A 70749-nucleotide genomic window follows, 5' to 3' on the forward strand; every position below is an offset into this window, starting at 1 on the left:
TGATTTCCACTATTGCTCAAATAGTGCTTTACTGCGAAGGATCGTTCTTATATACGAATTATAGCAAGAGTCACCAAAATTTAACTTCAGTTCCATACGAAAACAATAACTTCTCTAAACTATGTCAAAGAAAGCAGTGTATCACATATTACCTGATTTGGAGAGTATACGCATTGTCTCGTTCTGAATATTTCCTGCAAAAAAGGAGGAATGAGAAAGTTTATTTTTGTTCGAATGTTTTAGCTTTTGGTTTCTTTGACATAATCCATAGGTCGAAGAAGTTACTTATAACTGATCTAAACTTATAATTGTGACAACACAACTCATCTCACCTGGTTCAATTGAGAGCGCTGCTTGGCGCAATGCTTTGCTCGTGTTTGCTTCTTTTGGACATTCGTCTTTCTTCAAGCGGCATCCAGCTCCACAACCGAGACAGAGACGTTCTGAGGAGTTGCAGAGGTTCTTTGACGCCCACTTTGTCAGCGTCCCAGTGTGACACCCGTGCTCTTTTGATCTGCAGTCAAAGGACGAAGGACAAAACTTCTTCCCTGTTGGACAATGTTTTGTTGAAAGGGAAACGTTGCTTTTCTTCACCAACCAACGAACAAGACGACGAGAAGAAAACGGCTTTTTGTCATGAATGCTTCTCTTTAAGGTCTCACAAAAACTGTGTTCATTTTCAGATCTGTTTTTTGACGAAGTTCCTCGGTCATCTTCGGGAACATGGTCATCTGAGCGATTCATTGGAATGCATCCACCATTATCCTTGAAAATAAAACTGAAGGGAGAAAACCTGCTTCCTGGAGGACAATCAATAAACTTCCGACTGATATTGCGTAATCGACTGACGAACTGAAGAGGTTCCTGAGTCATCCTGCAGCATTCCCCATCCAGATCTTTGAACAACATCAAATTTGCCAGAGCGGATCTAATGCAGTGGGAATATCGTCTGTTGCACGCCTCCTGATTCTTGTTATCTTTTTTATCATGTGACATGTTAGAACGACGTCGTTGCCCAATAATCTCATCAATCATAGAAGGGCTGAAAGACTGTCCCAAAATTCTTCTCAATCTTGTATCGTTCAACACATTACTTGTCTCATTTCGCTCAAAGTCATGCTGACCATTTCGAGGCCCTCTGGCAGAGAACGGGTTTGCATCGTCTTGCGAACGACGGCGGTTTTGTACGTTAACTTGGGAGACGTTACGATCACGTTTACCTAGGCTGAGGCTTTCATTCAATTTGGAGGGGAGGCTGTTATTTCGCTTGAGACTGGGAATATGGTGTCCAAAATTCCCTTGAGCACCTGGAAGAGTACATTGTTCAGGTGAAGGAACACAGTTCTTTTCCTGAGGCGGGCCGCAGAGTTGTTCGTTACTCGCGCACGAATCGTTACCACAATTGAACCCCAAGCGATAGACACACAGATGTGTGGGTTCACAGAATACCTGAAGAAATGGCAAATTATTAATGACGAGTCATGTGCCAGGCCAGACTACATTTTGAAATCAATAGAAGGTTATGTATATAGTGTGAATTAGCGGAAGACTACATGGGAGCCTCTCAACTGACCAAGAAAATCGATGAAAAAATTTTATTGTAACAAATTTTCTCTTTAGATCTGCCGTAATCCAAAGTTCTGGTTAGTTCTGTTAACTTTGGATGGAATTCATTGCCCGTTCGCGATAATCTTATTTGTAGATTTTGTTTCAGCGACCCGCTAACAGCTGGTAATCTCAATGCAGATCGACGTACAGTTTCAGTTTGCCCCTTGTATTTGGAAACTTAGCTCTTTAAGGATCAACATCATTGAGGGACATGGGAGTAACTCCGGGTTTGTGAACAAAGTGGAAATCATTCAACATTTAAGACCATTAGTTGAGTTCCAAATAATGAAATGTATAATTTGTCCTTAATAAATAGGTCAAACAATTCAGTTTTATGATGGAAAAAGGTAGAAGCTCCAAACTTAAATGAGCCGAAAAAATGTTTGCCGGTCAAATCTGAACTTTAATTTCGTGCAAGTTTTGCAAAGTTTCGACTTTCCTAGAAGAAAACGCTAATTGACACTAATGATTTTTTCCAGTTGTTCAACAAAGGCTCCACAGGGAAACAAACCTTGGTAACGAATAAACATTTTGGGGCAGTCCTCAATAATTTATCTGCTAGCAATTCATGTATCTGACACAAGAAAGGTATCTGACACAAGAAAGGTATCTGTCAACAATGAAAGGTTAACACATGAAAATGAAAGATATTTTTCTCCACCATCATGGGCTGCCTCTTACTTTATTGTGGTGTCAGATGCAATAGCGACAAAATCAGAAGATACACTCGGAATACAATAATAAATAAGCCATCACACACATCTGTCCTGCGGTCTCGCGCGAACTCCGCAATGTATGGGGAAATGCACGTCACTCGCGCAATGCGTTGCGAAAATTTGATTTCTTTACTCGAATATTTGCACGCAATGAAAAATATTTCGAGAAAAATGTACAATCTTCATTTCTTTTCAGTTTTTGACAATTTGACACGAAAGTAAATCTATGTGAAATTGTACACACAGCTTTGTATCGGTTGGTTTCCAGTTTCTACGTTTTCACCGCACTGAATTTGTTCCTCTGCAAAATGAGGCTCTAATTTAGGGCCTTGTTGCGCAAATTCACTAGGCTGAAAATTGTGAAACATGAAGCATAACCAAACGAGTGACCAAGTTAACAAAATTTGACATTTTCGGACTTGGGTGACTTACAACCTTGACGAGAAAAAGGTTTTTTGGGAAAGCTCTAGTTAAGTTCCTTAGACGTATTAATTTGGGAAACTAGTATAAGAATTCAAATAAACGATAAAGTTTTTTGCCAGTGTGGTATCCCACAACGTTTGCGTAATATTTCATGCACCTCCGGCAGGGATCAAGCAAAACAAATCCTGAGCTAACACATTGGTCACCGAATACAAAGGGGACGCCGAATAAGGGAAAAGGTGGTGGGCGCTCGCATAGGCACTGAAAAGGGCGTCCAAATACAGTGATGACGTCAAACACACTCTCATGACTCTTACACTCACGGAAAGATATATCAGTAATATCACCATGATAAAACTTCAATATTTATTGCGATTATCTGCGGAAAAAGTAACTATAGTACGCAGTATTTACTGATCAAAACGTCCGGAAAATATTTTCAGAGTGGTGAGAATTTACACACCTAGCTTTCAACACCAATACCCCTTCAATTCTTTACTCCTTGATAAAGAGTTTTATGTCTTCAGCTAGTTCTAATATTGATTAATTCTGCTTGACAAAATGTTACGGTAATCTTGGTTCGCAACTTTTTCTGTGTTCATTATACAATAAAAAATGAACTACAAAAAATGTGCAAAATGATACAGAATTCTAGGAGAAAAACCTCCTCAAAAAACATGATGTGTAGATATTTGCAAATAAGGCCACGCTACAACTTGCGTGTAAATAGATACGAAAACTTATTTGACAAAGTTAAAGTTTTCATACCTGATCGTGAGGACACTGGCCAGGGCTGTTCGAACCGCCCTGTCCACTCCCGAGGCCAGAACTGTTCACATCAGCATAAAACAACACAACGAATCCAAAGCAAGGCCAGAACACTGCAAAAAGAAGAAAATATAACATAAGTATTAGTTAAGTTTAGCGACCGAAACATGCATGGCACAAGTCTTATAAACACAATTGCTAGTCTGTTTGAACAAACCTTTGAGCTGCATGTTAATGATTCATTCACTTCTTGCCAGCCTTCGTGTTGGACTAAACTTCTTTTTGTTTTACAAAGTCAACATATAAACTTGAGCCTTCAACGAAACTGCAATCACCAATTTCTATGCAGCTTTCGTCGTTTCGCAGTCGTTTAATAATAAATGAACCTTGTACAAGTCACCTGCCCCTTTTGATCCGGTCCCTTTATGATGGAAATATGATGTGCTATTTAAAGCAGAATACCTTTATTGTTTCCTTCTTTCCTGGAGCAGAAAAAAACATCATTTCTGCATCAATATACACCAGTCACTGAGCACAGAAAACCTAAATAAAGTTATTAAAACCACACTTCCTATTCACGTTTTTTTTGTAATTGCTCTTTGCGACTCAGAACCGTTATTAATACACGACAGTGTAGGTGTACACGCTATGCCGAAGGTTTCCTTTAAGCTTTCTGAGAATTAGCCACTTTTACTGTACGTTCTTAAAGTACCTCTTGAATAGTTTCTTAAATCACCACTGTTACCGTCCCTGGACAACAATCATTCTCTACTTCCATTAAAATCGCCACTTTTATGCTTTAGATCAGAAAATCATTTTCTCTATTGCAATACAAATTATGAAATTTATAGGCTTATAAATCACACAGAGCAATAGAAAACATAATTATCATACAGAGTCGTTTTTATGACTCTATTTGGAAAGTTTCTTTGAGGGGTTGCTGTGCTCAATTATGAATATTGATCCTAAAATTTGATATAAAAAATAGTAGCGGTATGATGAAATAGACGAACGAGAACAGAATGTTGCTTGAAAATGTCTTTCCGTTTGAATCATTCGTAAGTACTGATTCCTATTTTCCTCGCACTAAACTAATAAGAAACTAGAAAAACTGTGACATCTAGGAAAATTTGTTACATCTCTCAATAAAAAAGTAGAAAACCAAGTATTTTTCCAGCTTTACTTAGTCCCATAATGTTTGCTGAATTTAAATAAAAAAAAGTAACTTAATCATCACTCGTGCTGATTGTGTTCGGCCACAATAGACAACACATCTAAGACTACGCGTGATCAGAAACAATGAGAGCTCCACAAAAGTTCATCATCCTCATAACCCCCTTACCCTATGCAAATGGTTTTCGAATTGGACGAATAAGAACACTTTTAATAGGTGGTTTACACGTTACGTCATCGCCGCCATGTTGGTGAACGTAAACAATAGATATCTCGGATATGATGAATATATGAAGTTCATATATTTTGAACTGCGGTTTTAGATATGTTTGATGCACGATCCTCGCAGTAGAGAGCGCTATTTATGCAATAGCGAAAATCAGACCTGAAAAAAATCAGGCCTGTACGGGATTCGAACCACTGACCTCTGCGGTACTAGGGCAGCGCTCTACCAATTGAGCTAACAAGCCAACTGGGAGCAGGCCGTTAAGTTGATTCGTAATAAACCCGTGATGATAACCCTGCTTGACCCCAATCGAGGGGCTAGGTTTCCTACGAAAATCGGAAGAAAGAAATTACTAGGGCGTGGAAACTTGAAGGAATCTTTACACTTTTCAGAGGAACATCCCTTCGCCTTGTGCATACAGAAATACGTGAGGAAGTGACTGATCGTTTTTATTTTGCCTACTAGGTGGTTTGCAACCAATCTCCAGAGACGCAGGTAACAATGGTGAAAGGAACAAATGCTGGTGAACGAACAAAAGAAGCTAATGAGATGTCTATTGTTTACGTCGACCAACGCGGTGGCGATGACGTAACGTGCAAACCACCTATGGGTTGGAGCGGCACAAAGTTTTACTGTAAAACTGACATGTAGGGCCAGTATTCTGTTCACCCGATCTTCCATTTTATGATAGTCTTGATTTAGTCACTTGATTTAGTTACCCACTTTGGTTTTCACGGGAAAAGGAATAAAACTATTCCAGTACAAAATATTCAAATTCGTTGCAATGACCGACGCCGGCCATTGGAACGTGGATGGCGATAAAATCAGGCTTAATAATAATAATAATAATAATATATATATTATTAATCAGGCTTGAAGATAGTATCTCTATTAAACTGTTGACAATTCAACAACTACAGTTCAGTGATGGCGATATAATCAGGCTTGAAGACAGTATCTCTATTAAACTGTTCACAATTCAACAACTACAGTTCAGTGATGATGATATAATCAGGCTTGAAGACAGTATCTCTATTAAACTTTTGACAATTCAACAACTACAGTTCAGTGATGGTGATATAATCAAGCTTGAAGACAGTATCTCTATTAAACTGTTGACAATTCAACAACTACAGTTCAGTGATGATGATATAATCAGGCTTGAAGACAGTATCTCTATTAAACTTTTGACAATTCAACACCTACAGTTCAGTGATGGTGATATAATCAGGCTTGAAGACAGTATCTCTATTAAACTTTTGACAATTCAACAACTACAGTTCAGTGATGGCGATATAATCAGGCTTGAAGACAGTATCTCTATTAAACTTTTGACAATTCAACAACTACAGTTCAGTGATGGCGATATAATCAGGCTTGAAGACAGTATCTCTATTAAACTGTTGACAATTCAACAACTACAGTTCAGTGATGGTGATATAATCAGGCTTGAAGACAGTATCTCTATTAAACTTTTGACAATTCAACAACTACAGTTCAGTGATGGCGATATAATCAGGCTTGAAGACAGTATCTCTATTAAACTGTTGACAATTCAACAACTACAGTTCAGTGATGGCGTTTGAATTGGTAAGTAGTTGCTTTCTCACAGGACTGAAGATTCAAATGAATATCACGTCAAAATATGTCACATGACAATAAAGGGTAACGTCCAATGTTTCTCCTACGGCACGTGCGCAGTAAACACAATTTTCCTTTTCTTTAGTTTCATTCCCTCCTGATAGATTCCTTCTACAAGTCAACTGGTACAGCTAAGTCTTACTTTGACGGAACAGAGAATTAACTCTCTAATTCAGGTTAATTCAGTCTCTGTTCCATCATTTGTGTTCTTAGTGCTACGCGGCACAACATTTATATGTCTTACTTTGTTTCTTTCGCTGTAGTACGGCTCTCCTGTTGTTGTATTTTTTTAACGTGGGCATCCACGCAACAGGAATTTCTATTCTACTGTCCCTGTTGATGTTGTTAAGGTGAAGTCTTATCTGAATAGCCTCTTTGATACTGCAAGTGTACCAGTGAGGATCATGATCAATAAACTTAACCATGTTCCAAAGCGGTTGGTGTCCGGTGTTGTGGGCATGCTCTGAAACGGCGGAGGTCTGGGTACAGGCTAGTCAGATGTCTCGGTCGTGCTCCTTTACTCTGTCTTGCATTGATCTTCCAGTCTCACCGATGTAAACTTTGCCGCATTCACAGGGAATCCTGTAAACTACGCCGTACTATTTGGCCGGATCAACAGTCTTTTGTTCTTACTAGCTCTTATCTAAGTGTGGATTCCGACTTGAAGACAGCGCATACGCCTTGTTGGTGAAGCGGATGGAGGGATGCTGATTGTTTAGATGCTGTGAGAAGTTATCGACGTCTTCACGATCCAGGAAAGTAAAGGTGTCTTCAACGTAGCGTTTCCGGATCCTTGTCTTGTAGGATGATGAGTTTACAGCCTGTTCTTCAAAACTCTTCATGTAGAGGTCAGCAATAACAGCGGAAACCGGCCTCCCCGTGGCTGCCCCTTCTTGTTGTTCGTGAATTGATTCATTATACTGGAAGTATGTGGATCTCAAAACGAAATTAAGAGGGTCGACGATTTGAGCAGGTATTAGCGCCGTGCGGTCTGGGAGGCTGGGGTCGTTCTCCAGTTTCTGCAGTGCGGCTTGTACAGCGGCGTCGATAGGGACATTTGTAAACAGGGACTATAAGTTGAAAGACACCATGACCTCGTCGTCCGATGCTCTACCGAGCTCAACACTTGACCATCTTTCTTATTCTTTACAAACCATGACGCTTCGACATTGCCGATTTTAGCAGTATGCAAGACGCGTGTCTATGAACTTCGTAATGGGCCTTGCTCACCATAGAGTCTCTGTAGCTCAACACTAGCTAGAGCATCGGAGCATCGCTTACCAGTCGTTTCGTACCCATGGATCTTTCGTACCCAGACTATTCGTGCCCAGGCTCAGACGTTTCGTACCCACTTTCGATCACTTCGTACCCAACTCTCTGGTCGATTCGTACCCAACAAATTATTACTCAAATGTTTAAAACAAACGTAAACATTTATTTCATTTATTCTAGTAATCGCAAAAAAGCTAATTTCTAATCACGGAAACATTAAAAAGTTATCTTTTAGTTAATACTCTTGAAAAATTGTGACTTAGTTGACCCATCCTAATATATTTTGCCTACCACCACGCAGCGCCTACTACTAAACGTACCTATTCTACTTAGTAAAAAAGCTAATTTCTAAATCATAGTAACGCTGAAAAGTTATCTTACTCTTGAACAACCGTGACCTAGTTGCCCTAACAGTAACTGACCTATCCTAATATATTTTTCCCATTATCACGGAGCGCCTATAAGACCAAACGTACTTATTCTACTTAGTAATAACTTGAATAAAAATCCTAGTAGTAAATACAAATAATGTCTAAGTTCAGTTCAGTGCATCACTGGCCTTTTTATATTGACACATCCTTTGAGCAGCTGCCTCAGTGACCTCTCCTTCTTGTTGAAAGCCTCCCAAAGTTCGATGAGCCGCCTCTGTACTTCGCGATAGGTGGACCTCTGCATTCGCTTAAGGTTAAGGTTGCGGCAATGGTCTTTAGCTTTGCTTAAGGTTGCGGCAATGGTCTCATGCGGAAGGAAGGGTAGTGTCATCAGTCGCCTGATGTAATCATTCGTAGCCCGGTCTCTCATATACGCAGTCTTAAGGCCTAGCTCTTGAACTGTTCTCCAAAGGGGCTGGTTCCAGTGGAAGGCACACCCCAACAACTGCACTTCCGGAAGGACTTTTCGAAATGCTCCCCACACGGCGCTCTCGAAGTCAGCGGTAACCTGCTCCACGCTCGGGGTAGTTGGCAGGATCCTCAGCACCTTCTTTAACACCTTCTTGTAGTCACGCTTCCTTTTGCTGGACATCAGTACAAACGGCAGCGGGAACTTGCTTTGCATGGTCGTCTTAGCGGACGAAGGCATTAATCGTGAAGAGCTGAGTAAAGGGCGGACGACACAGTAAATGTTCCGTCGACGTACCACCGCTTGGCGTTACTTAACAGCGTTAGTTGCTCCTCAGTAGCGAAGATCAGATGTCGTTTTCCGCGGGTGTCGATATCTGCTTGAAGAAATCCCTCAGGGATACTAGACTCGTCCATGGTGAAGTCAAAGTCGACAGGATCTTGTGGTCGTTTTGACTGTCGGCAACGATTGGCGGCTCTAGCTAAATGTTCGGGTCTGGCTAAGGTAGCGCGAGCGTGCATCTTAATTGTTTTGCGATTACTAGGATAAATGAAATAAATGTTTATGTTTGTTTTGGACATTTTGTGTCATAATTTATTGGGTACGAACCGACCAGAGGGTTGGGTACGAACTGATCGAAAGTGGGTACGAAATGTCTGATTCTAGGTACGAATTGTCTGGGTACGAAATATCCATGTGTACGAAACGACTGGATACCGGAGCATCGGAGCGCGGAATCCGAGGTTCGATTTCTCATGGAGACTCAGAATTTTTTCTTTGTCCCATGTTTGCGACTAGACGAAAATCATCTTTCTATATTTCTTTAGCGAGCTCAAAACTTACCATCTTTCTTATTCTTTACATACTTTAGAATTAAAAGAAATTGTGCAACTGGCACGAGAAATTTCCCGCATTTAGCCCAATGTTAATAATGTTGTGGTATTTTGTACCGACAAACAACTGTTCAAGACATTATCAGTCAGAGTAATACATGTTTTGAGCTCCTAGCTAGTTATTACTTGCTGCACACGTTTCATCTTTGGTGTCACCATAGTTAGTGCAGGTGACTAGTCAGGAAAATGGGCACAAATCAAAGATAAAAAGATCTTTGGAGCTTCCTAGCGGTGCATGATCTTTCATTTCTCTCTTTATTCAATGTCACTGAATAATTTATGGGAAGTTTCTATTCAGTGATCATTTTTCTCTTTATTCAATGTGACTGAATAATTTATGGGAAGTTTCTATTCAGTGGTCAGTTAGTTTAACATCGTTGCAATGCTAGTGTGAGATATACAAAGTCAGGTCCAAAAAAAGTAACAAATCAAATACTTAAGTTGCTTTGACAAAGGGCTGAATGCTCGATGGCCAATTTACATTACCAACTCAGTTGATAAATCAATATAACCTTATTATGCTCTCCTACCGACGCAGCATCACAGTTTCTTTAGAAATTTATCTGCTTTGTTCAAATACCAATGTAATCTGTCAGTTTTCCTAGTTGGTCCACAAAATGTACACAAAACTTAAGACCTAAAATTGTCAACAGTTTTCTCTATTATAACGGCTGTGCAGTTCCTCAGATGGGTTATGCCTACGATGATATTCCTATTATTCACAGTATTGTATTCTGTTTCTAGATCCAACGTATACATTTCATTCTATTCAAATTTCATGATAAACTTTTGATTCTTTCTATGCATGAATGCATGTACTCAATTCTAATTTTGAAGTTTTTTTTGCCACTCCTCTCAATCGTGACAGCTGCACTCACTTATGATTGGGCTGACATGATTCCCTGAGCTAAATACATACGAGTGTAAAGATTCTTAAGTGTTCAACCATTACAGTTCACGTCACCCGTGGTTTCATCCTTCCATGAACTTTCTCAAAATCTGCTACAATTGCTTTCCAGGCCTGATCATTACACAGTACATCTAATGCTGTCATGGCCATGACTTTAGCTTGAATAACTGCCCTGTCATGAGCTTCTGTCCTCCCTGATGCTGCAGTAAACTCATGAGTGTGATTTGCAGCAGATGTTTCAATGTCAAAGTATGGATGAATGGAAGGTTTAACATGTGACACATTTCCCATGTCTGTGGAACCAAATGATGCCTTTGCTTGTTCTTCACGTGGTGGAAATGTTAGGCCAAAGTCCTGTGCATTCTCTCCATAAAGCTCTGCAAGGTGTTCATTAGTTGCCATGTTGGAATAGAACATAGAATCCCAGTGAATGTCCACTGTACAACCTGCAGTAACACGAACAAAACAAAAAACTTTCACTCAAAAATTCAACTCTGGACAAACAATTTTAGAAATTTGAGACAATAAAAGTAAAATAAGACTAAGTTACAGAAAGAAATCTGTCCATTAAAACATATTCAAAAATTACTCTTTAGTATCTCTGAGTGAGAAATACCACTGCATTATAGCAGACTGGTCTAGAAATAAAGGTTTAAGCCCAGGTAAGGTCATTGTGTTTTGTGGACAAGATATTTCACTTGAACACTGCCTCTCTCTAACCAGGTTTAAAAATGAGGACTGATAAACTGTCACAAAGCATGACGAAACATTTGGTGAGGGAGGGGAACCTGAGGTTGACTGGCAAGGGGAGGGGAATAGCAATAACCCCTCTTTTAACATGGAAAACACTTGAAGATACTATATATAGGCTTCTGTTTTGTGGGCCACTAAGTCTTTGCTTGAACCATGTATCTGAGTTCTTTATTTCAGAGATTTGCACAAACTGAGACAAGTTTAAAGACAATTCAACTCTTTCAAAAAAATAACTATATAAACAAAACCATGCTATCAAGCTAGTTTACTTCTGAAAAAAAAGAACACATCATTTGTCCTAATATGGACTAATCTGAGACAGCAAATTGTAAGGATTATAATTATATAATTAACACACCAGTGGCTTGAGAAGCAGCCTCAAAACATCTATGTGCTTTGCTACGTAAATCCATTAATTCTTCCTCAGTGGGAGCTCTCACATAATATGCTAATGAAGCCTTTTCAGGAATAATGTTTGGCTTACTTCCCCCATCTGTGATGACACCATGCAGACGCCATGTTGGTTTGAGCTGCTGCCGCAACACACTGACAGCATTGTAAGCCATGATGGCAGCATCCAATGCATTAACACCCTCCCAAGGGAAAGCACTTGCATGGGAAGATACTCCATGATATGTGACCTGAACAGCTTGCATTGCCAAGCATGTTGGATAAATACAGCTAAAAGATTTAGGATGAGCCATCAAACAAAAATCCACCTCCTCAAAGCAACCATTTTCAATCATTTTAATTTTGCCTCCGCCACCTTCTTCTGCTGGAGTTCCAAGAACTACAACTTTCCCCAGGTCTTGCTTGACTACATCAAGTGCTGCCTTCACACCTGAAGTTAAATAGAAATATCATTTCTTACACACTGTAATACACTGTACATACATACATACATACATACATACGTTTATTGCAACTCCCAAGCTGGGTTTTTCAGTTACAAAGCCTACATTAAATTATTGTAATATTATAGTAACATTTATTTAGTAACATTATATATATATATATAACAAGTTAAAAGGCCTCGAGCCAACAGTGACGCCGCGCCAGAAGGATCCAAAGGGATTCACAGTCCAAACCTCGATAAACAGTAGGAAAAATATTGTAGTACACGAGGACGGACAACTTCAAGCTAAGAAAGACATATACTCAAATAAAAAGTCTAAGAAAGTTTAATAAAATACGTTTTGGTCCGAGACCTTCATCAGTTGTAATACAATGACTTACAAATTCCTTAAATAGATTTATATAGGGCGTGATGACACATATAAACAAACAGTAATTACTATGTGAAAAATGATCACAATAAAAAGAAATGGAAAAATTGTCGAATCCACTGAAAATGTTAAGCAGCCAGTGGTTACCCTTCCAAATTAGTGGATGACCAGTTTCGTAAGGCCTCTACCATACCTAGAAGTCATCTACTTAGGACTCATGCCAGATCTAAGAGGAAATTATTCCAACTTGTGACCACATTTACTCCAAATTTACCTGATGTAAGTCGCATTATTAAAAAACATCTGGGTATTTTGTCCAATCCCAAGTTAAAAGAGCTTTTTCCTTCAAATTCCATCATAGCATCCTTTTGCAGATCTATAAACCTTAAAGAATTGTTGGCGCCATCCCATTATGGCCCTAACATTGAAAGCGAAGGGATTGCTGAGGTCAAGGGATGTTTTAAATGTAATAGAACAAGATGCGATCTTTGTCGCAACTTCTTAGTTGAATCTAATTCCTTTTCAAGCTTTCAAACAGGCAAGAGTTACAAGATACGATCGAAATTCCTGTGATTCTAAGAACATAATTTATTTGGCTTCATGCAAGAAATGTCGCCTACAATACATTGGTTCCACAACAAATGACTTTAGAGTTAGATTTTGCAACCACAAGTCTGCTATGGTCACTAGGAAAAAAACCTGTGAAGTAACAAAACACCACATGATTTAAGCGATTTCTCATTCTAATGCATTGATCAAGTGCAGGCGACAGTAAACAATTCAGGTAACATCGAGAAACTTCTAATTACCAAAGAAGCATATTGGAGCGCACAGTTGTTCTCTCTGGCACCCTTCGGCTTGAATAAGTGCCAGGAATTTCACTCCAAAAAAAGAATAAACTATAATTAATGTGTAGAATTTTTTCAAATTGGGCAGGCATCAAAGGTCCCAGTCTCAGCATTGATTGGGAATTTTAGTACAATTCTTGCCTTTCAAGTCAACACTGGCTGCTTAACATTTTCAGTGGATTCGACAATTTTTCCATTTCTTTTTATTGTGATCATTTTTCGCGTAGTAATTACTGTGTTTGTTTATATGTGTCATCACGCCCTATATAAATCTATTTAAGGAATTTGTAAGTCATTGTATTACAACTGATGAAGGTCTCGGACCGAAACGTATTTTATTAAACTTTCTTATATATGTCTTTTTTAGCTCGAAGTTGTCCGTCCTTGTGTACTATATATATATATATATAAGTAAATCTAAAGCTAATACAATATAAATACAAAAGGCCAGTACACGTTAAAAACACTAGTGAACTAATACAAAAATTACACAAGAATAGAAGATAGAAACAATTCATCTTTGCACAACATTTCCATTAAAGAGCGCATTCAGTAGGCAGAACTTAAAGGCATTTACATTCTTAGCTGCTTTTAAGTCCTTTGGGAGGTTATTCCACAATTTGCATCCACAATAGGTGAATGCATGTTGCCCAGAGGACAGGCAGCATCGTGGGATGTGGAGCAGATTACATGATCTTGTTACCCTACTGCGAATACGAGATCGTGGGACAAACGTGTTAGCCACATATTCAGGAGCTAAATTATTTACACATTTAAATACCATTACAGCATCATTGAAATAAAGTCTCTCCTTAACAGTGAGCCAATTAAGAGATTTTATGCCTTGGGAGATGTGGTCAAGAGTTTTCCTGTCCAAATGGTTGATGATTGATGCTACTGATCTGTGCTAGTTTGAAAATACAGTTAGAAGTAGTTTTAGCAATATGATCGTTATATGTTGAAGACTGGTCGATGTAGACTCCAAGGTCCTTTGCTACAGGGACTGGTGTTATTTCCTTTCCCAAGAGTGAAATTGACGTTAGAGGCAATTTCCGCAGTAGTTGAGGAACACCAACTAGTAAGATTTTAGTTTTAGCTGGGTTTATTAGAATGAATTCTGACAGCACCATCGGCAGATTTCACTCAAGTCTTTGTTCAGATAGCCAAATACACGAGCGATGTCAGTTGAGCGAAAGGATAGGTATAATTTACAGTCATCGACGTAGCACACAGATTTGCAGTGGGTTGGAACGGACAAGAGATCATTTACATAGATGGTAAATAACACAGGCCCCAGGATAGAACCCTGAGGAACTCCGTATTTAAGAGGGAGCGGGTCTGAGATAGCATCCCCAATGTGCACTCTCTGGCTACGACCAGACAGGTAATTATGAAACCACTCCAAGCTCGAAGAGGCAACACCTATACTCTGTAACTTCTCAAGGAGAATATCATGTCTGATACTATTGAATGCCTTAGACATATGAACTGTATGAACAACAAATAAACACAGTCAAAAGTGAGGTTGTTCAAAAGAGTTAAGACTGATGGACAAAAGTGACAAGGAAAGCAAAATTACAGACAGCATGATACTGCTTTGAGCAGGGCTCAGCTTTCCACCTTCATGAATCTGAGTTTGAATTAAAAAATATAAAAACGATCTTCCCTATGTGCAGAGACAAATTCTCTATTCCTGATTGATAACAGCCACTGATTTCAAATTTCCCTTCCAACAAATCAAAAACTACATTGTTTCCAAGGAGGGGAGGGGGGGGGGTTATCTTAGCATCGTTGTTTGAAGGTAACACATCTACAAAAACTCTCGTCCCTACCATTATCCATACCACAATATCAAGGCAGTAGAAATCAGTAAAAAAAAAATATATGTACTGGCTCGTGCAATACATTGTGTCAGGAAAGAGGAACTAGTCAAGCTCCAATATCATGGATACGTTGAAGCCTGAGAGCTACAAAATCAAATTCTATCTAAGGCCCAAACTTATTTCGAAAACAAAGTCGAAGAGCTCGCGGGAAGCCCACAAGTGTTACACATAATTCGGCGATTTTTACTCACCCAGGGCGGCACCCACTCCAACCTCAGCGATCAGGTTATGTCCACAAGCATGTCCTATACCGGGTAATGCATCATACTCACAAATAAAGCCTACAATTCGTCTGGTACAGCGACCACTGACTGCTCGGAATGCGGTATCCAGGGTATGATGGGGTGTCACCTCGAATCCTTTATCATTTAAGAATTTAGTTAACACTTCATGAGCATAATTTTCTTGGTAACAAAGTTCTGGCTTTTTCCAAATCTTTTGGTTCAGTTCATAAAGTTCAGACGCCAAGTTGTCTATTGTACGAAGGGCCACATCTTTTAAATTCCTCAAAGCCGCCACCGCCGCCATATTTTGACCTCGTTTTCATGATTCAAAAGACTCACACGAGGGAAGAAAGGGAAAGGAGGTCAAAGTCAAACTTTGGGTGAGTTATTCCAAATTAACGGTTTAGTCTACTGGTTGCCATCTACGAACCAGCATCACACCCAAGTTTCCCAGCAATAAATTCAGGGCATTACATCGGATGCATCTTGGAATTTCTCTTGCAAAATCTAATTTACATGACTTTATGATTTTCAAATGTTTTCCTTCTTTAATTTAATTACATAGTCAAAATACATTTCTCTTTCAAAGGGACCTGGCCAGGGGGATTTTTCCTTACTAAGCAGATAGATATAGAGCAAGATGGTATGATTTTTACCCCCTGCTGGTCTGAAGTCATGTTTTAACATGAACAATCAGGGTATAAAATAATGAAAGATTTAGTTCTCTATTGTGACTAGTTTGCCATTGATATAAATATTTTTCTTGTAGAAATTTGACTCTGATCTCAAACAGCTTAAGGTAAATCAATTTATTACATCAATTCATTACAAGTAGGGAAACAGACCCTAACCCAGTCCCTCTTCCTCCCTCGTGTGTGTATTTCAGCTGTATCAGACAAAGACTGAAAACATTTTTAAAAAGGAGCAATACTGTGAATGCAATTTGAGTTCTCTCAGGAACCTCTGAATAATTTTGTACAATTGAATTCTGTGTATCACACGAGACATTTTTCAATCAATGCATCTCTTGCAACAAATGGCTCAAACATGAAATTTTAATTACCATTCAGTGAGAATAATTGTAAGGTTGAAGCTCCTTCTTGCACAAACTTAGAAACACAAAGTTTTAAACCTAGTTCATTTGATTTTTGTGGCTACACTTATCATGGAGACACTTGATTTTCAATAAAAGTTTGCACAGAAAAAACAGAGCAAGAGTAAATTCCACACAACACAATACATCCAATGGCCTGGAGGCATTCTCCGAGTCTTCACTAGCGACCACATCAAAGACCTAACATAACATGCAAAGCTGTTGTTTAACAAAACAATTTGCACTCACATTTATACAGTAAACGAAAATTACATGATTGATGGCCTCAAGATGGAAAGAACACCACTGTTCTTTATTGCTTTTGCCACTGAGAATTAATAAAGCCATCTCTACATGCCCCCCATGCAATATCTCAAAGGAAGTCTCTTAATACCCAATAAAAAAATTCACAACAAAAAAGGTTTGATGCCTTTTAATCACACCATTCTCCCTTTAATAAGTGTGCACTGACAACAATTATTAAACCGAGGTTGTTTTAAATCAGCATGTAATCGGCACAAGTATTCAAATTTATGTTTATACCACAAGCTCTACATCGAAGTAAAACAGAAATATTATTTCCACTGCCTCCTCGTGATGCCGATAGTAAAAACCTTTCCTGGTGTGAAAAGTTTGTGAGTACTTGCTGATTCAAAAATTACACTGTTACAGTAAATTTGCTGTAATAAACAATCATTTTATGTACACTGGATGCACTACTGTAGAATAGTTTTGTTGAAAAGGAAGAATGGTGTGAAACAGAGGATGACTAACACTTAACAGTTACCTCTGCTTAAAATGACATATCATACATGTATATAATTTAATTAATAAATGTTCTGGGGTTCATAAAGACCTCTTGAAATGTAATACTGGCTATGAACAATTTGAAACCATCATTGGTGATCAAAGAAAATGTCTGGAGGCATTGTTGTAATATATGGCACAAAATGCTTCCCTCAAACACATGGCCTGTAGTTGATGGGATCTGTACTATACATTAAGCTAATAAGAAAACAAAACTGACACTAGAAGTTAAGGTATTGGTTGAATGAATGAACAACTTCACAACGCGGTGTCCACTATGACGAGTTTCAAGAAAATTATGTCAAAAAGGAATTGAAACTGCTTTAACTCTAGAATGCCCAAATAGCTCATAGGGACAAGTTTAAAATGCCTCTGGACAAAGTGGTTCCTTGGAAGAGTTCTATTTATTGATGTGCGCACTGCACACGAGGTCCATGGCCTGCTTCATCATCACTTCCATCCTCATAGGCTTCCTTCCTCTTTTGACTGTATCTTGGATCAAGTTCCATGAGGTCGACTTCCTCAGCATCCTCAACTGGTGATGGTTGTTTGGGCCGACTGGGAAGTAATGATTCTAGTAACTGGAATGAGAAAAAAAAGGAACAATACCTTATGTTTCATTGCATAGTTGCCCAAAAGACAACTGAACAGTGATTTTAGTACAATGCTCCAGAACTGTTATCTTGTACAAGGTAAAGAGGAAGTGCATTAACCCATTAACGGCTGCAGCTTTTGTGAAAAACTGTGTTTTGAAGCTAGTCGAGCAGATTTTGGGTCACTGTTGTGGTTTTAAAAGCTCAAACTTACCAAAAACCCATTGACAGCTCATACACTCGACGGCCTTTCTAGCCAAATGCAAAATGGCAGCCAGAAAATCTCGGGCACACACAGAAAGCAAAATTTCTCTTTCTCCAGCCCTTTTTTTCCCCTCTCCTCGCTTGGTGGAAATTTAGTAGGCTTCATTTTGGTGTAGAGATTTTGTAGGAAACTACTCCTTATTTTCAAACCACATGCTCAGAAAGGTAGGTGGGTAATGGAACAAGATTTTTGTGCAGATTTTCAGGTCAAAGTTACATGGTTTTTTGGCTATTTCTCCAATCTCCTTCACTCAATTCTGGTATCATTTGTAAGATATTTTCAACCTGTTCAAGTACGTGCTCAAAGTCGTGCTCTAGGGTTAAAAGTGATGACGTCACAAGGCGTAGAAAGGGTGTGGGTCCACATGGGCGCATACGGGCGCACTGGACGTCAATAGGTTAAAAAACATTTCTCCAGGATAAAGTTGATTACATGCAACTAAGCTTGTGACTTAAATTTAAAAAGTTAAGCTGAAGTTGACATTGGGAGAGAAAAAAATAAAATAACACACTCAACCATCACTTGCCTCGAATTGTTACATGTATGAACTCAAAACAATTATTTCAACTATTTGTTTATGTTGAAGAGCTTATTATAAATAGCTTATTTCATTTAAATAAATGTTGCCATTTGATAAAAATCACACCATAAAAATGTACAGATATTTCCTTCCACAAATATTGCTTTTTCACTGAGAGAGCAATTTTTACCTAACAGTAGATTTGAGTTTCCACTGACTAATGGAGGCCACTGAAAAGTCTTGGAGAACTTTTCTAAGTGATACCTGCTAATGCAGTGCACTAAAAACCCTGCAATACCACTGATTGTTACATTTCTACATTATGATTTTTTTGGAAATTAAGGATGCCAATACCAAATAGAACTAGATCTAGAATGGTAAAAAATCTTGAAAAATAATGTTGATCACAAAAAAAAGGTACTCACAGAAATTTTGTCACCCGGGATGAAATTGTTTGGAGGAAATTCAATTTCAAATTTAACATAAAGATTTCCCTTGTCATAGGGTCTTCTGTAAGCTGGCATGCCCTCTCCAATAACACCTCTTATGCAACCTGGCCATAGAAAAATACAAAAAAATAGTTATAATATTACCAAAAAGGAAAGATTCAAGATGAATCAACAATATTTGTACATTGATGTACTAAATTATCATTGTCTAAAAAGAAACATAGCTGATACAATCACCATTCAAACGCATCAATGACAATTGATAAATGGAAAGACAGAGACAAATGGTTGGAAATGCTATTTCAAAAACTAACCTGGTTCAATAACCTGTCCAGCAGGGTATTTTACAACTAAATTTCTTTTATCCAGATGCTTGATCACCATATGGAAGCCACACAGAGCTTCTGCCAGATGAATTTTCTTTGTCATAAACAAATCATCACCCTGACGTGTAAACAATTCATGATCTTTCTGTTGTAGCACCAGAATAACATCACCAGGTTCAACACCAGGCTGTATGAAAGAGAAAACCTTTGAATAAGCACAAATCCTTACCAACACCAAGTGGCAGACACAAAATCCCTTCACGTGTTCTTTTATTTTTTTTTTCCTAACCATTTTCACAGCATTACTGCAGTAGGGTAGGACTATAACGGAACATATGCGAACCATGCCAGTAGTCCACCTAATAAATCTCACCCATCCCACCCCAGGGGAAGACATCCATCACACAGTAATCTCGTGCGTGGGAAATTAACATTTCCTACCCCCTAACCCTGTAGGAGACGGGACCTCCATTTATTCGTCCCTATCCGAGAAGACTAGAATATCTAACCATTTCTTGATGCTATAGCAAGGTAGCATATTCTTCTCAATTATTTTAAGACCTTCAGTGTTGGTCCGGCCGGGGCTTGAACCCTCGACCTCCCACACAACAGTCCAGCGCTCTATCCATTGAGCTAACCAGGAGGCAGTTTTAATGCTGCACGCAAGAGGATGAGATATCAAAGCCATGATAAAAATAAGTAGCATTGCCCAAAATAAGAAAATAATGTACAGATGCAACTTGTCAGGTCTTAACCACAAATGAAACATTTAGCTTCAACTCTTGATTCAGTTTGAGAACCTTCAAAAACTGCACACTTATTTGAATGTTCTTTTGAGCATTTGTACAGAAAAAATAACAAATAGTAAAAAGACTAGATTTGCTTTATTGGTAAACATCAATCCAGTTATCAGCCTTATTGCTCACCTCCTGGTCTCCCTCTCCTCTAAATGTTATTTTTTGACTGTCATTCATACCCTTGTCTACATGAACCTGCAAAGAGCCAAGACAAATTTTGAGATACAAGGCTCACTTTTATATCTAATCTTTTCTTATGGTATGTGGTGAACCATAATTCAGTACTTTACCTCTAATATCTTGCTTTCTTTGATAACTTTTTTCCCCTGGCATTTTTTACACCTGTCCTTAGGATTGAGTACTTCACCTGAAAGCAAGCATATGTGATTGAGGAATGAGTTAAAATTGATCAAATAATTCACATCTGAACTAGCATTCCATCTTGGAATAAGCATTCCATCTACTGATTTAAGGCCACCTTAAAGGGAAAGTATGGTCTAGAAAAAACTTATCTCCATTGCAAGACTTTTTCCTCAGTAGTTCGAAAATAACGGCCATTTTATCCAGTTTGCTTTGTGTTAGCGACAAGAGCGCTTCGAAGTTACCCATTTTTACCACTTTCGTGGTTAGAAAAATGCCATCTTGGATATTACGTCATTATGACGTACCAATAATCAAACTTGTTCGGCGCTTTGTCCTTGTTGACATGTTTGACTTTTCTTTTGAAAACAATTTCTAATACTTCTAATAGTTGAAATGAGTTGAACTGTCATGTGGTTGAATGTGAAAATACACACTAAGATTCAAAAGGAAAAGGTGTAAGCCTCCACAAGCTACTGGAAAGAGAAATAGTAAAGAAAAGTTAGCCGGCAAAAACAACCCGTGACGACGGCTTGCCGAACCCTTCAAAACCTCATAACTACCAAAACAAAGACTTCCTGTGAGATATACAAACATGTAAGTTTTCCTTGTTGACCTTCATTGCGAACTGAAAGCTTTGCTTACCTTTTCCATATTCAACACAAATTTCAGTTAATTATTCTATGAATTTTTTACAAACCATTTTATTGTAAACGAATAAATTGAAGCTTGAAATGGTGGTACACCGTGTGTAGTAAATTCTCAGTCGCCACCCTTGACCAAAGCCGATTTTCAACATCATGCGCTTTTCCGGCAAGCAGTGTATAAATATATCTTTTTTTTCTAAGTCTGTTATGAGTCCACTGAGTAAATTTTCTTTTCCCCGCCAATCACATTCCCTTGCAAAAAATAACTAAATGATGTTTAAACATTGCTAGCAAACAATCGAGACAGACACGTTTGCGACAAATACAAATTATCTTTCATCAGGCAGGCGTCCACATTTTGCTATATCGTATCGATTGGACGCGATAAAAATAATGTGAAAATATTCATGTCTTCCAACCAACTACTGCAGTGCTTATGCTTTCAAAAGAAATCAAAAGTTTCATTTTAGCTTCAGTAATGTTGAGGTAGTTTCTAATGTAAACACTGTATGATAGAGGTGACTTTCTAACGCACATCAAGAGTAACAAGCTTTATTTCTCACAAGTCGCAACATTTCAAACATTTTAGAATGAAAAATACTGCATTGAAGCTAATTCTAAGCAATAAAGATAAATAACACCATTGCAAATTAAAGGTTAATGCTTAATCAAACAAAATTTAATTCATAACAATTAACTTCTGCCTTTGTCTGCATTAATTTTGGCAATTAATAAGTGTTTCTAATCAGTTTTGTCAGTGTTTTAATACGCATACAAAGAATGATATTCAAGTCTATCATTTCTAAATTCTTACAAGCCAACTGGGGCTGTTCTTTGTTCCAAATGGCTCGTGTTAAGTTATACACTGAAGCTGGGTTCCTGTGACTGCAAAAATAGTCTCATTCCAAGGTAGCAATGTGAAATGAATCCGTGGCTGGGCACTGCAGTCTTCTTTAGCAAAATCACTACCACTCCACAGCTTGGATTTGATTGAGGAAAAAACCCTTGCCTTTCAAATTGATTCGATGTCCTAGTACATTTAATTCTTAGGAGGTTACATTCTCGTTTTCTGTAGGTTTCTCTTCACAGTTGCCACAAGCATAGTTAGTAGAGGGGACCTCTACTAACTATGCCGCGAGAGAACAACTCGCGATTTCCCAGACGTGAGCTACTGAGCGGGTCGACGTTTCTTCTTGAAATTCATTTTCCTGATGATCTCTCATCTCTCCCCAACAGAGGTATCTCCTTCCCCTGAATACTAGCCATCTTTCGTTTGAAACAAATGGATGTATTACATCCGCTAGGCTACATTAAAATCCAAGTCGAGAATTTAATGAGTGGCGCCCCTTGCCGCTGTTTTTCCTTTTTACATCTACTTCAACAGGGATATAATTAGCATGCTTGGCTATTGCTACATCACAACAACGATGGCAGATTTCAATTTGAAAATGTCGATTTTTGGAACACAATTGTTCGCAAGTAAAACGCTTTTAGCTCAAATGAATAGCCAGTTAGGACAATGCAAGCAAGGAACTTTTGATACAAGTAACCTTTTTCTCGACCGTACTTTCCCTTTAAATGAACTCAATCCAATTTTTTCCCAGTATTATGTGGTGTTGAGTATAACCTGTGTGCAATCAGTAGGAAGGCAGCATGGTAATTTCATCAAGCAAACCTGTCAGACTTTTAATTTAACCCATGGTTCTTCATCATTTTGCACAGTCATACAACAAACCAAAGTAACCAAGGTATATCTTAAAAATCTCAAGCTGATCATTACAACCATTCCCTTACCTTCCCCACTGCATTCATTACAGGTAGACTGCATCTGCTGAACCATTCCAGGACCAATTTGGCGAATAGTCACTTTTATTCCACGCCCTTTACACCCCTGACATGTCCGCACAGCTCCAGCTTTTCCACCAGCCCTGCAATACATGCATGCATGTTATCATTTGATTATTGCGGCAAACACTGTCCATGGACTCACAGACATTTGTGATTTTAATAGTAAGTATATGGGTAGTCCTCTGAGATTTAGAAAAAACTTGAAATATGTACAGGTAATAAAAAGCATTTCAGTTATTGCAAATGAAATTGCAATTACCGACAAGCTGCTGATAGTGTATGAACAAAGTTAAACAATGAGTACACTTACCCCTTACACACTGCACAGATCACATTCTTACTGAGTTGTAATTTGGTTGACTTTCCATTGTAAAGATCTTCTAATGTAACCCTGCAGAATCAAATGCAAAAAGTTAAATTTCAATGAAACACATACTCAAAATTAGTGCTCAAATTATATTGTGCACATCATAAGCCAGGCATAGTACTGCAAGGAATACTACATAAGATGTGTAATTTTTGCCAGCATTTCCTCTGACTCCACTATACATCCAATTTTGCATTTATGTTCTTTAGGAACATCAAGTGTTCACTAAGGTAGACAACAAAGAGGTCCACTTATGGAGAGAATAAAATGCTTTTTCTACTCAACCACGGCTGAAAACAGCATCAAATGCCTTGTGACTTACTTTATTGCTACTTATTTTCCAGGGAACTTAACTTTACAAACTGAAATGGGTATATTTAGCAGGACTTGGCAAAGAAAAGTATGAGAAAAGGAACTACATTTTGCCAAAATTGTCAAACTTTCTCTCATCGTTTGGCAACATTGTGCTTTCTGTCACTGCTTGCAAAGTGTATCAAGTTTTGCATTGTTAGTGTTCAAAAACATATTTACACAGATCTTTAATTCCATCATTTTTAGACAACTGCAAAAATATCAAAAATTAAGTCCTGCAGAATAAATAACAATAGGGTGATACCCAATGAGAAAAATATAAATCAAAACTTTACTTTAGAGGATGGAAAAGATCTTCTCCTCGCCTTCTTCTTTGTCTGAATCCTCCTCCACCTTGAAAACATAAAAAAAAAATTAACAAAGATCATTTACTACTGTTATGATTTGATGGACTTTGAAAGTACTCTTCTGACAGACATCTTTAAACAACCCAGCCACATTCACAGAAGTGCAAAAGACAAACATTATGGACGAGACAAAACCATTTCAAAGAGAAAGTTGCCTCTAAAATGGCTACTGACAACCAACTTAATTTTTAACTCCCAATGGTTATTTCTATGAACTGCAATAAAGTCTATTAGTTGTGTGGAAAAGTCACATGTGGAATTGTAATGTATTGACCACAACTCTCCATGACTAACACTGAAGGGCTGGGATTTAAATAAGTTTCATTAAATCCCCTGTTGGTGTCTTAGTGAGCAAAAATGATCGCCAACAGTAAAATTTTAGTCCCCAATTTAAAAGCTGCTACTTACTACAATGTATCTTGTATGAACTACTTAAAATTCTGCATCCACATCAAGAAAGAGGAACAGCATATGCACAATACACATATGTAAAAGAGTGAGGATACAGGGTTTAGAATTCAACAAACTTTGTTTATGCAAGTTTGCTTGCTTCCTTGGAAGTAAAACTAGACAATGAGATACTTCTGAACTTGAATAGTTTAACTTTTAACTTTAAATAGACAAAAATTCAGTCGCCCATGTGGCAACCAGAACAGAAGTTTTAGTCACTAGTAAGAAAATGTTATTTGCAATGGTGTCAGTATCGGTCACAATCTCAATCCTGCCCCTTGGGTGTAGATGAAAGGGACCAAGGTAAAGAGCTGGCTAACATATATAGGATGCTGCAGGTTTCATATCACACTCCTTTTTTTTTTAAGTTAAAAAATTTATCAAAAAAAAGAAAAAAAAGTCAATTACACCACACAAGTGACACCAGACAAAAGTTATCAATAGAGGTGAAGTGCAGTAAGTACATCAGTTTGCACAATGTTAAATTTTCTTGAAGTGTTGAAGACAACTGGCGAGGGTCAACAATTTAAGTAAGTTGAAAGAAATTTTTCTACCCAGTTCAACTACAATGTAACTGTGATTTGGTGGCCACTTATTGTGGAGAATTACTTTCAGGGCTGTTGTAGTAGCTTTTCACTTAACTGGTGCTTAACACCTGATGAAAAATATTAGCAGATTTGATTAAAAATATAAACAAATATGATCATGACCATACTACTAAGTTAAATCAAAGAAATTCAAAAAGATATGAAATACAAATATGAATAATTAGTTATTTGATTAATAAGAAAATATGTACTTAACTAATCTAAAATAATTGGTTTGAAATGCTTTCTTAAAATTGTACACCTTCTCAACCTTGTAATTGGCTGATATATCATTTGAAAGGGTTGTCATCGGGGAGTGGTGGCCATTGGGGGAAAGTTAACACAAGGATGGATGCCACCATAAGAAAAGTATCCCAGTTACACAGAGGTGGCTGTTATAAAGAACAAGCCGTAAGTGGAGGTTTCACTGTAAGGTTTCAATGTATAAATGAATAGCTGTGAACAATAACAAAAAATGACAAACCCCAAGTAAAAATAGAAAAATTTAAAAGCTCCTATTACTCAATTCAGAGGACAACTATACAGAAACAGAAATTTGGTGGAGATTCTTTAAGGCCACAAGGCCTGTTGAGAATCAGTGCACCTCAATACATATCAACCATAACAATAACTCTAGGAGACTGTATCTTAAGATTAAAGTAGCTTTTATTCCCTTCAGACCATTAAAGAAGACACAAATTTACATAAAAATTATTGGAAGTAAAAACACAATACTGAGTTCTTTCAAAGGCAGAACTACGTTGCTAAACAAAAATTTTGGTTTCAAGAGGAAATGATCAGGGGAATTTCAATTAAGAGCAAATAGCAAATTGTATATACATTATATAAAACTTGAAACCCGCTCCTAAAATTTAGCAGTTACACATAACTCATTTGTATTAAGATCTTGATCCTTCAAGGTTTCAATAACATAATTCTGAAAATTTCTGACCAAAAAATGGTGGACAAAGAAAAATATCAATAAAGAATGACCTCCAGAGATAGCTTTCATCCAGCAAAACCAATTTACAAATTCCCTGGATGTTCAGACAGACATGATGTTGCTTAAGCTTTTCCATATCTTACACAGCTGCAGTACAACTGTACATATGCATGTGTAACAAATATATTCCGTTAAAATTGCACTTTTGCTGCAGAACAATATTTGAACGAGAGAGAAATCATTTTGTCTTTGAATGTTTGTAACTACAGATTAGTGATAAAAAGTTGGGCTTCTTTAACAAATTAAATTTGATCCGTGATTTAGCAGAATTAATTATTATGTGTCAGAAGGTTAAAACAAAACTGTTGCTAAAAATAATGAAATGCTATACATGATTAAACTTCCACAGAAGAACTGATCTGCAAAGATCTGCTTAAAACATAATGGGGAGGTTTCATGATCAGTGAGAAAGTTCACAGGAGTTTTGTTATCTTAGCATGACAGAGCATAACTGAAGTACAGTTATTACAACTAATATTCAACTAAATCTAATCAAATTTAACAAAGATCACGTAAACTATGCTACAATTGTCTTTAGGGGACCTCAAAATCCTGACACATTCATAGAGGTAGTTACCTTGGAGACAAGGTATATTTGTAACATAAAGAAAAGCGTGTTCTTTTCAACAACAACAAAAAAATTCATCTGTAAAGGCCATGGTCATCAATTTTCCACAGATAGAAAACACAATAAGGTCTACTTTCTGAATGTATACATTATAAATAATGACACTTACAGCTATATTACTATTCCATAAAATAAGGTTATTTTTAGTAAACGTGGTTGCTCAACGAATTCATTTAAAGCCAAAATTATATTTAAAATGTGAGCTCATCTATACCCGTGTCTTCGATTTTTAACCCATTAAAGGGTAGAAATTTCGCGATAACTAAGCATTACAGAAATTCCCCCAGCTAATCAAGATAAAAGGATTATTCAATGACGTAGCAACCAAAAGGAGCCGAAAATTTGGATGGAATGTTCTTAATACATCACCGACCCAAAACTTGGGCTGATATCGAACTCGCGACACCAATATCTTTCTAAAAGACGACTTCATTCTGTCAATTGAGTGGCTTTAGTAAGGCATGGCCGAACGAACTTTTAATGAACACGATTTTCTCCAGAAAAATGTTACTGAAGCGTTACCAATTTGGTATTTACGACCTACCAGAGTCATGAAACGTCCACAAGAATTGTCAGTTTCTTTAGTTCTTAGCTTTAATCCACTTCCGGTAAAGTTGGTTTTTTTGGCATTTTCGTCCATTCTAAACATGCTTAGAGCAGTAAATGTTACGGCGCCAACACGATCAAAATATCGACTTACCGAACATTCCACCGCCAAAACCACCGAAAATATGCGACAAAAGATCGTCCATACCCCCACCTGAGGAAAGGAAAAAGGAAAAAGATGATAATATTATAAGGAAAGAAGCATGCTGATGCAAATCGAAGACAATTCAAGGTTCGTTTCAGCCAATGTAAAACATATCACGTTATGTTTCAAGTGGAAATTTAATAAAGAGCAATTTTTTGTTTCTGAGTATGAAAAGATCTGTCCAAATGCAGCCAATAGAAGGAATTAAACGGTGTCGAAATTACTTACCCATACCAGCGCCTTCGCGTAATCCTTTCTCTCCATATTTGTCATAAAGTTCGCGTTTCTCGGGGTTCGAAAGTACCTCATGAGCGAAGCTTATTTCCTTAAACTAGAGAAAAGAAGTTGACTTTAGACAATAGAAGGCAAAAACTAGTTCAAAACATGAACACATTCAAAGGCAACTAACTCACTCTATCGCCTGCGTCAGGGTTTTTGTCGGGGTGATACTCTTTCGCGAGCTTCCTGTAAGCCTAACAAATTTGACAATTTTGACAGAGTTAACGTTAAATAAATCGTATACGAAGCCTTCAAGTAATATTCTTAGTTTCATAAATCTTCCTAGTTTACCTTTTTTATCTCCACATCACTCGCATTCGGCGAAACAGAGAGAATTTCATAGAGCCGCGTGTCCGCCATATTGGGCAATAAAAGGCAACTGTTGTGTGACTAGCGACGATCTGATGACGTAATAATGCACGTGCTTGTACCCAGGCAGGCACGGTAGACGATGTAAATATCGTGTATATCGGGAATGGATGAGGGAGGAAGTCACGAAAAGAAATTTTGAGACGTGAAATATTCTTTGGCGTTGAAAAACACACAAAAGTGTTTCCAGTAAGGTCTCGTTCATTCGTTAAACTTTATGATCAGGTGTTTTTTCGCGTCTTTAATCCTATTTTTCGTTTCGTGCTGCTTGTATAGCTTTTAGCGCCATGTTGACAATTCTGAATACATCATCGAAATCTCAATGCTTTCTAAATGTCGATTTGGCCGGAGAAATCCCATTAGTAAATACTAGTTTGCGTCTCACGATCCTATTTTTTTGCAAAAACTTCGAAAGCATATTTATATTTAGGATTCCTTATTCGATCAGTTTGACGCGTGACTTTTTATACCAGGAAGACAAGCAAAAGCAACGAGTTCGTGTGAAAATGAAGTGGATTTGTCAAAGTGTTTGCTTTCTTAAAGTGCGAGGGAAAAGTGAAAAAAACTGAGGAGCACAGAGTAAACAATAATGACTGGCTTTTGTTTCCTTTTTCTCTGTTAATCGTTGTGGCCCAGGACAGCTGTGAATAATTCACAGCCATCGGGAATTCCTTGTCGATCTGCACGCAATTCAGGATCTATTTCCTTCCTCTTATACAAGAGATTTGCCCGTGCATGGGTTGTCAATTCAAAACATTGCTTAGTTTTTGTAAACGAAATGTGAAAATAAACCAACCAGAGCATCACATTTCACCCACACACAAAATTCGTCCTTTGTCGTAAAAGTTGTCGCTAGAAGAACTGCTCACATGATTGATTTAAATGGAATACAGAATTGAGATACAGGGATTAATTAACTGAATTTCAGAAAATGTTTTTAATAAAGAAATCACCATAGCCTTCACTAGAAAACAGAACCGGTGGTAAAATATTTCATTTAGAGTCTTCGTACCTTACGTGCAAGCGCCCATCGCCCAGGGTTTTTTTGAGGACCCTAGAGCTATCAAGGTAGGATCTCGTTAACATCAAGTTGATGGCATTGAAAAGTAAAATGGAAACTTTCATAGACATCCGCGACCCAATGAATAGACACTTGAACAGACAATTCAGAGAGCGCCTGAATTACCGCCATAGAAATTGAAATAATACGTTAAGATGCTGAACGAGAAAAGAAAACCTGATAATAGCAGATTGATGCTAAACGTTTTGAAATGCAAAGATAATGATTGTCGTATACAAGGTGATAAAACTCGGCGTTGGCACAAAAAGTATACAGGATGGAGATATATCGGTACTGATCAAACTTAGAAAAAACCGATCCTATAGCAACATATCATTCACAAAGATTTCATCGTTTTTGATATAGTGTCCTTTATATTTTTTGAAATGTAAAGAAAAAAAACAATATGCATAAGAAATGAAAATGAAAGAAACAATGAGAGTGTTGAGTTTCTTCAGACTGTAGATTCAGCGGCTAATCCATGGTACCCACGTTTTATGTCCCAGTCGCATAGCATGCAGTCATTATGATAGTGTCTGATAAGTTTTATCATATTTTTATTTTTTAAACCTTAAAAAAGGTTTCAAGGTATAGCGTAAGTGAACGCAACTGTTCCTACCGCGTTTTCTTTTCCTTTGAAATAGGTGAAAAATCTCTAGCCACGTGGGTTTTCAAGGGACTACCACAGAGATTAACTGTTCACTGAAATAATCCGTCGGCTATCAGGGCAGGAAGGAAGAGTTTCGATCTATTCTAGCACCGGCTTAAACAATACTTGGTTTTAAAACATGCATATAAAATTAACAATTATAAGTGACGCACCGCCCCGGGGCAAGTAAACGCGATCAGTCGTTTCAGAATAAGCGCGTCTCTGGCGCGTCGAGATAAAACACCTCGAAGATATCTCCCTTCATTTCACGAAAGGAGGCTTTCGAGAATTTCAATGAATAATGGGAGTACAAAATCTACTCTTTTACCGGCACAGAAAAGTATGGTTGTATTTTGGAATTGATTGCAGAATATATCTTTGTAAATGGTTGTACTCGGACGGAGAACAGAGCTTTCTATCTCCTTCCAAAGCAAATTGTCGGAGTAAGTTTGGCCAAAAATCAGTTCAAGTTTTTTCCCCTGCTGCTGTTGAAGAAATATCACCGTAAATAAAAAGTGTTAAAGAGAGGAATCTAAAAAAATATTTCTCGTGTCCACCATTAGATCATTACTCGATTTTCATTAATAAATTAACCGTCTGAGTGAAAATGTGACTGCTAATTAATTTATCTTCTGTAAACATAGATTTATGTTTCTTTTTCTCAACAAGGCTGTAAAACTACTCGGAACACCAGCCTATCAGAGAAATGTTAGACATTCGCACATGTTATAAACCACAGAGTAACATAACTGACTTTGAAAGGGGGAAGAAAACTCCAGTTTTGTAGTTCCCTAGAAGGAAATCGTGGCGAATTTTCTGTCATCTGCAACATTCAAATAGAGAAAATAAAATTTTTAAAAAGAAGTTGCGATAAGTTACGATTTGACCGATGTTTATTTTCCTTCGTTCTCGGGCTGTTGTACCTTGTGTATTCTAAGCTGTACTTGGTCCGCTGTTACATTTACAATTTGAGTGATCAATTGCTGATCTGTTATTTCAAGTATTTTTCAGTGTTGGTGTTGTTGTTAAAGCGGCAGTGTTTATACTCCCTGCTGTATCTCTTCCCGAGATACAGCCTAAAAAATGAAGGAAACGGAAAACAACACGTAACATTTCACACTTTGCTAATCGATCTCCTAATTTGGCGGTAAAATTTCGCGGTATTTGATTGAAGTTACATAAAGTATATAACTTCTAATGCAATTTTTTACGCGGCGGAATACAACAATTATATCCGAAACGAAGTCTTCTTGGCACACGACTTGGTTCACGGACACTACGGTATATTATCAATGGAATTACTAGAATATGATTTATAATCCCCTGCTGCTTTCAAGTTAAACAGTGCCCAAATTAAAGCAAACAAAAGTGACACCATTGTTATCCATTTCCTCCTGTCGTCTGAAGAACTTGAAATCCTTGGACCCACAGATCGGCCCGTTGTTTATATTGTTTATCGAAAGAAATCAGAGTAAACCAGAAGATTTTCTGTCAACTCGACACTAAATCAAACTAGATGGCTCTTGACTTTGAAGAATCAAATATATTGTCGCGAAAATTTCCGATTCTAAGCTTGATTCTATTTTCAACGAATGAAAGTACTTTTGAATGAAGTATTGTGATTCCATCTAACCAGCTGGAGTTTCTTTCTGCAAATTGTCGAGAGATATAGTTGAAGTTCTGGAAAAAAAAGACCACATCCTCCGTGATCAGTCATGTCCCTGAAAAAAAAAAAATAGCTGAAACGGGAATCTTCTGCTTGCTGGGTTTTCGGAGATTAGATTTAAGAAGTAATTAGTTATTTTTTAGACAAGTTGTCCTTTGCCAAGTGATTTTGTGAAAAATTATATTTCCCAAGTGAGGTGCAAATTTATACACCACTCTGATCAAGGGAACCCTCTCTTATCGTTATTAACACTTTAAAGTATCGTCATGGACGAATTCTAGCGAATTTTGTGGATGTCCGCAGCATGAGTTCAAGGTTTCGTGCAAGGATCTCGAAGCATTAATGAATAATAATTTTAATATAAGTGCACACTTGAAACCTCGTGATCTGTGCGATACCAAACCTTATTTCAAAAATTCTTTTACGCCTTTTCTCTTTTCGTTTTGAGGCTAAAACAATTCTGCTTTGGCGTTACAAAATGTTTAATGTAAAGTTCTCCCGGGTTTCGTGCGTTCTTTCTCCTCAGCCACTTACACTATTCAAAGTTGTCAATCTACAAACAAAGGAACTATCAGAGGAAAGAATTTAATGAGATTAAGTGGTTTTCCTAGCTTCCTTCTCTCGATAAGAGTCAAAAACTTCACTTCAGTGAACTGCACGCAATCAAAACCATATGCAAATCGGAAAATCATGTAAATGTACCTTGTTATAAGCTCCGGTGATTTTTCTTTTCGAAAATCATCCAAACGCCCAAGATGGAGAATATGGTGGTCAACGTGTCAAAACTGCGCTGCTTTCTAGAAAATAGTTGACCCTCCGGCCATTTGCCTAGATATAGCTCATTACCTCAGCAGACCACAACAAATATTACGTAAAGGGTGTCTTTTTGTTCAAAAATAACCTCGACTGACTAGAACACAGTTCGCGATCGTAATTTAGTCCCATGTAAACACGTGACTCTCACATATTCATGAAAAGGATTCACTACAGCTCGAAAAACAACGCCATTGACTGATTGTAGAGTGAAGAATAACTAAGGTTAAGCTGAACGGCAGAAGGCCCTTCAAGAATGTTATTGAATGATTTTCAAATGGATTGAGTAGTTTTTGTTTTTTTTTAGTCTTGGGGCAATTCAAATGCAGCCGTGACACTGGGATTATAAAAACGTTTAGTCAAAATAGTCTTGCATCTGTTTATTTAATCAGAGCCACTTTACACGGAGACGACAAAGTTATCATTGCCACATGGTTCTGGAAGTGTCACCCTCGATAGGTTTGAAGATACTTCAGATCATAATTACCAGCGTCTGCTGAGACATGACATCGAAGATCAATTAACAAGGATAGTGAAAAGCAGTTTTATACATGAAGAGTCCCACAGGACAGCCATATTGATTAGACATCGCACCTACTCAAAACGTCATTGACAGAAGTGATTCACTCATTCGCTCTTATTCATTCCCGCGCGTGTCTTACCTCAAAAGCGCATGCAAAGTTCCAACACGGAGTTTTGAAAAGACCTCAAATCTTTCACCACCGTCTCTTCTGAGGGGTGGAGTCCAACTAAAGTAAGAGAGAGGCTAGAGGCCTGATTAGACAGCCTGATAGAAAACTTGCATATTGGGATATCTAATGATAGACCAGCGTCTAAATTAATCTGAAGGAAGTACATCTTAATGTACTCTAAGTTATTTCACCGATGGCTCAGCGAAACTGACTATCACTGCATACAATGGGCTAAACTGTTCGAATTCCGGGCTTTCATATCGCAAACAAGGCGCGGTAGATGTGCAGAGCGTGTGAAGAAGGAAATCTTCGGTCGGCCCTAACCTCGCTCGTATTTTTGCGCTGTGCTACTACCCTACCACTGATTGAACATCAAGAAAGGACTACTATGGCCGGTGACCAGGGGGTTAAATGGTCTGTTCTATCGTCCACTTTGTTCTATCATCAACTCCAAAGTAGAACAATACTTTTAACTTTAACAAAGACTAGTCGTTCCGTCTGTTGATTTCGCCTTCTGTCTGTCGCCAGAGACACGAGTAATAACAAACGGCATCGTCAGATAGACAGTTTGAATAGAATTACGGAATTGAAAAAAAGAACTTGAAAAACAAAAAAATAAGATACTGTAAATATGTGGAGGTGAGTTCAAATCGGTCAAGATGGAAACATTTTTTTAACGGCACAAAAGCAATACATACAGGAACTAAACAGCGATAAACTTTCGTTGTATTTGGTTGCAGACAATATTGAAGCCAGCGGTGACTTCAATTGAGGTTTAAAATACGGCCACTTAGAGCTAATATAAACTTACAACTTGACATGCTTTGAATGTAAAAAATAAAGAAAGAAAAGGTGACATTTCATCTTATTTCAACGCAGTTTTTGTGAGAAAACGTATAACGTATAACGTGTCAACGTTATCTTTCATTAGTGTCACATTTTCAAAAATAAAGTTTGCACGTGGATTACACAACATGGCCTACATATCACTCAGACAGAATGGCTTGTTAATGAGTATCAGGCCAATATCCTGGCTCCGTTCACTCACGTACATACATTCAACACTAAATATATATTTCCATGGAGACCATCATGATCACTCTTTTGAGTTTCTTATAACTTTACTAACAGTTCACCTAAAGGTTTTTATTTCTTCTGTAAGCTGTTAAAAGAATGCCTCTGTCAATTCATTGCAACCTACAAAAGGCTAAAAGTGAAAAGAATGTAAACAAAACAAAACAAAAATGTTCCATAATTACTGGGCGTTGTCTAAGCCATCTTCGCGTGACTTTTCCCAACTCCGCCTTGACCTCATGATTTGTATTTCGTATTTTCTCTCACATCCCGGCATTAGTCACGCAGAAAAAAGGGCTGTAAACCAGTTTAAAGCCTTACCATCAGACATTCACTATTCATGTACAACCAAAAGATTCGTAATGACTGATGAAACGGAGTTCTAACAAATTTTATCGATGAAATGACATTCAAAAGCGAAAAGGATAATTGGCAATCGAATTGTAATAAGTACTGAATGGTGAGATGTAACTCTCGCCAACTGAAAACCTTTTTGAAAAAACGTGTTTGATCCATGCCATGTAGCTCGAACACCACTAATTTTCTCTAGTAAATCGTGCAAAAAAGAAAACGATGGTATTATTCCAGTGAGCCCAAAGGTACTGAAGCGTTGTGGATAGATTCAAATCTGATCGTTTATTGCGCCATGTTTTCCTAGGCACACACTAGTGTCTGGGCCTCAGTGTGTTCTTTACTCAACGTTCGCTGGGAGGCTTAAACTGTCAATGACAGTGTATGATAAAACAGGGGACCACGAAGAGACATCGAAGTTTTAGATGGATTTTGTCGCTAAATGAACAGCGCAACGAACAACCCTGATTGCGTGGGCTCGTGTACTGACGTACCACTGTACCATGTGGAGGGAAACGAATAAGTGATAACAAATCGGTATTCTCATCTTATCTGCCTAACAGTGCCGACGGAAGAGAAACCCAGACTTGTCAATCCAAACGCACTTTTATTGAAGAGGCAAAATTAGAAAATTGAAGTCTAAATTTATAATGGTAGCTGAGAGCGCTAGCTCCTCACCGCACAACGAGACTCAAGGATGTATCTTGCTGAGAACGGGTCGTGGAATTGTTTTGCAAACTATCCAATCAAAACAAGTCATTGAAAGACATCTACTTTGAAAGGAAATGCCGGTTTCCATTGATCTATTCGTTCAAATATACACAATTTCCGCTTATGATCACGCATTATGTATTTCTATAAGCTTCCTTTGTGACCTAAGGCATTTACAGCTACGAGAACCAACCGATTGCAAGAACACCAACAGCTCTCTCGTTCTTCTTTTAAAATTTTTCCCTTCTTTTTTTATTATTTCACTTAAGTTATGTGAACGTCTTAAATGAATTGACCACCTATATGTTTATTATAATTGTTTATATTTTATATTCGTACACTATACTTAGACATTATACTTATGAAATTGTTGGGCCCAGTCCAATGTGATACGATGTAAGCACTTAATTTTTTAATTTCGTGATTTGCTTATTTAAGGCGGGACAGAAACTCTTTACGTTGACCAATTTACATGATCAATTAAGTTCAGAAAACCAAATTACCATATAATACCCCCCTCCCTCCCCCCCCCCCGTGAAGTAGCAGCACAGTTTTTAGTCAGTTTGAAATTTACTCCCATATAGGATAAATCGTTACAGTTCCCGAAGCCAATTTGAGTTTAGCGACGTAATTATTTTGTGTGATACGTTGTTAAATTAATGTTATGTGTTTCACATTTGTCATTGCTGTGTTCGTGGGAGCAAAAAGTAAAAAGCCTCTTGGTATCAACAACAAACAACAACAACAACTTTATTTGTACCCAACATAAAAAATAGTGATAAAAATAATGATAAATTGACAAGAATGTAAAGGAGCACTGGCTGCCCCACATAACCATAGGGCTAGAAAAAAAGGGCAGCTATACTTAGGTGATTTATGTAATGTAATTATTTGGGTCAGATATAACACACACAACACACACACACACACACACACACACACACACACTCATTCATCATACAAAACAAGGTAAAGGAAGCAGGGAATATCAGAGTAAAAAACAAGCGGAAGGCCAGAAAAATTATTAATATTTATCAAGAAGAATTAGCTTAGGGTTTTTCTTAGAACGTTTCAGAGGAGGAAGCTTTATGTCTTCACTTATATCATTCCAGACTTTAGCACCCTGAAATCTTATGTTGAAGATTCCATAATTTGTTCTGGCATTTGGAATAGTATAAGTCATTTTACTGGATAATCTGGTATTATAATTATGTAACATCCTAACAGAATTGAAATAAGGGTCAAATACAGGAGGTAAGAGTTTCTTGTGAAACTTATGCATAATACTGCAAGTTGAAAGGTAATTTGTAAACAGGTTGATATTTATTAAGCTCCATTTATTGTAATGACATACTTTTTAACTCATAATATGTATGTAGATTTCTGTTGTAGTTTTTCCGAATTCATTGTAACATAAGATATGTAGTTTTATCTTATGATGGAATAAAGACTTTTATATTATATTATTATATTATAATAATGTCAAACAGCTTCACAACATTTAGATCTTTAAATAAAGGACTTGAATGTTCGTTATAACTAAAGAAAGTAATTATTCTCAAGGCTCTCTTCTGTAATATAAATAAAGGTTGCAAAGCTGTCCGATAGGTATTACCCCAAACAAATATGCAGTAGTTTAAAAAAGGCACAACTAAAGCATAGTACAGGCTAAGTAGTGTTTTAGTATCCGGTAGCCTGTACGCCCTGTGGAAATAACTAGCGAAAAAGCAAACGGGAAAAATCACGCGACGGGCCTCACTTAACCGTTACTCTGACGACCACACCCCGCCGTTCGTCGTTCAGCGCCGGGTTTTCACTCGCCTCCGTCGACTGAGAGCCCGGAACAGCTTAGGTACCTGGCCGCCCGTAATCTGTTTCCGAACCAAGCAGTGATCGACCCGAAGAAGAAAGGAACGGTCGATGGGAATACTCCGGGGGACGGGGCCGGGTACTCTCTCACTCAGTGGAGTAACCAATACGGGCTTTTTATGCCTCGAAAATAGAGTTTTTCTTTTAAACAGGGTCTGAAGGATGAGCGCTGTACACGTGTTTGTCTAAATACGTTTGAAGTGGGATTCTGGGGTCGCTGTGTCATTTTTACCGGAACAAGGTTTACCAAGGTTTACCAAGGTTTACCTTGTTTGCACCCTCTCCCGATGATCCACTAAGTTGTCTCCTCCCCTCACTCCAGGCTAGCTGCAGACTAAATAATCAGTAGAATAATCACTGAGTTGAAGCTATTTCTTACTGATAGTATGGTCTAGCAAAGAGGAAACACTGCAAACAATAAGAACCAAAACTTGAGAGTTGTGCATAAAGAGGTTTGGGTGTGTAATCATAAAAATACTAATGCTGATAAATAGCCTTTAGATCCTTCTGTAATATTGCAGGCGGATGGGAAGGAAAAACGCTCTAAACAACCTTGTAGCTAGAGCTGCGGCGAGAGAGTCCCGAAGTGATAAGCGAAGACCCTTAGCGCGACCAAAATGATTCCCACGAGTTATTTTCAAGAACTGACTTGAAAAGAGAAGCATGTACCCCAGTATAGTCTGAAAACCCCTCGAGCGTACAAGAATTGTGTTTATCATGATTGTTTATCCTGACGGTGCTTTTGATTTTATTCCGGTTTGGGATGGGAGTGGTAAGGGTGCAGTTTCCTGTACAGTTACCAGGCATAGAACGGCTTATTTGTACAGACCAATAATGCTAACAGGAGATATGAAATAAGATATAATAATTTGAAACTTAAATTTAAATCCAGCCCGATAAGTTGAATGGCAAAAAAGGAACAAAAGAAAACCAATGGAATACTGACTATAGTTACCAGCTGTCCATATTCGTGTTGACAAGCGTGTGACAGTTAAAACCCCTCTGTCTTCCAAAAGTCGTATCACGTTTCAGTCCATTGTTACGGGTCGTTTTAGGGCAGAAAGTCGATCTGTGTCCTCTTGATTTTAATTACACGGTAACGAACTAAAAGAACAATTTTGATATGGCAGCGACCACAACAGTTGAGGCTATCTATGTACCGGACAACCTTGATGGAAAGAAATACATGAAAAACCAACAATGGCGGCTTCGAATTTGGATTTGTGCTGGAATATCTACTTTGATTGTGCTATCAGCAGCATTGGCGTTCATTATTCTTATTTTAAACTTCTCAGTATTTCTGTCGCAGACCTATGATCTCACTCAAGGCGATATGAGGCTGATATCGGTATCTACGGCTTTCTGTGGAGAGATATCGCTTGGACAAGATTCCTCTACGCGAAAATTGTGGATTCTGCCGTCCTCGCGCGTAAGTCCCCAACTGCGAATAACAAATATTTCTACTGATGTGTTAGTTTCAAAATTTAGTTATTGGTACAAGAGTTTCTATTTATTAAAAGGATCATCCGTCGTTATAAATGCCGAGTCCGATGGCCCATTGAAGCTTTTTATTTTCAAGGACAGACAACGACGTGATGAATGGATTCTTCAGAATGGGGATTCTACGGAGAAAAGTGGCTTCTCTGGGGAATACTCTCCGCAGCCTTCAAGAATATCTTACACTCTTTCCGCAAAAGAAACAGGCTACTATTACATTCTTTTTAAATTCTCAAAACAAGATAACGATGTTTCAAAAATGAACCTGGGAATGACTTTAAGTCGTAAAGTGTACGATGTGGATTCTTCAGTATATAGTTGTAGCGCGGGTGCAAACGAAGCATGTTCGGCGAGATTACTGATTGGGTCATCAGAAGTCGGCGTGCTCGAAGTAACACAGAATCCTCATTATCACAATAATGACCTTGTGACAACTTGGCAGTGTGAGCCCCGTATTTGGTTTTACTTGGCGGTCTTTGCTGGACCTGTTTTGTTCTTTACTGTTGGAAGCTTTCTGTTTTATTTTGTTTTCATCAACCGAAAGAGAGACAGTATTATTCAGAGACTGGCATTTCACAGACAGAACGCACTCAGGCGAGCAAGTTGTAATGGTTGTGACCGATGTAACAGCCTTGGTAACAGGAGTTTAAACGGTTCGCTGAGGCCTCCGAGTCGAACCCCAAGTATACGTAGCTTGGGTAACCAGACTGACGTGTCACGCACCGCTTCTTTGCAGCCTGTTGTGACAACGATGTATGCCGGAAACGCAGCTAGCGAGGACAGCGGTCACGACACTGATGACGATAACAAAAGAACCAGCAACACGGGTCGTCGCTCGAAAAAGCGAACATCTTCAGTTGACGGAGCGTCTTTAGTATCACAGGAGAGCGTTTCAAGAAGACCCAGCTTCAGCACATTCCAAGGGAGTGAGGATGAATGCTCCAATGTCGTTGGAAATCATATGCAGAGTGAACCAGCGCGCAAGGGGCACACCGGTGACAGAGCACGTAAGAAAAGATCAGATCGTCGTGAAATGCGTGAGAAAATTCCTTACGGCACTATTCCTAGAAACCATTCAACTCGGCGAAACTCCAGCGAAGAATTGACTGAGCACACAATTCGCACGTTGCCACTTGACCGAAACAACTCCCCACCGACTGGACACTCTGACAATCACCTTAAATTTGAGCTTCGACCTAGGAACTCGTCATCTCGGCGATACTCCAGTGAAGAATTACTTGACCAAGCATTGCTACGTAACGAAGGCAACTCAGCAGCTGGTGGCCGACCTAATCATCAACTAAAGTCCGAGATGGAAAACCTGCTTAGTAAATCTGAAAAAGATAAACCCAGGGAGACTTCAACTCGGCGACACTCAAGTGATAAGTTATGTGAAGACGCAACCATAAAATTGCCACGTAACCGGGGCAATAAAGCGCCCGCCAGTCACTTAAACAATTATCTAGAGCCTGATCACGACAGACCCGCCTCTCTTCCGTCTTTGCAATGCCCTGATGGTGCATGGGGACTCCCTTTGGATTTGATTCCTGAATCCCAACAAAGGGCTCTATCTGAACTGACATTCATCCCACCACGAGAGGAAGACACTGATATCTGGGAGCCTCAGAAGATAAAATTACGGACAAGTTCTGGGCGACGACGGGACATGGGATGGACCCCGAGATTGTCCATCGTTTCTGAGGCTTAATGAGAAATCCGTTTGTCATGTAAGACTCTATCGTGCCAAGATTGTGCGGGAATCTATAGATTTAGATGAAAGCCAAAGGCGTAGTTATTCTCTCTGAATTTAGGCGTTTACAGACTGATTTGTTAATGTGTTTGAAGCAACTTACATTGCGTGAACGATCAAACAAACGTGCAAACAATCAAAGAGCTGTAGCATGTAGTGTTCCTCGATAATACCATAGTTGAGACTTAATGCGTTCTCTGCAGTTAAGACTGTTAACGTTCGGTTTTGTTTCAATACGATTTTGAAGGCCCATCCAGCCTCTCTAAGACTGACCCACAATGAATATTTTACGATAAGTCATTTGGATTCTCTCGGAGATTGTAGTCGACTTTAATGTTTATCCTCCTTTTGCCCCCTCTTGCTGTTATTGCTAAGGCCAGATCTCGCGCCTGCCGATCTTTTGACGACTGCTCCGCTCTCTTCTACGTCAACTATCGCAGCAAAAGTTGGCTGCAAAACTTAATCATGTTTCCTGCCCGCTCCAGATCAAAAGAAGTAAAACAATTCTAATAAGTATGAGAAGGGGGGGGGGGCTTGTAAGACTTGCAGAATAATACAAAATGACAGTCGCTTGCATTTTATCCCTGGATCTTGGAACGCCTGCTGGTTTTTTTACATATGTATTAGTCCGCCTTTTTCCTCCATGATCAAAATAAACAAAAGAAAGTATTTTCCAGTTTGCATTGGACTGATAGTAATAAACGAACGCACAAAGTCGCCATCTTGCATTGTAGGCACGTTGGTGACGGTGACCTTGATTTAAAATGCTAGCTGTCTAGGTGGCCGCGGGAGTGCTAGCCTGTGTCAGGTTCTCGGCTGGAAAAATTAGTGAAGGAGAGAAAAAAAAACTGCGGTGTACTCCTACTTTCAATAATAATAATAAAGTATTTATTCACCAAAAGATAGAACTACATCTTTTGTTACAAGCAAGTGTAAGAAATTTTAAAAAAGGTAAAAAATAAGATTTAAAAATATACTATATTACATAATAATTTTAATATATCAACAAAGTTGAAATGGTAAATTGGCCACCGCTACGATTATAAAAGCTGAGGTTTCGAGCGTTAGCCCTTCGTCGGAGCGAATAGAGGAATTGTGGGTTGTGTGTTTTTAAAGGCGGAAAATGGAGCTACGTTATTGGTGGGCACATGGCAACGAGAAAAACACGAATAAATAAGTGGAATGAAAAGCATTCGTTGATACTTGTGGGATTTAGAATGCCGGTTTGAAAGATGAGCTTTTGTTCAAGAGTTTTACGGCTTTCCGTGCTACCTAAGTGTAAGGAAAGACCGCAGATTGCCATATGTTGCTTTGAATGATTAGGTAAATTAAATTAAAATGTCTAGCGACTGGTTTCGATGTGTCCCTATCATTCCTCTCCACGTCGCGAAGGTGTTCTCGGAATCGGTCACCTTGTCTTCTACCTGTTTCGCCGAAATAAATCTTTTTGCAATAAGTGCAAGTTATGTAATAGATTACATTGGCGGAGGTGCACGTGAAGTGATCGGTGATCTTAATGGATCGTTTGGGTCCCGATATTTTCTCAGTGTTATGCATGAAAGGACACGTTTTTCATCGTGCACGAGCGCATTTAAAAGTGCCTGGTTGGTCATTAGTCTGAAAAGAACTTCTGACCAAAAAATTGTCTATGTTTTTGTCGCGTTTGAATGAAATGAGCGGAGGCCGCGAAAAGATAGTGCTCGTCTCTGGATCGTTTTGAAGTAATTTAAAGTTTTTAAAAATTATGGATTTAACTGAGTGGTTGTGAGGGTGAAACTTGAGAGTGAATGGAATGCGGTCGGAATCTTCCTTGCGAAACTGAAATCCAAAAGTGATTTTTATAAATACCAATTGTGTTTCCTGTGGATCAGGAAGCTGGGAAGTAAGTCGCAAAATGAGCCTGTCAGTAGTAATTTGTCGTTAAACACTATGTAAAGTATGCGCGCGCAATAAATTTTCTTATGTTTTCGGTGTCTGCAGCGAGGCGAGACTGACGCTTACTGATCCATGAAAAATTTGCGCTGAGACGTGGATATCTCTCCTTTAATGATGAAATCACCTCTACGGCGAGCCGTGGTCGTTCTCTTAGTCGTCCACGCTAGTGTTTCATGGTGTGAGGGTATATCATCAGAAACTCCGTCACCAAAGAACAGTTCATTTGGGTGAGCCACTTGGAATATGACTCTTGTACCAGTCGAAAATATTAAATGTTTACACGGGTCATTTATTCATTTGAAGTATTTTTACACCCATTGATTTTGATCACAGTTATCAACGCTTCGTTGTTTAATTCGTTTTGAAGCACGAACAACACCAAGGGGGATGGAAATGCGACAAAAACTACACCAATTACTACAACTACAACACAACCGCCAACTATAGCTGAGGCTCAGATCGAAGAAAGGCCCGAACCACCGGAGGTTGAACAACACAGTTCGATGACAATTTTTTTTATTCTTCTCGTTGTAGGTATGATATTTAAATCATTATATGCACAGTTAAGTTGTCAGGTCTGTGGCTGAAGGTACTAGATATCTACACATATCAGTTTTTTTTTTTTTTTTTTTTTTTTTTTTTCATTCATTGTGAGCTGTTATCCTTCGTGGCAATGAATCCGATTTTACTATGTTGCTACCGTGCTGCGTTTATATTCTAAAACTATTTGAGTAGCTGCTTATCTCCTATTCTTAATCTAAAATGATTTTTGTGTTAAAGTTGGGATAACCTTTGGTGACACCATGACAGAAAAGATACCATTAAATGCCACATGTTTCTGCAGATACAACCAACATCCATTAGTAGTACAAATAAAAACAGCATATTGTGTTAACATTGTAAAATTTATGTTGAGACCTCTTAATTGAAAATTATGATCCTTGCCATCTGAGACTGATCTCAACAACAATTGAAAACTCTTGCGGTAGCAGCAGCATTTTATTGTTATTTGGAATGTTTTGAGGCCCAGTTCCTCCTGTACTTTGGTGTAGATAGAGGCAGAGTGTTCTCACTCTTTAAAAAAGTTCAGTTAGCTTTTAGCATGGAAATTCTGCCTAATACAAGGAAAAGAATTACAAAATCAGATGAAAGACGTATTTGCGCAATGATTATACATTTCATACAGTGAAACACTTCTTTTCCAATTAATCAGATCAGTGTATTTTCAAGCGACTAAAAGTTTTACACTCAAATACATACCTATAGTATATTCTGAAAAGACTGATCATAGTGTCAATGCACTGTGTTTATCTTTTTACATTATCTTTTTCTTTTTTTTGTCTTGCATCCTCAGCATTTCATTCTTCAGTCTGTTTCTCTTTGAGATGAGGCTTGGTGAAAGAGAGCATTTTTGAAAAGATATATGAAGTATAATGACTTATCCCCCTTAAAGAGTTATATCTATTTGTAAATATTTTATATATTTATATTTCTCTATTTTTTGTTTAAATAAAATATCAGTTTCCTGATGACTGCATTTGGTTTCCTTGTAGCCCTTTGTATCTTGTTGATCCACTTTTTACTGAAGACTAAATTTCACTACCTTCCAGAAAGTGTAGCTGTTATTTTCCTGGGTAAGTTGAATTACCTCTGGATACTATCTCAGATAGTGCAGGGGTTTCATTATGTTTTCACAGGCAGGCAAAACTTTTGAATTGAATTGAACTTCTTTGAAATGAATTGAACTTCTTTTTGAGATAAACTTTCCTCCAGATTGTCAAACCAGTTGGGCAAAACCGTCCTCATAACCACTCAATTTGGCCAGTGCCTGGCCGTTAATGAAACCTCTGATGATCGTGTGTGGGGTGACTGCAATGTTCACAACCTACATGTGCTACAGAGACAGTACTGTATTTATTGAGTTCCTTTTTGAAATTTTGACGCTTGTATGTAAAAGTTGTACATGATGCTTTTTCCTCCATTACAAACAAGCCTTGAATGAACAGTTTTTGTATGATTTATTACAGGTGCATTAGTTGGTTTGGTCATTAAAGCCTTAAGCCATTTTGCTCTTGGAGACTGGAGGGTTTGTATCAATATTCTGCTTTGCTGATATAATAAATTCTTCTATTATAATTGTTTATTACAAGCAATATTAGAAGTATGTGTGCTTTGATATTTTGAGGATTACATTATAACACACCCATATAGAATAAATTGTGTGGCCACTAGGCACAATTCTTTGTTTAAATTTGCTCCACTGATTGAGAATTACATTATAACTTGCTTTAAAGGTAACCCCATATAGAATCAGTTTTGTGGCCTCTAGGCAGAATTCCTCATCTAAACTTGAAAAGTGTGGCCAACTTTGCAGTTGGACATGGAAAATCTTCTCTCTTAACTTTTCAAGATTCTCCTTGTTCTTCATTTCTCAATGGAGACCTTGCATATGGTCCCTAAGATGCTTAAGTATGTATAAAATATGATTACATTCATTACAATTGCATGCTTGTACAATTTTGTTAATCTTTAAAAGTGCCAGTTCTGCATATTTGTGCAATTTTAATTTTGCAACTGCATCTTGTCTTTGTGTTATTGAACACAACAAAAATTTGATTGTTTTTAATATTCTCCTAAAGTATTGCTTTCAGAAATCCACCCCTTCAAAACAAAATTGGTACTCTCTTTGAATTAATTCATTTGGGTAAAGACTATTTGTTTCAGGAACAAAGTTGGTATTGTTTCATTCCTTTCCTTTTTTTTGTTTTATATATTAGAAAGAGGAACACTTTAATCCTACGGCATTTTTCCTCATTTTGTTGCCACCAATAATTTTTGAATCTGGTTATTCACTCCACAAGGTAAGAGTATCATCCAGACAACAAGAAGGGACTTTTCATTTGGACTTAAACACTGACAGTTTAAAAATTAATAAAGTTTCAAGACTTCGAGTTTTATTTTTCAAATCAGTCCACTGTATGTTCTCCTTTATGTTCTACTGTAATGGTTATTGCGATGTTTGCATTCAAATCTAACTTTCTTGTAGAATTCTTAACCACTTGAAAATGAAGACATTGATTTAATTATGAAATAGCTAATTATGAAATGTCATCAGTGAACTCTGAACTAATGTCTGTGTTTGTTTACTATGCAGTTGTTTAAAAAAGAAGATAACAGAATATTATTCTTAGCTTTTAGTACAGAAAGATGTTTTTCTCTGTTGCAAACAAACTTGCTGTAATTTCTCTTATTTTTGTTTAAATGACTTTGAAAACAGAATACAGGCAGACCAGACATGAAGTATTTTTCAAGTTGTGGCAATAAAACTCATTGAATTTCTGTTAAATATACTCTTTACATAGTCATGAAGTAAAAATATTTATTATTACACGACTCGGGCAGTCAGAGGGCCAATAACTAAAATCAACCATTCAGAATGCTCTATTGCCGGTCCAATATTCTCTCAGTATTGGACCGGGCACTGTCCCAAATGGTCCCGAATGATACCGCACTTGTGTCCCTTTGAACTTCAGTCGTATAATAAATCTCTTATTAACCAAGCTTGCTCGGGACCGTACTGGAAGAATATCGGCCCTTGGTCTTTTTTTGTACAGACCTCGCTGCACGCGGTCCGTACTGCCAAGACCTCGGGCCAATATTCTCCCAGTGCGGCCCTCGCGCTTGGTTAATAAGATATATATATATATACTATAAGAATTTGGGAGATATGTTGTATAAACTTCAGACATTTTTTTTCAGTGTCATTGTCTTGAATGCTCCATTTCACATGTAAAGAGAACTTTACAATATAAATAAGTTTTGGATGATTTCAGCACTTCTCTTGATTTTTTTTCAGGAGTACATTCTAATTCAGCATTTCCTTTTCTTTTTCAGGGTAATTTTTTTGCCAACATAGGCTCGATTATTGTTTTTGCTATTTTTGGAACAGCTGTATCAGCCATTGTAATTGGAGGTGGTATCTATTTATTGGGAAAGGTTAGCAGTTTCTCTATCTTTAAAAAGAACCTTCCTAGAAACCAATTTTGTGTGATCAGAGAACACCTAACGAAAGATCAGCTAAAATAAAGACACTCTTGAACATAATTTATTAGCATGATTAATGTTTAACTACACATATTAATTGAATTGGAAAGTGACATTTATAATAAGTGTCAGTAGAGGAACAGAAATCTCTTCCTATCTCAGGAATCTTTATGACTACCCATTGTACCCGAATGGCCCTTTAGGAAACAAACAATTCATACAGCTAATATATTGATTACCAGAAAACAAAACAAATTGTCTGATTCAAAATTTTCAATTTTACTGTACTCTGTGCTGTACATTGTAATTAGTTTTTAATCAGATTAAATTGGAGCTCTTCATTTGCAATGTATCTTAGCCAAGATAAAAATGATATTTCCTTAAGACTGCTCTTGCATAAAATTTTTTTCTGTGTTCATTTCAATAAATGTATATCTCATAAAACATGTCTCCTTCATAATTTGTCCTTTTCAGGGTGGTGTTGCATTTCAGCTTGATTTAAGAGAAAGGTGAGGTTGTATTGTGTTTCGTTAGGTGTCTACCGGCAAACATGTGAGTAACTGTAGATTTATAATCTCAATTCACACCTCTTTTTGATGTTAACCTTGTTTTCAGGGTTTGTGAGCTGTGATGGTATTTACTGTAGTTCCATAAGGTCGTAGTAGTAGCAAGTATGATAATTATTGTAAGAAATAGACAACTTTTTTGAGAGACATGTTTCGGCATGCTTATCAATCATGGAGTAACAGACCATGAGTAATTATATAACAGACAAGTAGATGAATAAAATATTTACAGTATGATGTAATACTAATTACAAGGAGACACCAAACATCAAAGGTGTGAACTAAAACCATAGAAAAGTGTTATAATGCTGTAATTGTTTGTTAAGTTCAGGTTTGATCTTATTTATATAAAAAGCTTCTTTGAGTTTTAAATCAATTGAGTTGTTAGCAGAATCTAGAATTCTAAAGCAAGAAAGGGAGTATTTGTTCTTGCTTTAGAATTCTAGATTCTGCTAACAACTCAATTGATTTAAAACTCAAAGAAGCTTTTTATATAAATAAGATCAAACCTGAACTTAAGAAACAATTACAGCATTATAACACCTTTCTATCCTTTTAGTTCACACCTTTGATGTTTGGTGTCTCCTTGTAATTAGTACCTGCTTGTATTCATCATACTGTAAATATTTTATTCATCTACTTGTCTGTTATGTAATTACTCACGTTCTGTTACTCCTTGATTGAAGATGGCATAAGCATGCCAAAACATGTCTCTCAAAAAAGGTGTCTATTTCTTACAATATTTACTGTAGTACTGACTTGTAGTGTTTCAGCATGATGATAAACAATCATCATGATGCTTTTACTATTTTAAGTTTCCAAGGTTACATTTTGAAACAGCTTTTGAAGTTTGGTTCAAAGCTGATGTAAGTTTCCTTTTCACAGCTTTGCCTTTGGCTCCCTGATTTCAGCTGTGGATCCTGTGGCAACACTGGCAATCTTCCATGCACTGGATGTTGATCCAACATTAAACATGCTGGTGTTTGGTGAGAGTATTCTAAATGATGCTGTGTCCATTGTCATGACTAAGTAAGTGGGTTTTCTATAATATTCCTTTGTCATGTTATTTGTCAATAGTTCCTCTTTTAACTTTGATGTGCCATTTATGCTTTTTTTTTGTTAAGACCAATGTGTTTGAATTTAATGAGGAACTATTTCTAAAATGGTCACATGTAATCTCAAGTTATTGGCAGGACTGGCATCCTACCTGTGGTATTCAGCATATTTTTCAAGTGGTTGTAGACTGCATGAGGAATGAACATGCAGGAGAAGAACCCATTTCATTCTGTTAGATTAAGTCGTCATCGTGGTGGCATTATCTCGATATTACCTTTTTATTAGGGAAAAGACAAAAACTCTTTCCTTTTTTGAGAGAAAACACCCTAGTTAAAATATTTCTCCTCTTATTTTCAGCACTATCCTAGAGATGGGAGCAGCACAATATGCTGATAGTAGTTCTTTTGAGACTTTCTTCTCAGCTGTGGGAAATTTTCTTGTAATGTTCTGTGGTTCAGCAGGCATTGGGATCCTATTTGCTCTCATAAGTGCATTTATATCCTTGAAAAAATTGTCATGCTATAGTTTTACATTACTGTTTGATTTTTGTTATGAGTAAAAATGCTTGTATAGGGCAATACCTTGAAGACATAGAACTAATAACCAACATCTATTTTTCCTTGACAATGTCACCTTTTGAAGCATGTTGATTTACGCACCACTCCTTCTTTAGAACTTGGTACTATGTTAATATTTTCTTATGCACCTTATGGGTTGGCAGAAGGCCTGAAACTATCAGGTAGGCTATTAATCACTCTGTAGATGTTGGATGTTATTTCTTAAATACAAACATGATTAACTACTGCATGGCATTTTTACAACTGACCATGCAAAAGTTATAATGAAAAATAACTTCCCAAACTGCACACTGTGTAAAGAATTGTGTTTCATCTCCTCTCAGTTGATAATTAACTTCTGTAGTAGAAAATTTTGTGGGTTTCAACTATTCAAGCATGAATATTTTTTGAGGAAGAGCTGGTTGGTTGTGAATATCTCCTGAGGTGAATTCCTTCTGGTCCATGCTCAACCTGCTATGTACCCAAGTACTGTGATGTGGGTCTACTTCAAATGTAGCTTGACCAATTTTTTAAATTCCATTTTATTGCAGGGATCATGGCTATTTTGTTCTGTGGCATTGTCATGTCTCACTACACCCATTTTAATTTGTCACCCATGACTCAAATTACAGTACAACAGATTTTTCGCACAACAGCTTTTATGGCGGGTATGTTTAATTCACATGTCTGTGTTCAAAAATTTTTCAAAGTGAGACAATGCTCAAGTTATGCAATGACTTAGATGAGAGGTAAACCCAAGCTTTGGAATTCTCTGAACCCCTGATATGGTAACTGTAAGTTGTTTATAGAGGGAGCATGCCATGTTTATAAAAGGAGTATACCCCAACTATACAGCGGCTGTGTGGTTGGGGTGCTGGACATGTCATCTGTTGATCCTGAGTTCAACTCACTCAGTTGCACTCTGTTAATAGCCACCCTGGCTTGCCTCTGGGCACAGGGGACATTCAATTGTAAAATAATTGTATCTGTTATGCTCACTGCATTGGAAGGCCAAACATTTTGTTGCCAATGGTAGATAAAGCCCCTGACACAGTTCTTGTAAACCATTTCCTATAGGGAACATACGTGTTAAAAAAAAAATCTTTTTCACAGCAACCTAAAATGAACAACTTTGAGCAGCTTTGATTTGTCTGTCATTGCCTCGAATGTTTAGAAATAATGATCCTTTTTTTTTATTTCAGAAACATGTGTATTTGCTTATTTAGGAATGGCAATCTTTAGTTTCAAACATCAGTTTAGACCAGCGTTTGTCATATGGACAATAGTAAGTATTGTGAAAGGAAAATTGTTCCTGCAGATAAATGAGCAGAAAAATTTTCCCTGAATGTTTTACTAATAATTTTGGTTATTGAATTTGGTTTCTGAGACTATTTTACACCAACCGATCAGCATTCATACGATTTTAGATTTTAAAAGGGTGCAAAACAAAGTTAATTATTTTTTGGATGAATTCACTTATTTTTACCTTTTCAATTTTTGTCACTTAAAAACAAACTACATACTAATTTCTTGCTTTAATTATTGTCACACAGATTCTTTGTTTACTTGGAAGAGCAGTGAATATTTACCCTCTGTCTTCTCTTGTAAACCAATTTAGAGATGTCAGAATCTCACGCAAAACTCAGTTTATAATGTGGTTTAGTGGTACGTAGGTTGAAAAGAGAAATGCTTAGTCTGTATGGGTTATTGTTTACTGTTAGTTACATGCACAACATTAGGAGTATGAAATAACTTTATCCTCCCTTATCATCCCTGAATGTTCTCTTCCAAATAATGTCACTATGAAACTTTGAGAACTTGAAGTGACCTGAATCATCTCGGGACTGTTTGTTGTTATGATCATTAACATTTGAGATCAGGACACAGGGTGAACCAAAAACTTATAACCAATGTTATTAAGTACAGTTAAGATAAGTAACATCAAGTCTGGTTGACTCTATTTCCTTTAATCATACAGTTCCAGTCAAAAAGGTGTATAGAATCTCAGTTACAATTGATTTTGTAACAGTCATCTGTGATTGAAAATAAGCATTCTCAGAGACATCCTGGAATCTGGGGACTAAATAATACGGTTAGGGCTCATTTCTGTAAGGTAGATGTAATAATATATTCTATTTTCTTTCTCCCAGGGTTGCGGGGGGCTGTGGCCTTTGCTCTTGTGCTCCATCTTCAGTTGGATGATGAAAAGCGACATGTCCTCATCACTTCTACACTTATTATAATCATGTTCACAATTCTGTGTTTAGGTGGATCAACTCTTCCACTGTTGAAGGTGAATTGACCTTCAATACATTGTCAGTGATGATTGTATTGTCTAAGATAAATTTATACATTGGTTAAATCAACTATACTTTCCACATTACCGCGTCTATTAGTCTTTTCAATTAATGCTCATTACATGTAGGTTAGAATAGCTGAAATAGTGAGAATAGTTTTCATCAATGGATGAAATAAACCTAAATTTTTTTTCCACTTTATAATTTTACCATTGTAGTTACTCAAAGCAGATCAAGGATTAGAAAAGAGTTTAACACTCAGTAAGACACAGACTGAGGTGAGTGATGAAAATATTACAACCCCTCCTCTCTCTTCCCCATTTCTTCTCCATGGTGTACCGTTCCTCTCTCCCTTGATCAGCCAGTACATCTACAGAGCAGTAAGCCAACATTCATTAATCCACAGGGCAAAGCAGTGGATGCAGATCAACTGACAGATGATGAATGGAGAATAAGCAGCAAGAAAGCATTGAAGGGCTTTTCACGGCTTGATGCTAAATATTTCATTCCATTCTTCACCAGAAAGTTTACAAGACAGGTAACTAACACCACTGCTGGCTCCTGCAGGGTTGTTATTGCTTCAGTTGGTTGCTGCTGTGCTTACCCTTCTTTTACCTCCATTGTTTTTTCAGGAGGTGCGCAACGCACATGAAGAAATGCAGCGCTTAACAAGTCAGTTGTACAGTGAAGTACACAGTGATTTGGCATCTGAAGATGAAGCAGACAGTAGACTCTAATGTTTACCTCACAATGAATCAATATTGGAAGGGGGTAAATGAATGCAAGTTTAAATTTGGTAGATCACTAATCAAAGATAAAGACAAAGTGTTGTGTAGTTCCAAAAAGATGAATATTTATTTCTGGCCTTTTTACAGTGGAAATGCAAGCTAAACATGGTGACTGAAGTTTTCAGTGATGGGACAGGGTTAACATTCTTTTTCAAAGCTCTGACAGAGAACTGATGCTCAAACATCAGTTTTAGAAGCTCTCCACAATGGCCAATTTACATTATTAACTCGGTTCGTGAAACCAAATTACCTTTTCAAAGCAACTCTCTCTTGGATGATCAGACCACACTAACAAAATTCAATTTAACCCTGTAAATCCCAAGCTCTGATTGGTAATTCTCCCCCGAAGCTGCAACACATTTCCTTGTAAATTAGTTACAAGACTTTGGTGTGAGTTCAATAGAAAAACTTCTACCTGAGAAGGTCGAGTATTCTCAGTATCTGTTGGCTTAATAATCTATGGATATTAGAGGGAGAATTTACATGTTAAATGCAGTTAAATGCAATTTAACGGAGTTAACAACAAAAATTATCAGCATTCTCAAGTAGTCAGTGCCTTTTTTGCGTATGTGCATGGGTTGGAATTCCGTGTGCTCTTCATTTTAGGCATTCTTGCGTGTGCCCTGAGCATGCACTTGTAGCATTCCCACGCAGTTTTTCCCAACCCATTTCCTCTTTCCACTGTTTATTCAGTGTGATGGGTCCCTGCTTCCCTTTCTTGTGTGGGGGCTCAGGGCTGGGTTGCCAGGATTTGCCAGCCATGGGAGAAGTCTCTATCTAGGAGCTGGCTGCCAATAGTGGAAGCTCCTGGATGTTTCAGGCATCAACCTCCACTTACCGATGCAGTTGTTAATCGTTTCTTAGGGTTAAAGGGTTAAGAGGAAACGTGAATCAGGACTAATGGCTGGCTCATTAGTTCTCACTTGAAGGAGACCACTAATTAAGGAATAAATGTAGTCTTTAGTTGCTAAGACTATAAATTCTAGAAATACATTAGAGAGAATTATTTAAGTGTACATTGTACTAAAGGATTGATACAATATTTGCTGAGGCAATTTTTTGTCTCGGTGATTTTCCTACATTTCCATGTCTCAGTGCATATAACGAAAAATAAATGTAACTCAGTTGATGTTTGTAAATATGTAAATTAGGGTTTGATGTCCAAAATAGAAGGTTTTGAATATTTATGCAAAAATGTTTCTATAAATTTGTTAATAAGATATTTGAAAGCTTTTATTGTTGGGCAAAGTGGACTTGCACGTAATGACTCCGTAAGATAATTACTTTTGACAGGTAGCACTCTCGAAATAAATCTGTTAATGTAAACCGTGTTTCTTATTTCCTCTCCTCCTCTTTTTCACCAGTGGCGACAGTCTTTCATTCGAAAGGATATGATGGACTTTGATAAAGAAAAAGTCAGATTTCAGTGGTTCTCGTTGTGGTGGTTTTTTCGTGTGTTAGTAGTTTTTTTTTTTTTACCCTTCTTGCCCATCCTTTCCTCCTATCCTTTGCCTTTTTACCTTTCACCCCAGTATAGAGGCTAATTTCAGCCCAATTTGTAAACTTAAATCCATATTGTCTGAAAACAGGACCAAAAAGGACCCATCTATTAAAGAAATCGCAGAGCGGCTTGCGAGAGTTATGCAAACAATAGCTAAGTGCGACGTAATAGTAAGTCCTACATGACAAGCCCTCTTCTAAGGTGGGGATACGCTGACATTCCTGTTGCACTTTCTTGTGCAATGCGTTTTACTTTCTTTTATATGGTAGTTTTCCATGATAACTCGATCATTTTACCGTTACTGTGACACGGATTCTAACTACATAAAAGAGGCATTGCAAACATGGCGGTGAGAGCGAAATTTGAAAACAGTAACGAAGTTGGGGTTTTCGCCAAGTTGACGAATGCATATTGCCTCGTGGGAATCGGTGCCTCGGAGAACTTCTATAGGTAAAGAGCTAAAGTTCTTAGAAAACTAAACGTCAGAAGAAGCGTGAAGGTTGATCTTTGAATTTTACGAAATAATAACTCTTTTTTAAGGAACGGGAAGGAGCGAAATGGAAGAGGGAACTAGAAATCGCACTTCAATTGAATCCGATAGAAATAGCTTAGCAGCAATCTAATGCTCTTTCCTTTTAAAAGATACGATTCACGTGGTGTTTCCTTTAGAACGTACATACGTCCCACTCTTTGGGAATTTATACAACCACTGATCTCTAACTATTGATTATGTGGTTGCGTTATTAAGAGTAATGATGTTATGGGCGAAGCTGTGTAGCTTATCTCTGTTATTCAAGCTATACACGCTGCATCAGACAGTGCTTTGGATCTCAGAACTTTATCTTGGTAGACTAAGGGAGACACACTGTTGTATTGTTATTATTATTATTTTGTTTGTCTTGTATCTCATCATTGACTCTTGGAAAAGTTCCTTACTGATATGGCCATACTTTTCAGTGATGTTTTATCTCTTTACTATTTACTTATGAATTAAGCACTAACATTGAAATTAATACATAGTGCAGTAGTTATAGTGCACCTTTCATCATCATCTTCAAGGGAGGGATGAGGTCTGTGGAGTAAAATAGGAAAGGAGTCAATAGTCTAATTTGTTGGGGCATTTTATCCTCCTGCACTTTACCTCCTTTGTTTGTGGTCAATATTTAGCTTGGAAAGTCTCTTTCCTTCCTTTCTCAGTGAGAATGCACCTGGTGACTAATGTTGAGTAAGGTGTAGAGATATTTTTGTGTTGTCCAGTGCTCTGAGGTACTGTTTGCAAGCTCATGTTTTTCCCAGAAGTTTATGGGCCTATTTTCCACTGCTCTCTTGAGTCTTGTCTTCTTTCTTTTTCATCTCTCTCTTCAGCAAGATAGTTATGGTTCATGTCCAGAGCACCAGCTTGTGATTGGGTCTTGCACTTAAAATGTTTTTTTGTAAATAAAAGGAAAATGGTCATCTCCAGTCTTTGAACCAGTTATAATACAAACAGGACAAGGTGAAGTGAAGTCATCTGTTTGACAGGAAGGGAACTGTTTACTTACTAATTTATTTATTGTGTTTGAAGTGTTTTTGAAGGTGAACTCTCAGATGTAATTCCTGTAATTCGAACATCAGTTGCAGGTGTAAGGATTGTTGGGAGACTATGTGTTGGTAAGAATTTGTCTATTGTCTGAAGCCCTCTCAGTATATAGGGGTTTATAATTATGTAATACCTAAAGTAAAGACATACATGTAATAAGTAGCTTCATCGCAAGTGAAAGACCAAATTATATATTCATCATTGTACTATATCTACAATGGTGAGACTTGCTGATGCAGAGTGCACTTGCCTTCTTCTTTCATATTACCAGTCTTAATACTTGTCTCTGCCTTCTTTTACTTCATTTTGACTCTCACTCAAGGTCTGCAAGTGGCATCGAAAAAGAACTGTTAAACACATAGAATTTGTTAAATTTCAGGTAATAGAAATGGTCTTCTTGTTCCAAATACAACAACAGATCAGGTAATATTTGGATACCCCTTTCTTTTTTATTTCATTTTCACAAGCATAAAGCTGACGTAAAATTCCATGATGGTGGGTTGTTGACTGACAACTTTCTATTGCAGGGTATTGGCTCTGCTTTACTTTTACTTTATTTGTGACAAAATAAGATACCTACATTTGTCATTTTACATGTAACCATGCACTCAACTTTGTCTCAGTTTACACAAAAACAAAAGACCTTGTTGCAGGGATGGACCTTTAATTTTTGAATATTTATCGTGGCTTTGTCCTGTCTGCCACTTAGTTGCACATTTGTGTTATTCTGGCAAATGTTAAAAGTGTTAAATTTTCCTCTATACTTTTCTAAAGGAACTTCAGCACATTCGAAATGCCTTGCCTGATTCAGTGAAGATACAGAGAGTGGAGGAGAGACTTTCAGCACTAGGAAATGTAATTGTTTGTAATGACTATGTTGCCCTTGTACACCCTGACTTAGACAGGGTAAGTATTTTATAAGCTGGTAACATTGTAAAAAAGTTGGCTCTTATTCCTAAAAATAGCCTGGTTTAAAAATATGTGAGGGACTGAGACCTATGAATATAAGCAATAAGTAAAAAATGCATCTACTCTCTTGAGGCAAATCAACATTTTAAAAGAACTGCCAAACAAACAACCCCAACTCCAGTGTGATTTATTGGTCTTTGGGACAGTATAAACAAAGTTGTATCCATTCAACCCTGATAAAGGACATTATTTTATAGGATTCATACAACAACATGATTTTTACTTTTCAGGAGACTGAGGAAATTTTAGCAGATACTCTGAAGGTGGAGGTGTTTCGTCAAACTGTGGCAGGGAATGTTTTAGTTGGAAGCTACTGTGCTCTTAGTAATAATGGTGGGCTAGTAAGTGTTGGATTGTCATACTGCATTTGTGTTTTGACTGTTGTAGTTACTTTGTTAGACCAAAAATGTTGAATGATATAGTTCAGTATAATTATACACATTTTATTTTATGTTCTTCTGTCAATTTCATTTATGATGCAAGAGATTCAAAATAAGTATTAACCTACCTAGAAGTGATCAATTCCTGGAAAATGCTATTGAAAGTAAAGCATGCTATCCACCTAGTGAAAATAAATAGTATCATACATATAATGCAACTACTGTTTGCTACAAATGGAATTGAATCTAAACATTGCTTTTTAGGTTCATCCTAGAACACCTGTTGAAGATCAAGATGAGTTGTCATCACTGTTGCAAGTCCCTCTGGTGGTGAGTTCATGGTTTAGCTAACATTAGTATTATTATTATTATTATTATTATTATCTATAAATGTGCTAATGTGAAGAGAAAAAGCGTTATATTTTGTCCCATGTGCTACCATGTTATTCATCAAAAGTGGTTAAAATTTATTTAGGCTGGGACAGTCAACAGAGGAAGTGATGTTGTTGGAGCAGGAATGGTTGTAAATGACTGGGTATCATTTTGTGGACTGGACACTACAAGTACTGAACTGTCTGTGATAGAAAGTGTGTTCAAATTAGGAGATGCTCAACCTTCAGCTATTACCAGCAGTATGAGAGCATCGCTGTTTGAGAGGTGAGTAATTTCTGTGTAGGCAATTCATGAACTAAAGGTGAAATTTAAATTAAGGACAAAAATCTCATGATTTTTTGGGGAATACTTTCATGACTTCAACACAATATTTCTAGTCTAGAATTTTATGTAACTTGGACAAAGCAAAATTTTTAGTGGGGAAGTTGTCTCCTTTCTATGAACTTAATTTATGTGTTTTTGGATTATATATTATAATTGTATAGTATAACATCTAAGGCTTACCAGTAATATTTTATCTTACAGCATGACATAAGTTGAAGGAAAATTGAAGCATATTGAAGCACATCATATTTGTACAATCAACTTCTTATCTGGATATGTTCAGGATAAGTTCCTATTGAATGACTCAAATAAGTTTCCAACCTCTTGAAGATCTGCATCAAGGAAGTGGTTCCTGAAGAGATGTCTTGATCACCTGAGGATTTTATGTACCGATCCCCCCCCTCTACCCTATAAAGGTCTCTCCCCTAGTAAGCTCTCACAAGAAAGTAAACTCTGGCTCAGTGGCTGGAGCAACAAAAGGAAAGGAGTACCAGATAAGTCTTCTCCCTGATCAAGTAATAACATAATGCCAACTATGAGGGAATTGACTGTATAAATGGTGTAATTATCATATCAAATGTGCCAATCATGGAGAATGAAATGACTCGTATCCTACCTATATCAGTGGTTAATTGCATATCAGCCGTATGTCTTGTCCTGTACAGATATTTTTCAAACAACTGAGAAGGCGTCAGTGTAATAAAAACATGGTTGTAATCGCGCCATATTTTTTGTCCAACAAGTAGCTTTGTGGCTCACTTTGTAGTAAATTTATGGTAAAGTGCCAAGGAAGTCTCTAACCTATTCCTGTGTTTAATTCTCCTTTGACAAGCTTTTTCTGAGCCCAATAAACAAATATTTCTTTTATCAAGTGCATTTAACAGCATATTTTTTTTATTTATTATACCGCTGGCAGTATCCGTGGGCAATATGAAGCGAATCCGGCCCTGTGTCTTGATTGGCTATCCATGCGCGGCCCATCTGGCCTTCTCGGGATTGCTCGTATTGATCCCGCGCAAGACAAAAAGTGCGGAGGACTTTTGGGTTCAATGTACTACAAACACATTTGGCTTTCTTTCCCGGCTCTCGAAATAATAAATTCATCCTTGATTCTTAGTAAGGCGAAATCTTTTTGCTATATAATCAATTTATTATAAGCCGAGTTCTTTTTTTGCGTTTTATGGACTCCGACTTCTACGGTGGCCCATAAGTGCAAGTCAAATTAAAATCATTTTACTTAAAATAAAACGCCGTGAGGCAAAATAAAATCAATTCACGGCGAAACAAATCCAACTCAGGGCAAAATATAATAACTCACGGCACAATGAAATCAACTCACGGCAATTTAGAATAATTCACGGCAAAATAAAATCAACTCGTGGCAAAACAAGTCCAACTCGTTTATTATGCTTTGCCGAATGGCATGACCATGCAATTCCTTTTTTTTTCGAAGCTAACGTGCTTCCAATAACTTTTCTTTACTATGAGTCCGTATCAACCATAATGCAGGATATCAATAATTGTAAAGCCCCAGCAAACATGTTAAATTTATTTCAGAAAGCGTCTAATATCCACTCATACAATACACGATCTTCTACGTCTGGCAAGTTTTATGTTAAATATTCTAGACTTGAAATACAAAACAACTCTTTTTTCTCGGCTCGGAGTTAAACTGTGGAATGGGATACCAAGCCACATAACCAATCTCCCAAAGAAAGCTTTCAAAAAAGATCTCTGCAAATTGTTACTTGATGTATTGGTAAAGTAGGATGAGTATATTGAAATCCCCACGATTATTAAAAATGTAGGATCATAGAAACGCGCGTTGAGGGTCCCATTTTTACGTCTGTTTTCCTTTTACAACTCCTTGCCTTTATACATCGTCCGTAAGTGCTGTGTTAATTTGATCTCCCGCTTCTGTGTTTTATTTATCTCTAGTTGAAATCTGCAAGGTTTTTTTTCAATTAACATAGGTTTGCCTTATTTATTATTAGAACATAGCTAGCAGAGTCGCGCAATCAAATTCATTATACGTAAGCGTGCTCAAAATCCCGATAGTGCACGCTGATAGCGTCAGCAAATCCGACTTTGCCAGAAATTTTTTTTTCGCGCGAGCGGCCATTGCTAGTGCGGGGAAAAATAATACATTTCGCGACAATAATGGATACAAACAGAAACTCGGCCTGCTGGTCCGAAAACGAAGACAATGTTTCGACCTTTTCCAATGGGCTAGAGTTCTTAAATGAGGCAGAAAAAGAGAAAAACAAAGGAAAAGGAGACTCGGCATCAGCGCCGTCACGACTCGCTTCAACTGATATTGTTGTCCGTTTTTCGCGTCGCATTTGATGCACAATTCCACCGGCTATGTTCTAAAACAATTGGTTCATGCTTTCAGCTGTGCACTATCGAGTTATGGAGCACGTGGGAAGTTTGGAGAGCACTCAAGAAGCTAGAGTTGCCCTCGGCTATCGCCTCGGGCAACTCTTACGCTTCTTTCGTGCTCTCCAAACTTCCCGCGCGCTCCATAACTCGATAGTGCACGCTAAAGCATGAACCAATTGTTAATTATTCTTTCATAACTTGTTATTTTAATCACGTTCTTGTTTTGCCCCGCCGCGACTAGCTTCTTATCTATTTGCGGGGCAAACCATTTTAATCATGTATTTTTGTAATAAGAATTTTCAATTATGTATGTCTGTAATCAGAATAAGAAAGTTTTGTTTTGTTTTTTGTTTGTTAACTCACGGCAAAATTTAATCAACTCACGGAAAAACAAATCCAACTCGCGGCAAAATAAAATCAACTCACGTACCGTTCAAACACTGATTGCACATGACATTGTACATTTCAATATCGCGCATTACGTATTTGTTCTTGGTCTTGCAAAGAAATTGCATTCTTAAATGACAATTTCTGCTGTAGCTGCGGAAAAAGACTCGACAAACAGAGGCTCTTGTTGAAGTACTATTTTTGGCAAAGGTACGAATATGAGGTGATTGTGTCTTTTCTATATAAGTTCCATGGCATAGAAATGAGTCTCGGGACCCTTAAGAGCAGGTACGAATCACTCGGTCTGCGTCGCAGGGGGGGTGATTTCGATGAAAACGGAAGTTAGGGCAGGAATACAACAGGGCTTGATGGGCCTAGCTGTTTATCTGGTTACCGAAATGTCTGGCACACGTTACGCCGGGGAGGGGGGGGGGGTACATGATTCCAAGATATTTGGTTGAAGCATGGCTGAGAGAAATGGATCATCCTGATGGCTGTTAACTATGCTGTGAGATGAGACGCAGACATCGTCTGCAAAGGCGCTCATATGTAAACCCAGGGCCAAACTTTTGTAGGCATACGGACGGGGATCTAAATCTTTATGTATGTTTTAGCAGTCAACTGGACTATTTATACTACGATATGGGAAACGGTTATCTGCAAACAATCTCGTTGTTAACCACAGTACTTTACGGCTAAACCCATCAATGCAAGCGGAGGAAATCCACGCTGGCATTGACTTAGTGTGAAAGATAATTGGAATACCCATTTCATCCGTTGGTCACGACAGGAAACTGTCGCAGGCAGACCTAATGAACTCTTTTATTTTTCTGAATTACGTTCAACTCAGGATTACAAGAACCCTGTTACTAAGGAACAGTGCCAGTATGTTTTGGAAATTAAAATTATCTAGGGGCTGATGAAATTGATAATGACTATCAAGAATACTTTCAGAACGTTGTAGATGTCACCGGATTAATGCCACCTGACAATTGGAGGGAAGCGCTGAATCTTTACAATCGACTTATTGAAATTGCCGTGGGTGGATCTTCACTCAAGTAACTTAGCGAGTCAATAGGGCTATAATTACTCCATTAACGAAATACGATGGCTTCAACTAGTTGTGTTTTCTTGTGTTTTGTTGAATTATGGTGACGGTAACGGTAACTAATCGCTTATTCTTTCAACTTCTACGCAGAATTGATAGTAAATTTTAAAGGCCACGCCTTTCACCTTTGTAAGCGTCATCTGTGAAATTTCTAGTCAGTGAAGTCCCTCAGTCCCTTTCCTGTTTGGGTTTAAAATCGTAGCAGTTATATTGGCTCGAGGAGTCGGCTACTGTAGTATTTATCGAAAAAAATTGGGGTAGAGGAAAAATTCTTTTAGTAGCGGGATACGCCCTCCTAACTAGGGTAATTTTGCACTCCCCTGTTTTTCCTTGCCAAGTCCAGCTGGTGACTAACACAGCCCAATCAATTCCTGGCAGATAATCGGACTGTTTAGGCTTTTATAACTTGACGGGTAGCCAGATCAGGTTCATAGCTTGTTCAAAGGCCACTATGATTGATCAACTTTGCCCGCCCACCCAATCAAAGAACAATTTTCATTTTAGTGACAAGATCATCTTGGATTGTATTAGTTTTGCCTTGCTACGCTGTGATTGGTCCAGAAACTCGCACCCCCTACTCCACCAATCTGATACAAAACTGAAACCATGCGTGACTTGGTCTTGGTTTTCTGCGCCGGTTACGTGTATTTACTTTCAGTTCTCATCGGTTTCTTGTAATGTTAACTTTTATTGTAATTTACTTTTGAAGCAGTCGCTGCGAACAAACGGAAGTTTAATTGTTTACAAACGTTTAACACTTGGAAAATCAATGTTCATAACAATATAAAAAATTATTCAATCCTATGGCGTTCGCATAATAACACAAAACAGGAACTAAACCTCGCAATGTCAACAAGGTTTGAATAAAAAATGTTGGGCTGTCCTTCTTATATATTTGAGCATTTCTAAACGCTTGTCCTTGGATGAGTGACAGGGTCTAAACTCAAATATTTCTTAATATAAAAACTTATTCATCATTCAATCACTTGGACTTCTTATAATGACACAAAACAAGAGCTAAATCTTACAACAACAAGAATTTGATTGAAAAATGTCTGAGCTGTCCCCGGGGGGGAGGGGTACTCCCTTATAGGGGCTTAATGGAGACGTGCGGCCAGCCAGGGTATGTTTTTCGAGATTTTTGTCTTAAACAGGGTATCTAATTTATCATTTTTTGTCTTAATCAGGGTATCGATTTATCAATTTTTGTCTTAAACAGGATATCTTTTCTTGGAAGATAAACAACAAAATTTTTACAAGCTCTAATTTTAATTAATGTTGAATTCCGTTGATTTTGGCATTGATACAAGGCACATTAAATGTCTTAAACAGGGTATCAAAAATCGGAATTCTGTCTTAAACAGGGTAGGAAAATCAGCGATATTTGTCTTAAACAGGATCAGGGTATGAGGGGCCGTGCCGCACCTCCCCAACCAGGAATATATCGAGTATTGATACATTCATATATTTTTCTTAGAAAATTTTAATTGTAGGCTATAGTGTATTTCAGTTTTTGACTGCAACTCTTTTAGCAAATAAACCATCTATCCATCTATCCATCCAGGAATATATCGGGGAGCTGTCCTGCGTATAAATTTAAGCATTTCCAAACGCTTGTCCTTGGCTGAATGCCAGAGTAAAAACTTTATTGAATTCCTCAAGGGTACTCATATGAGATACTGGGAGAGTAATCTGCTTCGTACTTGCACTAACCACCGGGCAACAAATCTTATGAGATGAGTTATTCTCCACGCAGTCATGATTAAACTCTACGCATATTTGTAAGCTTTCACCATCGAGTGGCTTATGTCTATGGCCTGTTAGTAGCCAGCTCATTACTTCAGCTGGTGTAAATTCAGCAGTTGAAAACCATTCTGTTACTGGAACATCAGCAGTGGAGACTCCTCGTCATTAGGATAGATGGATAGATGGATAGATGGACAGATGGACAGATGGATAGATGGATAGATGGATAGATGGATAGATGGATAGATGGATAGATGGATAGATGGTTTATTTGCTAAAAGAGTTGCAGTCAAAAACTGAAATACACTATAGCCTACAATTAAAATTTTCTAAGAAAAATATATGAATATATGAGTATATAAATATGTAAAATATAAAATATCGGCGATCCTAGACAATCATCATATGTCTGTATATTAAGAATTATAAAAACTTGAATTGTAATTAATAAAAGTGGATTGACAACGCCTCGTTCCGAATTTGGGTAGTACAAACTTCGAACTTCTCCTAAGATTATAGTTCAAGGCTTTCTCTTCTGGGAGAAGAGGGTGGAGCCTATGATTCTTGTCGGTGGCGATCCGTTCAAAGAACTTTGACGTAATAACCTGATTTCAGAGAGCGGTTGGAGGCCAGCTCCATTAAGTGCTTCAGCGTAACCGCGCTCTGGATAGATAATGCACATTGCACGTTTCTGGAGTCGTTCAAGGTCATTGTTAAGATAATCAGGCAGGCTATTGTGATAGACTTGACAGACGTACTCGGTTACAGGTCTTATACGTGTTATATAAAATTGGGTCAGCTCTCTGCTTGCTACTTTGGATCGTTTGAGCTGTCTTAGAAAATACAGCCTGGATGCTGTTTTCTTTACAATTTCGGAGATATGGATGTTCCATTTAAGATCACTACTTAGGTTAAGCCCTTTGAGTTTGGCATGGTTGACTATCTCGAGATGCGTATTAATTACATTGATTGGATTGAATTCCTTGTCTGATTTAGAAAAGTCTATCCTGAGTTCTTTACATTTGGTTTCATTTAGTTAGAACTTATCTGCCTCGGTTTTATTGCAAAGTTCATCAATAGCTACTTGGATCATACTTGGTTGGTTCTTTGCATAGGCGTACGGGTTAATTTTTTGCCAGTGGGGCGGTGAACCATTTGCTCAAAAAATTCTCGCAAGTTGCTCAAATTGTTACGAAACAGTCGCCATATGATACACTAACATAGGCGTACATATAAAACACGTTAAAAGAAATAGCTGTCTCTGCCATTTCGACGGCCAAATATATCAATGATACGATCCATATCTTTCTCGACCACAGAGTTGGCATACTCCTTTTCAGTGTTAATAAGTGCGATGTTACTAACACGTTGTTGCCCCATGGTGCTGCGGAGGTAAGTTTTCAATCTGCGCGCGCAACCCACTGAATGCTCGTTCTGCCGAACATGATGTGGCAGGTATCACTGCAAGGATATGTACCACACTAGAAAACTCTGCGAATATATCAAATAGATCATTCTCGTAAATTGTCTGCAACATTTCTGAAACAGCCATGTAGCCTAATACACGTACACAACGAAAACTCGCGTACATTTTCTTCTCGGCTTCCAGAATCTTTCCGTCGATTTTTTAAAATTTAGCAACTCAGTTTATTTTGTAAAATTTAGCAACTCACGAGTTGAACTCGTGAGAAGCTTTCTTTGTCTGGTGTTTCACTCTGACAGATATTTCCCAAATCACAGAGTATTTCCTGGTCGTTTCCGCTAAACCTGAGCTCAAGCTCAGACAGCATCTTGACGATGGACGCATAGTAAGTGTTTATACGATGGTGCGATTCCGGTGCCTGCGTTTGTCGTTGCGTGTGTTCACCTACAAGGGCTTGCAGGCGGCGGGGCGGCGTCTGTCTGGGTGCCCTGGTTTCTCGTAATTCAAACTGAGAATTGGTCAGCCAATTCTTCATTTTCAGACCCATTGCTGATGCTAACTGCCATACGCTTTTGAAACTTTCTTCACTCCAACACTGGCGGAGGGTCTGAATGCTCAAGTCGGCATTTCTACGAGCGAAGATGACATCGATTGTCTTCCCCTGAAGATATCGGCACAGACTACTAGTGTTGATCAGGATTACTTTCAGTACACACAGTCCAAAGACAAACTCCAAGTCGCAAATGGCGTTTAATAAGGCTCTGCTCTCAGAGTAGGTTTATGGATCTTTGTCTGAAGATAGTGGGAGCAGGGCTTTTACAATCCGTTCCATTTGCCCGTGTACGGCCTTTGCGGCTTCCCACCGGCATGACCATCGCGTGGTACTTAATGACTTCAGCGTCAGTTTTAGATCCTCACCTTGTACTTCTGTGTCACTGAACAAGGCGTGTCGGTTTGGGACTCGCTTCTAAAAAGTTGTACAGAGCTTGGATAGTTCCCAGAGCGTTTCGCAATGGTTCAATCTGTGTCATAGTATCCTGAAGGGCGAGGTAGAGCACATGTCCGTAACAGTGGACGTAGATACCGAGCGGGGAGCACTCTTCCATTCTTGTTGAGAGTCTCTTGTGTGCACCGTTCATATTAGCAGCCCCATCGAATGCTTTACCAACAATGTTCTTGAGATCAAGATCGAGTTCAGTGATAACAGCTTTCACTAGTTCCTATAGCACTTCGCCTTCGGTTGATTTTGTGGAGTAGAAACCAATGAATGCTTCTTTCTTCGTTCCAACCCAGCGCGAAACTAAGGCAAAGTGAAACTTGTTCTGTTCTGCTAATGTCTGAAGTTTCGTCCAAGATGATACCATACCATCCGCTGGTTCGATTCGCACATCGTTTGTGATACGCTCGCGAATGAGGTCGGCGATAAAATGTAGCAGTTCGTTTTGTATCACGGGAGATGTCCACTGTGCATACTTCTGAAGCTGGCTTTCAAGTTTATCCTTCAGCCAAGCTATGTCCTTGCACCGCAAGTGAATTAGTTCCCAGGAAATTATCTCTATTTACATCACTGCTATTTTTCTAACCATTTTTTTCACTGCATTATCGCAGTAGGGTAGGACTAGAACGGAACATATGCGATCCATACGAGTAGTCCACCAAATAAATCCCACCCATCCCACCCCAGGGGAGGACATCCATCACACAGTTATCTCGTGCGTAGGAAATTAACGTCTCCTACCCCTAACCCTGTAGGAGACGGGACCTCCATTTATTCGTCCCTATCCGAGAAGACTAGAAAATCTAACCATTTCTTGATGTTATAGAAAGGTAGCATATTCTTCTCAATTATTTTAAGACCTCGACTGTTGGTCCGGCCGGGGCTTCAACCCTCGACCTCCCACACAGCAGTCCAGCGCTCTATCCTTTGAGCTAACCGGGAGGCTATCACGTTGTTCACCGTGGCCCCGTTGGGCGATGTTCTGTTGGGCCGTGAACATGAGATATTCAGTGATAACTTTCAAGTAGTCGCGATTTTCCTTCACATATTGTTTGTGTAATTCCTCGAGTCTGCTCAGTATTGAAGTATTTTTCTTTTTTTTTTTTGCTCTGCTATCAGTCCATTTCGCTATGGCCGTTTGATGGTTCTGACTCTTGTGGTGTTTAGTGAGACGCTCTATCTTCTTCAGATTGTCAAACGTGAAATCGTGGACATTTAAGTATTTCTGGCATGTGTAACAGCACGCTGTATTTGTTTCACAGTTGTAGCTCAGCCATAGATAACGTTTGTACCACGCTGGATTGAAATCTCTTGAAAAAGATTCATTGCCGAAAATTTTGGTCGTAGCACTTCAAGATAGGTTGCTGAGGGCCCTCGTCTATATCACCGGACTTTTGGCAAGTACCACTATATAGATTTGTGTCCAAGGAAGAATATCTTATCCGAATTACCTTTAGCCATGATTTCTGACTCATCTGTTACATCGACATCCATAAATTCTGACGTAGCCGGAGCACGCCGAACACCATTATTCACTTAAATCATCTCGATATCTGACTTATCTGGAGCAGTATCTAATGAATCCACTAGATCTGTATTGTTGTCATTCTGAAGATCTGAACCAACGTCTTCGGCGTCGATTTTACTGAATTTAAGCATATTTATTGTTTCATCGCCGCCGGTGAAACCTAGTTGCGATTGATTTGGCGCACGAGAAACAGTAAATTTAACTCTTTTGCCTATATGCTTGGTTCTTGCATGAGCGTCTTGGTACTCAGCAGCGATGTCTTTTTTACATTCGGAACAGGTAACGCGATGACGATAGGCTCGCTTACGTTTTTGTGGAGCTGGACTCGACACGTCTATTATGGCTTAAAGGCGAGTTTTACACAAAAAACAAAATTATGTAAGGTGCGTATTTGTTTCCACTGCCGCGTAAATTTTTTAAAAACTACGGGCGTGAACCAGTTAAATTCACACGAGACAGTGGTTGCCGAGCACGTGACCCAGATCTTCTGAAGGTCACCTGTGGATAATGTACAATATGATTGTAGAGAGTTATGCCAAAATTGACTCTAATTAATTCACGACTGGAAATTCACTACACTAACTAGTGCAGTGCAGCACAGTGCCCAACTACAACAAAATTACAAATATGTATATCAACATATGATCCCCTTGAAAAATAGCCAGAAAGTGATCACGTGCTGGGTAACCACTGTCTCAAGTGAATTTAACTGGCTTTACAACCTAGGTTCGATTACCAGCCGCTGTTCGGGAAAATGAGCCCGCACTCATCTCCCCCGAAGGGGAAGATCAAGGACCCGGGAGACGGTGGAAATCGAGCCTATTTACAACGCCCACTTCAGGTTGAAACAGAAAATATCTCTTCGAAAAAAAAAACATACACAGACACATGCAAGCTTCTTTAAAAACTAGCTTTCCCAAATTTCTCGTGCTGCCCAAAACATCTGAGTTGCCCAAAATTTGGGGGGGGGGGCTGCAGCCCCTCCCCACCCCCCCGGCCCGTACGCCTATGGTTCTTTGCCATACACTCCGAGATTGTAATATCGTCTACGTACTTCCAGAGTTGCACGCCGGGAACGCTGATATTCCATCCTGTACACAAAATCCTGAAAGCAGTCCATCATAGCCTCCTCCACCTGTCTTCTTGAACTGCCCTTTGGGGAGTACTCTGGTCGGAGCACTAGGCAGTTGGCATGGACTACATGTTGGGATTGTTCCAAGTTCTCTAGTAAACAAAGACTTAAATGGTTCTAGTTCGTTCCTGATGGCGTCTGCAACGCCGAAAGGGCTAAGACCATCCATTAATTCTTTCAAGAAAACCACCCTTTTCATCAGAATTCTGATGATAACTGAGTTGATAATTTCCTCCATATGGGCTGCGTCAATTTTTCCCATGTAATCGAAATCAATAATGGTATCATGATGGCTACTCAAGTTTTCTCTGATGGATTTTATCAGTTCCATGTCACTAGCTGTAAGGCGTTTCTGATCCAAGCATTTTATTTTGATATCTCTTCCAATATGGAAAACCTGTCGCCTTTCGTGTCTTCAGCACCATCATTGGGTATGTAAGATATACCCTGGTAATCTTCTGCGTCATAGAGCTATTGTAGATCTGAAACCATTTCTTGATCCAAGGCAATTTGGGCATCGATGACTTTTTTCTCCTGCCGGGGCCTTCAATCTGCTTTACAGGCACTATAAGGCATCTCATTAGAAGCAACGTTTTTGTCAACTTCAAACTCTTCTGAGGAATCACTGCTTTCAAAACGTCCTTGGGATTTTTTAAAATCAAGATCAGCACAAAGAAATAGAGTTATCCTTTTGAAATCCTTTCCAACTTCTTCTTGGTAAAGCCTCAGTGTAAACAGCTCTGTTTGAGAGCCAGGTAGAAAAACAGATTGACCACCATCTTTATACAACAAATGGTAGGTTTACTCCGTGTTGTACAAGTTACGGTGAAAGATCCTCCATCTCTCCTTGGCATCTTTTTGTAAAACAGAATACGTTATCGAAGGCGATATTTTCATGGCCAGCTTCTTTCCTCTTCTAACCTTTAAACCTCATACGTTGTAATCGCACTCCATTATATAGTCCAATGTTGAAAAATGTCTTCTTTTCGCGGATTTTTTCAACCGCACCGGTTTTAGAAACACGGCTTTTCCACTCTTTCCCTATGCTTTTCTTCAATAATTCGAGGCCTACTCTGAACTTCCTCCAGATACAGAGCCGTCCAAAGAAATAAATATTCCCACAATTAAACTATACTGTATGCTTAGCCTGAATTTAAAGGCAGATACTGATTTTGAGCAAAATTACTGCACTTTTATCTCAAAACACAATAAAATGTATGTATGTATGTATGTATGTATGTATGTATGTAAGTATGTATGTATGTATGTATGTGTGTTGTTCCAGGAATGAATTTGGATATTTCCACCGTACTTTTCACGAAAGAAACCGAAGAAATTGGATGACTTCAAGTTGCATTACATCACCTTGTGTCTAGCTAGAAAAAGCATGTCATTTGACTTCAATTTTTCGGTGGAAGAAAGATTTTACAGACACCATTACAGCAAGCAAACAAGTGACTCTCACAACCTTAAAACATACATTTGAATTTACTCACAATTTGACTTTCCTTGGCATTTGAACTGAATCTGAACGGAGGTAATTCTTCGCAGACTAATCCGGCTTCGTTGGAATATGACAACTCTTTCCGTAACTGATCAATGAAGATGAAAAAGTCGGTGAAAGTCATTTACATCGAGTTTACTAGCCCAAACTAGTACTGTTGTTTTTTTTCCAAAGTGTCCGCGGGCTTATTTTTCCCTTAAATCACACTTGTCAGTATGCAGATAAAAATGCTTCAGTGAAGCCCGGCTTTCTTTTTAATTTGCGTTACCTCTGTTTTCTCCACCATGTGCTCGCTCAAAAATTTTTCCGTTTATGGAGGATTTGAGTTACAGCCCTAAGTTATTCGATTTCTTTTTAAAAGCATTTCGTTAAGTTTCACAGAAAAGAAATGAAAATGTTATTCACCATCGTAGGTCGGTCCGTATTAGGAAAACTGTGCCCTCTGTCTTGAGTATCGCCATCGGCCTACAGCTCCGGGCGGTATCCAAGACCTCGGGCACAGTTTTTCCCAATGCGGAGCTCCCTTCTGGCGAATAACAGGCTCCTTGACTCTGGGGTTCCGTGAGTTGATTTTGTTTTGCCGTTGGTTAATTTGTTTCGCCACGAGTTAATTTTGTTTTGCCGCGAGCTATTTTTTGTTTTGCCGCGAGCCATTTTTTTTCGCCGTGAGTTTATTTGTTTTGCCGCGAGCTTGTTTTACTTAACGTTATTTTGCCGTGAGATGGATTTGTTTTGCCGCGAGTTACTGAGTTTTGTTTTGCCGTGAGTTGTTTTATTTTGCCGTGAGTTAATTTTGTTTTGCCGCGAGTTAGTTTTGTTTAGCCGCGAGTTAGTTTTTTTTTGCCGTGAGTTGTTTTATTTTGTCGTGAGTTCATATGTTTTGCCGCGAGTTGTTCTATTTCGCCGTGAGTTTAATATGTTTTGCAATGAGTTGGATTTACAGTAAATGGTTTGAGCCCGGGGGCAACATGTGAAAGCGTAGTGCGATCGTCCGGGTGAACGTAGTCTTGAGAAGGACTGTTGTTGGTGGTGGTGACCGACATTTCGACAACCTGTGAGGGAGTCAGAGTGAGGTCAACATCATTTGAGATTTTTTCTTTCGCGATCGCTGGTCTCAGTGAATGATCCACGCGGTATGAATTATTTAGGGACACATCTCTCCTACGCTCGTGGTGTTGGTTGATTTCTTTAAACGTAGAGGATCGCATGCTCCGACGGAAAAGCATGCTTGGTACCCGGGGGGGTACTCGATATATTCCTGGGTGGGGAAGTGCGGCGCGGCCCCTCATACCCTGACCCTGTTTAAGACAAATATCGCTGATTTTCCTACCCTGTTTAAGACAGAATTCCGATTTTTCATACCCTGTTTAAAACATTTAATGTGCCTGGTATCAATGCAAAAATCAACAGAATTCAATATTAATTAAAATTAGAGCTTGTAAAAATTTTGCTCTTTATCTTCCAAGAAAAGATATCCTGTTTAAGACAAAAATTGATAACTCGATACCCTGATTAAGACAAAAAATGATAAATTCGATACCCTGTTTAAGACAAAAATCTCGAAAAACATACCCTGGCTGGCCGCACGTCCCCATTAAGCCCTTATAAGGGAGTCCCCCCCCCCCCCCCCGGGCTTGGTATCGCTTTGCTAACGCTGAATTAAAATTTAAATTCAGCTAATTCACGTTAATGACCTTTAGACCTCAAAATCACACAAAGTATGCTTGGGCTGCCTGTGGTGGTACGAGTTTTGGGTGCT

At 38.2% G+C, this 70749-nt stretch overlaps 7 protein-coding genes and 1 pseudogene across 8 annotated transcripts in view; 4 read left to right on the plus strand and 4 right to left on the minus strand.

The window, feature by feature from the left end:
• Positions 1 to 3870, minus strand: part of LOC111329558 (uncharacterized) — a 28409-nt gene extending 24539 nt beyond the window's left edge. The window contains exons 1-4 of the mRNA XM_088752614.1: positions 3733 to 3870; positions 3516 to 3628; positions 333 to 1449; positions 153 to 194 (exon numbers count right to left, since the gene is read on the minus strand). Coding sequence (XP_088608740.1) covers positions 153 to 194; positions 333 to 1449; positions 3516 to 3628; positions 3733 to 3745 — 1285 coding nt within the window. The 5' untranslated portion in view covers positions 3746 to 3870. The remainder of the gene's footprint in view (positions 1 to 152; positions 195 to 332; positions 1450 to 3515; positions 3629 to 3732) is intronic.
• Positions 3871 to 8248: 4378 nt separating this feature from the next.
• On the minus strand, positions 8249 to 9275 carry LOC111329557 (uncharacterized; annotated as a pseudogene).
• A 926-nt stretch (positions 9276 to 10201) lies between these two features.
• Positions 10202 to 15732, minus strand: LOC111329590 (peptidase M20 domain-containing protein 2). Of its 2 annotated transcripts, none has more exons than XM_022934321.2 (3): positions 15372 to 15731; positions 11582 to 12064; positions 10202 to 10916 (listed from the first exon to the last, which is right to left on the minus strand). In XM_022934321.2, the coding sequence occupies exons 1-3, from the start codon at positions 15706 to 15708 to the stop codon at positions 10516 to 10518; spliced, it is 1221 nt and encodes a 406-aa protein (XP_022790056.2). In that variant the 5' UTR covers positions 15709 to 15731; the 3' UTR covers positions 10202 to 10515. The 2 variants fall into 2 exon arrangements, with proteins under 2 accessions (XP_022790056.2, XP_088608556.1); XM_088752430.1 differs by having other exon boundaries at positions 10364 to 10916; positions 11708 to 12064; positions 15372 to 15732.
• A 709-nt stretch (positions 15733 to 16441) lies between these two features.
• LOC111329543 (dnaJ homolog subfamily A member 2) lies at positions 16442 to 28336 on the minus strand. Its single transcript, XM_022934274.2, has 12 exons — positions 28185 to 28336; positions 28028 to 28087; positions 27843 to 27945; positions 27564 to 27623; positions 24124 to 24181; positions 23420 to 23500; positions 23056 to 23189; positions 20545 to 20621; positions 20384 to 20449; positions 19446 to 19644; positions 19108 to 19235; positions 16442 to 17885 (listed from the first exon to the last, which is right to left on the minus strand). Exons 1-12 carry the CDS (start codon positions 28251 to 28253, stop codon positions 17709 to 17711), a joined length of 1212 nt encoding a protein of 403 aa, XP_022790009.1. The 5' UTR covers positions 28254 to 28336; the 3' UTR covers positions 16442 to 17708.
• Positions 28337 to 38166: 9830 nt separating this feature from the next.
• LOC111329574 (uncharacterized) lies at positions 38167 to 41070 on the plus strand. The gene has a single exon (XM_022934304.2). The coding sequence runs from the start codon at positions 38271 to 38273 to the stop codon at positions 40350 to 40352; it is 2082 nt and encodes a 693-aa protein (XP_022790039.2). The 5' UTR covers positions 38167 to 38270; the 3' UTR covers positions 40353 to 41070.
• A 1289-nt stretch (positions 41071 to 42359) lies between these two features.
• LOC111329548 (sodium/hydrogen exchanger 8) lies at positions 42360 to 51719 on the plus strand. Its single transcript, XM_022934279.2, has 17 exons — positions 42360 to 42556; positions 42697 to 42863; positions 43883 to 43963; positions 44357 to 44415; positions 45107 to 45190; positions 46224 to 46325; positions 46848 to 46882; positions 47825 to 47968; positions 48353 to 48491; positions 48629 to 48734; positions 49104 to 49220; positions 49755 to 49837; positions 50106 to 50217; positions 50703 to 50845; positions 51068 to 51127; positions 51256 to 51387; positions 51482 to 51719. Exons 1-17 carry the CDS (start codon positions 42441 to 42443, stop codon positions 51584 to 51586), a joined length of 1785 nt encoding a protein of 594 aa, XP_022790014.1. The 5' UTR covers positions 42360 to 42440; the 3' UTR covers positions 51587 to 51719.
• Positions 51720 to 53343: 1624 nt separating this feature from the next.
• Positions 53344 to 57525, plus strand: LOC111329585 (eukaryotic translation initiation factor 6). The gene is made up of 8 exons (XM_022934314.2): positions 53344 to 53588; positions 54703 to 54788; positions 55097 to 55140; positions 55492 to 55623; positions 55917 to 56027; positions 56331 to 56396; positions 56542 to 56723; positions 56985 to 57525. The coding sequence occupies exons 1-8, from the start codon at positions 53482 to 53484 to the stop codon at positions 56992 to 56994; spliced, it is 738 nt and encodes a 245-aa protein (XP_022790049.1). The 5' UTR covers positions 53344 to 53481; the 3' UTR covers positions 56995 to 57525.
• Positions 57526 to 70747: 13222 nt separating this feature from the next.
• Positions 70748 to 70749, plus strand: part of LOC111329566 (beta-1,3-galactosyltransferase 5-like) — a 1427-nt gene continuing 1425 nt past the window's right edge. Inside the window, exon 1 of the mRNA XM_022934298.2 lies at positions 70748 to 70749. This exon is cut by the window's right edge and continues 1425 nt beyond it. The gene's annotated coding sequence lies outside the window, so the exon portion shown is untranslated.

Source organism: Stylophora pistillata, chromosome 3, assembly GCF_964205215.1.
Source record: "Stylophora pistillata chromosome 3, jaStyPist1.2, whole genome shotgun sequence".
Taxonomy (NCBI): domain Eukaryota; kingdom Metazoa; phylum Cnidaria; class Anthozoa; order Scleractinia; family Pocilloporidae; genus Stylophora; species Stylophora pistillata.

Coding starts and splice junctions, on each gene's coding strand:
- LOC111329585 (XM_022934314.2), top strand. CDS start 53,482: ATGGCGGTGAGAGCGAAATTTGAAAACAGTAACGAAGTTGGGGTTTTC. Junction 53,589..54,702: donor GCCTCGGAGAACTTCTATAG/GTAAAGAGCTAA, acceptor TTGTGTTTGAAG/TGTTTTTGAAGGTGAACTCT. Junction 55,624..55,916: donor TACACCCTGACTTAGACAGG/GTAAGTATTTTA, acceptor TTTACTTTTCAG/GAGACTGAGGAAATTTTAGC.
- LOC111329543 (XM_022934274.2), bottom strand. CDS start 28,253: ATGGCGGACACGCGGCTCTATGAAATTCTCTCTGTTTCGCCGAATGCG. Junction 27,946..28,027: donor ACCCTGACGCAGGCGATAGA/GTGAGTTAGTTG, acceptor TCTTTTCTCTAG/TTTAAGGAAATAAGCTTCGC. Junction 23,190..23,419: donor ATCTGTGCAGTGTGTAAGGG/GTAAGTGTACTC, acceptor CATGTATTGCAG/GGCTGGTGGAAAAGCTGGAG.
- LOC111329548 (XM_022934279.2), top strand. CDS start 42,441: ATGATGAAATCACCTCTACGGCGAGCCGTGGTCGTTCTCTTAGTCGTC. Junction 43,964..44,356: donor TGTAGCTGTTATTTTCCTGG/GTAAGTTGAATT, acceptor GATTTATTACAG/GTGCATTAGTTGGTTTGGTC. Junction 47,969..48,352: donor GTGTCCATTGTCATGACTAA/GTAAGTGGGTTT, acceptor TCTTATTTTCAG/CACTATCCTAGAGATGGGAG.
- LOC111329574 (XM_022934304.2), top strand. CDS start 38,271: ATGGCAGCGACCACAACAGTTGAGGCTATCTATGTACCGGACAACCTT.
- LOC111329590 (XM_022934321.2), bottom strand. CDS start 15,708: ATGGCGGCGGTGGCGGCTTTGAGGAATTTAAAAGATGTGGCCCTTCGT. Junction 12,065..15,371: donor TGGAGTGGGTGCCGCCCTGG/GTGAGTAAAAAT, acceptor ATTTAACTTCAG/GTGTGAAGGCAGCACTTGAT. Junction 10,917..11,581: donor GGCTGCTTCTCAAGCCACTG/GTGTGTTAATTA, acceptor GTGTTACTGCAG/GTTGTACAGTGGACATTCAC.